This window comes from Arachis hypogaea, chromosome 9 (assembly GCF_003086295.3).
Source record: "Arachis hypogaea cultivar Tifrunner chromosome 9, arahy.Tifrunner.gnm2.J5K5, whole genome shotgun sequence".
NCBI classification, from domain to species: domain Eukaryota; kingdom Viridiplantae; phylum Streptophyta; class Magnoliopsida; order Fabales; family Fabaceae; genus Arachis; species Arachis hypogaea.
This window is the reverse complement of record NC_092044.1, coordinates 13,953,789-14,025,877: the sequence shown is the minus strand read 5'-3', so window position 1 is coordinate 14,025,877 and position 72,089 is coordinate 13,953,789. Positions and strand designations below refer to the sequence as shown.

At 31.8% G+C, this 72,089-nt stretch overlaps 4 protein-coding genes across 5 annotated transcripts; 2 read left to right on the top strand and 2 right to left on the bottom strand.

The window, feature by feature from the left end:
- Positions 1-6,309: 6,309 nt before the first annotated feature.
- On the top strand, positions 6,310-7,807 carry LOC140175066 (uncharacterized). The gene is made up of 5 exons (XM_072201973.1): positions 6,310-6,520; positions 6,596-6,706; positions 6,870-7,102; positions 7,209-7,293; positions 7,398-7,807. Exons 1-5 carry the CDS (start codon positions 6,310-6,312, stop codon positions 7,805-7,807), a joined length of 1,050 nt encoding a protein of 349 aa, XP_072058074.1.
- Positions 7,808-24,095: 16,288 nt separating this feature from the next.
- Positions 24,096-25,492, bottom strand: LOC112712914 (uncharacterized). Its single transcript, XM_025765774.3, has one exon. It carries the CDS (start codon positions 25,292-25,294, stop codon positions 24,716-24,718), a length of 579 nt encoding a protein of 192 aa, XP_025621559.1. The 5' UTR covers positions 25,295-25,492; the 3' UTR covers positions 24,096-24,715.
- An 11,195-nt stretch (positions 25,493-36,687) lies between these two features.
- On the top strand, positions 36,688-37,571 carry LOC112710467 (uncharacterized). The gene has a single exon (XM_025762700.3). The coding sequence runs from the start codon at positions 36,797-36,799 to the stop codon at positions 37,328-37,330; it is 534 nt and encodes a 177-aa protein (XP_025618485.1). The 5' UTR covers positions 36,688-36,796; the 3' UTR covers positions 37,331-37,571.
- An 805-nt stretch (positions 37,572-38,376) lies between these two features.
- Positions 38,377-48,239, bottom strand: LOC112710466 (uncharacterized). Of its 2 annotated transcripts, XM_072202575.1 has the most exons (23): positions 47,798-48,239; positions 47,615-47,694; positions 47,394-47,480; positions 47,246-47,296; positions 47,036-47,153; positions 46,862-46,918; positions 46,264-46,328; positions 46,089-46,172; positions 45,020-45,070; positions 44,865-44,927; positions 44,724-44,770; positions 43,738-43,807; positions 43,585-43,647; positions 42,882-42,971; positions 42,749-42,787; positions 42,345-42,494; positions 42,196-42,273; positions 42,019-42,104; positions 41,117-41,165; positions 40,952-41,032; positions 40,699-40,792; positions 39,996-40,108; positions 38,377-38,749 (listed from the first exon to the last, which is right to left on the bottom strand). In XM_072202575.1, exons 1-22 carry the CDS (start codon positions 47,913-47,915, stop codon positions 40,044-40,046), a joined length of 1,686 nt encoding a protein of 561 aa, XP_072058676.1. In that variant the 5' UTR covers positions 47,916-48,239; the 3' UTR covers positions 38,377-38,749; positions 39,996-40,043. The 2 variants fall into 2 exon arrangements, with proteins under 2 accessions (XP_072058676.1, XP_029144740.1); XM_029288907.2 differs by lacking the exon at positions 38,377-38,749 and having other exon boundaries at positions 39,240-40,108; positions 47,798-48,214.
- Positions 48,240-72,089: the final 23,850 nt, after the last annotated feature.

The window sequence follows — 72,089 nt, the reverse complement described above, 5'->3', positions numbered from 1 at the left end:
AAACATGACATTCATGGAGATGGAAGGCTTAAAGGGAGACTTTAATCCATTCGTAAGAAGAAAGCTATGAGTCCAACACTTTCAAAAGAATGACAATGGCATAAACCATATAGCATGCTAAATCAAACTCAATTCAAAATAAGTTAAGTAAAGCTTATCAAACGAAACTCAATCGGGATAAAAGTGAAAAATCTTTCCTTTCCAAAATTTTGAAAAATATTCAAATACATAATCAAATGAAGATGTGCATTGGAACTATGGTAAATTTACTAGAAAGCCAAATTGAAATTCAAGGTAAAGGCAGTTCCATCAACCAGTAAAAGTACAGGCGAAGTATTAGAAATAAATAGTCGTTAAATTGTATAAAAAATCTTCAAAATTCATATATAGATAAGTATATATTTATTCAACAGCAATTTTCATAAAAATCTCAAAATTGGCTGTAATCACTGTCAAATAAGAGAAAAACTGAATCAACAATTTTTCTAAGTATGGACTCGAAATCCAGAGTTAAAATATACAATGCAATAGGATAAGTTCAAAGATGTACTAAAGAACACGTGAATCAAGAAGAACTCAAACAGAGAAAGATAAATACAACAAGGATTTCAAACAAGCATATGCACTTAGGATCAAACAAGAATACATATGAATAGAGGAATAGGGTGGAACATCGAACTACTTTTCAAGAGGAGTAGCAAACGAGAACTTCAAGTTAGGACATGCAAGAACATGTCGACTCGAGCAAAATCCAAGATACACAACTGAATAGCCTCGAGAAAAAGTTTCTAACGTTCCCAAAACTCGCGATTCGTTTTACTCAAAACTCGTATATCATCTATGATAACCCATTAGTGCTTTCATATACAAAATTCACTAGTATTAAGCCGGCCAAACTTAATACCAAGAATTATGCAATGCAAGACTAACGACGTTAACCAATAGACCGTTATGTGCATAAAGCTCTAATTCTCGTCATTCGACAAGACCTAATACATGACAAACGCTCAGAGTATGCAACTGAAGCATAGTCGGTCCATTCCTCAGACTCTACAGAAAGGACTGCTCTGATACCATAATGTAACGCCCTAACTACCAAAGCTCACGCTTCCGGCTGCGCGACTCTGATATAGCTCGGACATTACGATGACACTTATACTATTTAATACTAAAATATGAGCCTTTTTAAAACTTTAAACCGCAAAACCGCTCCCAAGAATACTTTTGCTATACAACGTACATCCATACATATCATACAACTTACAGGAACTCATAAAGAGTACATCCATATATATATACATACATATATATAAATAATATTACAAACATTATCCAATACAATTCCTATCCCTCTTACAGAAAATCTCAAGATAAAGGCGAGGGTATAATAAACCATAACTAAAACAACACAGAACATCACAACAACAACTAGATAACTCTTCGTGACTTCTGTGCCCATATCCTGAAAGGGGAAAATGTAGGGGGTGAGAACATCATCCTCGAAAGGGTTCTCAGTAGAGGGTTTTTGGGAATTACTGTAATAGGATACGTGAAGATAAACCGTACCAGTGATTAATAACCATTTTATGCCTCTTTTCAAAAACAACAGTTTACAATAAAAGTAAAGTCAAAAATATTTTCTAAAAGAGGAACCGTTCGATTCTCAAAAACTCAAAAAGCCTTTCAAAACGGTTTATCTATGCTGAACCAAAATAGCCCTTCATATTTTATTCCAAACCAGAAACACAAAACCGAAATCAACCATTGGTTCATCTCATTCCATCCACGGCCCTAGGCCCAAACAATCCAACCATCAACCAATCACCACAATCCAACAGAGTCCCAGATGCAAACACAGATAGGAAGTTCAAGCACAAACAAATAGTTACAGCAAGTAGAACAAGTAGTAGGTAATCACAAGTAATCACATAGGCAAACCAAGTACAATATGCACACCCAAATTATGTCACATAGATGCATATGATGCATGCTTGTCCTAGTGGCTGTTGATATCATCTGTCGGTTATATAGCCAATCCGACACGTCCTGGTAGCTAACCATGGACAGAAACACCCATCGCGGAGCAAGTAGGTTTGAGCTACAACCCCATTGCTACTACCCGCTCAACCCAGAGCCAGTGGAATAACCACTACTGCGGCTACTACCCAGGCGGGTGTTTAAAAGCTCAACCTGGAGCGACTGGAATCACCACTACTACCGCTACTACCCAGGCGTCACAGTCTCTGATCTGGAGCAAGTGGGACGAACCACAACCCTTGCTACTGCCCAGGATCTCAAACATACATTAATTCAATTCAAAATCAATATTCATCCCAGCCATCCGGCTCACAGTTCAATACAGAACCAGCCAATTTATCAATAAATACAGCCCTTGGGCTCAAACTCATAATTCATAATCATCCATACGACCCACAACTCATTTGACAATCAGCCATAGTTCAATAGCATACACAGCCATTCCGGCTCATAACAAAATAGCACTTCCACCATGCAACATCATCAAAGTTCATAGAATCAGCATTTAAGCCACAAATCACTTTTTCTCAATTCATTTCACTTTGCAATCAATTTTCAACTCTTTTTAGCCTTGGCTTTAAAGGTCTCATTTCTCAAATCATCCCAGGCTCATAAGCCAAGTTTACTCAAAGTGGGTTCCCTTTTTAAAACAAGGCCACTCTTGGAATTTTCTCTCCAAAACTTCTAAAACCATGGCAAGTTAAAGATTTATTTCAAAGTATTCAAAATCACCCATCCAACAATGGGATTTTATAACAAAAGTTTCTCGGCGGAGTCCCAAGTCTTTAGGGGAGAACAACATAACTCATTTCACCAAATTCATTTAAAATTATTAAAACCATGGCTTCCAATTTGAGTAATAAAATAGGGTCTAAGCCAAACCGAGTCACGTAATCATTTACTTCTTTCAAAGCCGTTTCCTTTACTTAGGCAAAACCACATTCAACCCCATGATAAATGCTAGAACGTTTCAACTGTTCGAAATTATTTTAGTCTTGCAAGAATTCAGAATTCAAAGAGTACTTAAAACCTTCCTCAAAACATTTCAAAATGAAACTTGTCAATAGATATTCAGGTTCTTTCAAAGTCATTGAAACTCCTCTAATTGAAACCTTCAAGTCAAATTCCAAGGCATTGCCCTTGTCACATTTAAAACAGCTTTAAAACATAAGTTTCATCTAAATAACTATCTCTTGAAAGAGATACAATGCCTTTCTTAAGAAGTAAGACTAAATCAAAATTTCCTCTTTAATAATTCTTTTCAAAAGCATGAATCATCCTTTTCTTGATAATTCAAATAAAATAGTAGAAGCCTTTAACTCCTCATTTTTTTTTAGACAACATTCAATAAAGACTCGGATTTTATAGAAATTTCGGCAGCACCTCCCCTAAAACTTGGACTTTTGCCACCCGGTTTGGGTCCCAACTAAACCGTTTCTCATTCCTTTTTAACAGCTCAAAAACAGAAATCAACTCAAAAGCAAGCCAAATCCAACAGTCGCCTCAATGGCATATCCCAAGGAAACCATCTCAAATTCAACTCAACATCAACCGATTTAACTCATTTCCAAAGTTTAAAAGAATTGGCTCAGCAATAAATCATTTATCAAAACCAAATCAATTAAAGCAACCCAGGCTGAATTTCAAGAGCATTCTATCTTTCACATCATCAAAATAATTGACTCAATTCAAACCAATCTTCAATGGATTAAACTCACATTTCAAATCTTTAAAGAATCAACTTCAAAGCATTACATTTCACAAAGCCGCACAACAATTCAGCCAAACAAACATTCACAAGCTTTCGAGACAATCAAATAATACGTAAGACTGATACAATCACCAAGTACACATTTTCTCACATCAGTATCCATATGTAATAATTCCAATACATAAAGTATAGTTTTGAAAAGCACCCTTACCTCAAAATGCAAATTCATAATGCAAACGCCCCACAGAGTCCTTTTCGCCTCAACCCGAAATCAAAGGCAGCTTCAAAGCACAGCCCCATACATATATTCGCAGCAGCATAATCAGCTCTAATTTACAACAAGCAACCTCAGTTACTAAACTCTAGTAACATTAATAACGTATAGGCTTTAATACACGTACGAGACACTAACGCAGGGCTTCCGAAACATAATCTCTTACCAGAATTTCAACACAAAGAAGCTGCGATTTCGAACCGGCCCGGCAGCAGCTCTGGCGGCGGCCAGAAGCTCCGGTGGATCAACTATAAAAAAAACCACACAGCATGAACACCTTCTCAAAATCCAAATAGGCAGAAACCTCAATTAAAACCCTTACAGGCAATTTTTCTGGCAACGGCAGAAGTAGCCAGAAGCTCCGATGGTGGTTCCGGTGGCCTCAAAACTCCGGCAGCGGCGGATCTGAACCCTCTCCTAACTGCGGTTCAACTAACCATCACCAGCAACGGCGACGGACATCAGCAACGGTGAACGACAGTAGCTCCGATGTGGTTCCGATGGCCACAACAACTCCGGCAGCCGTACGTGACGGGCGACAACCACTGCAACATCTGGCTGGGCAGCGGCAGCTTCTGAAAGCAATGGAAGCTCCGGCAGCGTCGCGCGTGGCCTTTCCCCTTCTCTCCTGTCGGGTCATCTCTTTCTCCTCGGGTTTCTCCGGCGACAGCGGTGCAAACGTCGGCGACCACCGTGGCTGGGAGCAGCTCCTTCGACGGCGAGGAATAAGGACCCAACGACGATGGCAATCAGCAGCCCTTTCTCCCTTCTCTGCGGCACTCTTCTCGATCTGTCTCTCTTTCTGTTTCCTGCGGTGTCGGCGGAAGCTCGACGGGACAGCGGCGGCGAACTTGGCGGCGGTGAGGGGGGTCGATCTCTCTGGTTCGCGAGCTCTCTCTCCTTGCCCAAATCTCCCTTTCTCCTTAGCTCGCAACGGCAGCGATGGTGGCAGTGGCACCCACCGCGCCGCCTCCCTCTTCTCCCCTCTTCCCTAATTCTGCCTCTCCTTTTCTTTGTTTCATTCGTTCCTTTCTTTCTCTCCTGTGGTCTTCGCGTGTGTGTGTGTCTAGGGTAGAGAGGGACAGCAGCTGCTGCTGCTGAGTGTGAGTGAAGGAAACCGGGTCGGGTAGCAGGTCACTGGGTTAGGGTTTCATTTTTGAAAATTAGGGTTAGGGGCATTTTAGTCATTTCAAATGAAATTGGGAATAATATAGTAATTAGAAATAAGTTCTAGTCCAACAAGAATAATGTATAAAAATACTATTGGCTCATCAATTTTACAAATTATTTTCAATAAAATGCCCAAATCTAAAAATTAGAAATAATATAATTAATTTCTCTATTTTCCAAAATAGTAGTACTAATATTTAAAATATTAGTTACTTAGTCTAAAACATATAAAATCCTTATTATTTCACAACTACCAACTTTATAATTCAAATATAGAAAATAATCCAATAATTATAAAATTGGATAATAATCATAACTCATCTCAAATCTAATAAATCAAAATTTGCCTTAATTACCTTTAATAAAATAATTTCTGAAATTAAGGCTATAAATAACCATAGGATTTGAGACTTAATCATAATAAGACTTTTCAAAAGTTCTGGATCTTACACTTACTGTGAGGTACATCATTCAAACTTGCATATACCATAGATTATACCTTGCAAACAAATTAATAGATGTCTAGATGCACATACTTACCAAGTGTTTAACTGTATGTCGCACTTAATAGTTGAAACAATTGTAGGTCCGATGAAATAATCAACAAAATTGAAACTGAAATCGTGTCTGAACTCACTAAGATGCTAGACATATGCAATCCTCTTGCCAAGAGTTTTCGCTTTGCTCGAGACCGATTTGCTGATAGCGAGCCTTCGAAAATTAAAATGAGGCTGATTAGGAAGCGGGAAAAGGATGGACGAGTGTACAACTTACCCACTGCGTTTAAGGTTGCGATCTTAATAGTAGGTGACATTGATGACTCAATCCTTGGTAGAGATATTATGATTCAGTCGACAACAAATAAGTTGCAAAGAATAGATCTTATACACCCGTTGTACTTGGCTCTTCAATATCCGTTGATATTTCCATACGGTGATGATGGATTTAGGACAGGTATTCAGACATATACTAGATATGAACTGAACGGTACAAGGAAACGTAAGACGATAAGTATGAGAGAGTTTTTTCATACCGTATACAGATGAGATGCAATGAGTCCCCAATTATATTACAATCTATGAGGTTATTCCAACAATTCCTGGTCAATGCGTACACGATGATTGAGTCTGAACGGCTTAGTTCTATCAAACATAACCAACCCAGACTAAGGGTGGACAAATACATTGCACTGCATGAGTCATTGGTTAGGGGAGAGGCAAGTGTTGTTGCAACTGGACAGAGGATTATACTACCAAGTAGCTTCACTGGCAGTCCTCGGTACATGTTCAACAATTGCAAGGATGCATTTGCAATTTACAAATATGCAGGTTATCCTAACTTTTTCATAACTATTACTTGAAATCTTGAATGGGATGAGATAAAACGTTCGTTAAAAGACACAGGGTTAAAAGCACAAGACCGTCCTGACATCATATCGAGGATTTTTAACATAAAGCTCGGTGAGTTGATAGCTAACTTCAAGCATGGTCGATTATTTGGCAAGATAACGGCATGTAAGTTTAATGAAATCTATTATGTTAAACATGTATCAAAATTAAATGCCTAACAATGAGTTAGTCTCTACAGACGTCTGCACAGTAGAATTCTAAAAGCGGGGACTCCCACATGCGCACATACTGTCGTTCATGCATCTTCTATCCAAGCCTAAATCACCAGATGATATTGACAAACTAATCTCAGCAGAGATTCCAAACAAAATCAAGAGGCCAAAACTGTATGCGGCAGTTGAAAAGTACATGATCTATGGCCCGTGTGGCATGAATAATAGTAAAAGCCCCTGCATGTTAAACGGTCAGTGCTCAAAGTATTATCCAAAGCCCTTTAGATCAAGGACAATGATTGATGATGGTGGGTTCCACAAGTATAAGAGGATGGATAATGGTCGGATAGTAAAAAAAGAATAATACGGCCTTTGGTAATTCATATATTGTACTGTACAACCCATCACTACTACTAAAATACGGTTGCCATATAAATGTTGAGCACACCTACCAGGCATTTGCAATAAAGTATCTGTTTAAGTACGTTCACAAGGGCAATGATCGGATAAATGCTTCTTTCTTCCAAACCAATGTAGACGGTGAGTCTGAACAAGTGGTAGATGAGATACGCAACTATTATGATTATTGATATATCTCAGCCTATGAGGCAGCTTGGCATATTTTTGGGTATAACATCCAACAGAAGGAACCTTCGGTCATCAGGCTTCCTTTTCATCTGCCAATGAACACCCTGTTGCATTCAGGGATTATGAAAATATTATTGATGTAATAGATAGGGTTGATCTCAAGCTAACAAAGCTATTGGCCTGGATGATTGCGAATAGGTTGTTTCCTTATGGTCATAATCTTACATACAGTCAATTTCCTAAAAAATTTGTATGGAAAGACGACATCTCCATGTGGATGCCAAGGAAACAGGGATTCTCCATTGGTAGGCTTTCTCATGTTCCCCGTGGCAACGGTGAGGATTATTACCTACGACTGTTGCTTAACATACAAAAGAGATGCCTCAGCTATGTTCATTTGTGCATAGTCAACGGGGTTGTGTATGGTACCTTCAAGGAAGCATGCTATGCATTGGGGTTATTGTAAGACGATAAGGAATTCATTGATGCTATAATAGAAGCAAGCACGTGGGCCTCTGGAAACTACTTGCGTGACCTGTTCATGGTGCTCTTACTATCTAACAACATTGTAAGACCCGAGGTTGTTTGGGAGCAGTGTTACCATGTATTGTCTGATGATATTTTATTCTCTCATAGAAAAATTATGTAGTATGTAGGTATAGTCATCATTAAGATTATTTCTATGGTAAATATGTTGTACGATTTTTCAATGATCTATATGTAACTAATGGATATCATTTTTCATTCTTTTTAACAGATCTCGAACTTTCACCGGAACAAATTATGAACATGACACTTGCAAAAATTTAGGACAAACTTCAGGCTAAAGGAAGATCTCTTAAAGAGTTTGACAAGATGCCGTACCCAAGTTCGGACGTTATTGACGGCTTAGAGGATCGACTCCTGCTAAATGAGCTGAACTTTGATGTCGAGGCCCTAACAAAGGAGCTTAACAACAACCTATCTAATATAAATATAGGTCAGAGAAAAGCATTTGATGTCATCATACAGGTAGTCAATGGTAATGACAGATGATTCTTCTTAGTTATGGCTGCGGTGGTACCAGTAAAACGTATCTATATAAGACTCTATCAGCTGCAATTTGAAGCAAAAGGGGCATTGTACTGAATGTTGCATCTAGTGGGATTACTTCTTTATTGCTTCCAAATGGACGCATAGCTCATTCAAGGTTTAAGATACCGCTGGAGTTGACAGAGAACTCAGTATGTTGCATTAAGCAAGGTACATCTTTGGCCAAGTTGATCTGCAAAGCTAGACTTATTATATGGGATGAGGCACCAATGGTCAACAAACTTTGCTATGAAGCACTCGACAAGTGCTTTCGTGACAGCCTGAGCTCAGAACCATATTATAATGCAGAATTACCTTTCGGAGGTAAGATGGTGGTACTAGGAGGTGATTTTAGATAGATTCTTCCAGTCATTCCAATAGGCTCCCATCAGGATATTGTTCATTCAGCTATCAATGCTTCGTATCTATGGCAACACTGTACTATTCTAACTCTGACAGTGAACATGCGTTTAACGGTTGGACCAACAGATAAAGCGGTGGATGATGTTATTAAATTCTCAAAATGGCTGTTGGATATTGGGGATGGCTTGGTTGGGGATTCTATGGATGGAGAGTCAGAGGTGCATATTCCTCTAGACATACTGATACATGATTCAACTCGTCCCTTTGATGATATGGTTGAGTTTGTATACCCTAACCTCTTAGCTAATATTAATCAGCCATCGTACTTTAAACATCGATCCATCCTTGGTCCTACATTAGAGATGGTCAATGAGGTAAATACGCTCATAATGGATTGTTTGGAAGGAGATCAAAAAATATATTTAAGTTGTGATAGTTTGTGTGTTGAGGAAAGAAACATGGAGTCAGACTTGGACATGATTACACCAAATGTTCTTAGACATGATTACACCAAATGTTCTTAATGCTATTAGCTACTCTGGTTTCTCCCACATCAACTAACTCTAAAAGTAGGTGTGCCAGTCATGGTATTACACAATATTAACCAGTCCAATGGTCTATGTAATGGGACAAGATTATAAGTACAAAGACTAGGAAATCATGTCATTGAATGCATGACGTTAACGGGAAATAAGGTTGGTCAGGTAGTCATAATACCACGCATGAACATGATTCCTAGCAACCAAGGTCTACCATTTAGGTTTCATAGGAGACAATTTTCAATCATTGTGTCCTTTGCAATGATGATTAATAAGTTGCAGGAACAAACTTTGACCACGATTGGATTGTACTTGTCAAGGCTAGTTTTTTCACACAGTCAGCTGTATGTTACACTATTAAGAATAAAGTCAAAGAATGGACTCAGAGTGTTAATTCAGAACAACAGCTGCAACGTGGCCACTTCGACAATCAATGTGGTCTACAGAAAAGTTTTCGAGAATATTCACTGGACAGTGACAATAATAACTGTTTATATTCATGTCATAATAAAATCGTCAAATAGTGAGATTATCATAGGCAATATCTGTCTTCAAATGTCCTCTACTTGCTAATCTAATCTACAAATTAACTGAAAAAACTTATAACTCATACTCTGTACAACACTGCTTCGTGTAAGGCACCGATATATATTTGTCATATTAATTCTCCAAAAAATTACTCTCGAATGATTTTCCAAATTCACATACCGTTCCCATGCAATGCACGGGCTAATGCACTAGTTGGTGATAAATAGATACCCCATGTACTTATACGCATACATGTGGTGAGGAACCAACTAATATGTTTCGCAGTAATAATGATTTAAAATTGCTTAGTCATATAATTTTTGTAAAAGATGATGTGGTCCTCCTAAAAAAAGAAATGGAAAAAAAATTATTAATATATTATTCCCCTAAATAATATTATTAAGGATAATTTTAGTATATTTATGTTACAGTAATTATAATTACTATAGTATTTTAAAAAACTAATTATTTTATTAGTTTATATAATTTTACTAAATTTATAATTTAATTTTTATATATATTTTTTTAAATAAGTCTTTACATTACTTTTAATTTTGTAATGGGTAAACTACTAAAAATGCATTCAAATATTTTGTTGCTGACAAAAATACATTCGAATTTTTCTATCGACAAAAATAGATTCAAATAATTTAAAAACGCGACAAAAATATCAACATTAAATATATATTTATCAAAAATACTTTAGAGATAGAATTTTGATGCCGTTTTTGCAACCAAGATTAGAAAAATGAGATATTTTTTATCACCACTATGTATTTTTTTGTGATTTTTTAAAAGTATTATTAGTTGTTGACAAAAAATTCACAAAAAGATATATATTTAAGCGAAAAATCATCAAATTTTAAGGATAAAAACATCTCATTTTTTTAATTATATTTGTAAAAAATCGAATCAAAATTCAATTTCTAAAGTATTTTTGAGAATACATATTTAATTAGGGGTATTTTGTCGCGATATTAAATTATTTGACGGCATTTTAATTTGTCGATAACAAAATTTGAGTGCATTTTTGTCAATGCTAAAATTATTCGGGTACATTTTTGTGGTTTATCCTTTTGTAATTATATAAAAAATGTTAAAATTAACGAAATATTTTTTTAAAAATGTTCGGTCAAAGATTTAGTTAGATTCTTAATTGTAAGTACTTTCAATTTGTAGATAAATATTTTGTTAACTATAATATTTTTGCATTAATAAAAACTTATTTACAAAATTAAAAATAATGTAAAAATTCAAATAAAAAGAAAAAAATATAAAAAATTAATTGTAAATTTAGTAAAATTATAAGACCAATAAAATAATTAAATTTTTAAAAAATAATACTAAAATTAAAATAATATTTTTTATTATTTAATAAAAAATTTTAAAAATATTACTAACAAAATATTGTCAAGATATAAAAAAATATAATTTTTGTTGTGATATGGATAAATGCCTATTTAATGATTTGTGACTTTTTTTTTTTTTTTATAAAATGAGACTCAATTTTTCTACCATGAATGGTTCAAGTTCTCAATATGAACTAAAGTTTGAAAAAGTAAATATTGTACCTATATAAATAGAAAAGCATAATCCCAAATACATACACAACACAACAACAATATATAAAATACTCTTCTCTCTTTATATATATGTACATTCCAATATAATATTAATAAATATACATATATAAATCATCTGTATTATATTGAGACAATAATATTATTAAATATTAATATTAAAATTTTTTATTTATACTTTTATATTTTATATTTATTTCTTTTATTTATTTATTTATTTTACAACCATTTTAATTTACATAAATACTACTGTAATCACCATAAATAAAAGCATATTAAAATTCACTTATTATCAAATTAAACTTGTAACTATCTTGAGTTTGGTTGTCCCGTCCCCATTTCCGCTCCATTTGAACTTATCATTACATTTCATCATGATCACACTTTTCCTTTTCCAGGACCTCTTTGCTGGCTACTCAAAACTAGGCCTATACCTCTCCTGCAACATTGATCAAAAGTCATGCCAAATAAAGTAATAAACAATACCTCGTTTTTTCCTTTTCTTTTTTTTGTTTATTTATTATTATTATTTCCTTTAGTGTTTCCCTAATTTAGATGCATGTATTTCTCCAAGGCTTAAAGCTACAAAAGAAACAATCAAAATGGACAAAAGTCATGCATTTATTAATCATCACAAGCAGTAACTCGGTTCCCTCTCTCTGAACGCTTTAATACTTTCTTTCAAGTTCAATTAGTTCCCTTAATTAAAATGAAAAATACATTGCACATTGCCACATTCCTCGCCAAGCACACTTTCGGACTTTCCCATGCTTCACTATTTATACATCCCACCTTCTATCCCTTCTCGAAGCCTTAAATATTTCAAAGAGATATGGAGGGGTACGGGTCGGGTCAATCGCAGTGCGGAGGCGGGTCAAGTAGACTTGAGATTGTGAGCGGGAAAAGGTACTATGTGGCGGCGAATCCCAGCGAGTTGACTCGGGCGAGTCACAACGGTGCGGCCTCAGTGGGGAAGCCTTGGAGCTTCGGGGACCCCGAGTCGAGAAGGAGAAAAAGGATTGCAAGGTACAAAGTTTACGCTCTGGAAGGGAAGGTTAAAGAATCTCTTCGGAATGGGATTAGGTGGATTAAACATCAGTGTTCTCGCATTGTCCATGGCTGCTAGATTCATGCCAATTCAAACTCTCTCTCTCTCTCTCTCGTCTCTATTTTCATTCATTCTACAAAATTCAATATTTCAATTGGTCTAAGAAATATCATCGTTTTAATTTTTTCTAAGGAATTTGGGAAGGGACACCATTTTAATGAATAATTCATGTTAAATGCATAATTATTGATTTGTTGGTATTCATATAGTATTTTATTCACTAAAAATCAATTACTAAAATCAATCGGTATGTATTTCTATATTTTGTACGTATATAAAAATAATATGAATTAGCTATTCAACTTATCCTTCACGCGCTAAAATAAAACAATACTATTTTTTTTGGTGACTAAAACAATACAATTTTATTATTGCCTAAAGTTCTTCCACAATTAATAAACAAACCCAGGTCATCATAGTGTCTCTATGATCAATTGCATCCCTCACCTCCTTCACCGCCGTTGTTATTTTTGTGAGACTTAGAAAATTATAATCAAATTCGTTCTAAATCATATTTAAAATTTGGTTATAATTATTTGAAAGTAATAATTAAATTCAAAAATCGAAAACAAAGTTTACACTCATTTTATAAATAGATTATAATCAAATACGCTTCAAAATTATATTACAAAATTTAATTATAATCAAACGTATTTAAGATAATATCAAATTCAAAAATCTAAATCAAAATTCAAGCATATGCTATAATTATAGATAAAACATACAAAGAAATGATAGACTATATAAAAATAATCTCTACCAAAATTTCAACAGTTTCATACAATAGATCATCCAACAAAATATTTTTGAATAAATTTTTTTAGGATAAAATATATTTCTTATTTTTAAAGTTTAGTAAAAATTTTAAAAATATTTTTAAATTTTATTTTGTTTCAAGGAATTGTCTATAGTGAGAAAATGTGAATTTGGTCCTCCAAAGACCTTTGAAAAATATGTTGAATTGGTGACTCTGCTGCGATCCGTAGGTACATAGCAATTGTGTATAAGCAATTTTGCCCAGCTATTTTTCATAATTGCAATTGACTCTTGTTAGTGGCAAATCACATTGGGATAATGGTGTTTTTGTTGGGCTTCCATAAGAATATTGGGCTGAGCTGAGTTTGGGTGTTACATGAATTGAAAAAGCCAATATTATGGGCCGTTGGCTCGATATTTACCGAACAAAAAAAAGCCAACATTAATGAATCGTTAGACGACTGTGTTTGTTGGCAATATAAATTATTTAAATTTAACTAACTTGGATTGGTGGAGTGATCCGCTTAAACAAGTGTTGGGAGTTTGAATCTCGTCTTGTGCATGCAGCAACTCATTGGTTAGAGCCGCAACCACAAGCTGGACATTTGTTTTGTGGATTTCCATCTGAGATTTGTAAAGGTTTGCAGAAAGTTTCGGTAGTTCCAGTTTCATAACAAATTGGATTACTTTCAAGCCTGCATATTAAAATGAAGTTCCAGTTTCACATTATCTCACTTTGGTTTTCATCCTATTCATCTTCGATGCAAATGAGATCACTAGGAGCTCATGAAAATTCTGTTTTTGTGTTTGTAGTCTGCTAAATTATACATAGAATTCTAGTTCTCTGAAAAAAAAAAGGCCAAATGCAGGTTCCCTGAAGAAACTCAACCTGGCTTGACACCATATAAAGATGCAGCAAAGAGACTAATAGATTTGGGTTTTGTGTTCACCCCAGTTGAAGATGCTGTGCGAGAAGCAGTGGAGAGCCTCATAGCTAAAGGTTTCTTGCAGAGAATACCCTCACAAAATTAGTATTATTATTTATATTTAATTTAGATTTTACCTAAAGATGAAGTAATTAGCCATTGCTTTATTTATTATGACAGAAGTTAAAACTTGGAAGAAATAATGATTGTATATATTCTAACATTGCATAATAGATTAATCTTAATTTACTTTTTTGACACTTGTTATCAAAACAAGCTTGAATTATTGATGGGGAACAGAAGGGATTGGTAATATAACATGTATCTTGGTTGATTTTATCCAAGCTATGTCCATTATTGATGCTTATTCAGAACATGTGTTGAAGGCTTTCAATTAGTGGCCTAATTTATAATGGAAAAGATGGTGGGGGTGTGTATGGAGATATTACTGTCAGTACTACAGTTCTTGAATTGGCTAAATGGTGGAAAGAGGATCAGTGCGTGTCATGGGAGAACAGATTCACCTTCAATAAGTTTGTAACTCATAAAAGATGGATTCCAACTGTAGGCTTTAAGTTTGTTTCATTCTTTTGTAGCTAATGATGTCAAAAAGTGGAAGGAGTTAATTGCAATAGATTTGGTTCAAAGTATGACTCATTTAGTGTCATGAATTGGTGAGATTATATCCTTGTTAAACAAGCTGATTTGATGAAGGTTTGCTGGCTTGGATTTCGGTGACTTTTTAGTCTTAATCACTAGTGGAAGGGCTTCATTGATTCAAGTCGTTGGCTTTGAGTTGTAAGCTGTACAATTCAAATCCTTATTTGTTGTTGTGCTTCATAGTTTGTGCTGCCATTTATGTATACAGGATTTCCATTTTATCATAAACCTCTGAAGAATCTAGATGGCTTAGTTCTTCCTTTGTGATGAAAAATGTTGGTTACTATGGCTTCATATGATTGAAATTTAATGATGTATTAAAATGATACTATTTAGGTTTATTTCCCACAAAATCAAATTGATGAAACATCACAGTTGAGCTTTTAAAATTCGAATACCATGACGTATTTGACTCTCTTGTTTTGACAAAATTAAAATAATACTTTTTTCCTTTAATTTGTGAGAAATAGTTGGGTTAATGTGCATAAGATACAAATTTCAGTTTATGATAAACTCGTCAAATTTCTCGTGGAACTCATTAACAGATATAAACTTGTTATTTAATTAGGGGTTGATGTGAAAATCCAACAAAACATGATCATTAATCTATAAATATAAAGATGCATTGGTAGATGAGATCCGTATATAATGCTAAAGAGTAATGTTATATGTACACCAAAATTACTCAACAAAATATATGATCAGTCATCAGTATAAAATACACATTAAAAATAAATTAAACTACAAAAATAACAAGAAAGTCAATAACCCAATTCTCAAAGAATTATCTATTCTATTCTGCAGTTAATGATAGAGTTGACGTGACATGTTTCTGAGAGTGATTCTTAATTTATTTCTTTTAACTCATTAAATACAAGTTATTACGATAAACTAATTATATCAACTAATTGATTTGATTAGATATTTAAATATCATATAATTTATTATAATTTATATCAATTTGATTTGGTAATATTTTTTAATTTATTTATTTTAATATTTTATTAGTATTTTTTAATTTATTTCTTTTAATTTATTAAACCAAATTTATTGTGTGTACTAATTAATTACTTTGATTAATTTATTAATCATTAAAATAATAAATCTATGAATAAAATAATTAAATCAATTAAAATTAAATCATATATATTGAACTAAATTCAAATAATGTGAATTAAGAACTAAATTAAAATAAGATAATTTCTTACTTATTCAAGTTGAGTGCAATAAATATAAATTAATTTTGTTAGATAATTTTAGTTGTCTAGTCTACTATATATAGATGGTTACACAAAATTATAAGAATCGTGATTTTTATCGTTTTTGCTATTTCAACTCTTTTTTTTCTTCTTCTTCTTTTTTCTTTATGTATAATTTCTTTTATATATAAATGTACCCAAAATGAAAAAGTGCAAATGAGTATTTTATTGATTGTTTGTTTGATGAATATATCTCAATTTAAGCATTCTACTACTGTGGATAGAAGTTGACCTGTAGCAATTCAAAGTGGCCAATGTATTTTTTTTATAGTATTAGATAGAAGAATATTTGTTAAAATGAATATACCCATTGTAATGAATTTTTTTCAATTGTTATATTTTTATGTCAGTCGTGTAAATTCTTTGAAGGCACAAGAAAATAAAATAGGTTGACTTTAATATCATTAGAAGCTAAATTTAATGGTTCAAATAAGCACTACTAATTATATTAAAAAAGTAATTTTATAATAATAATGTGATTTGCATATTAATTCTTTTTGTGTAAATTCATTTCAAAATGTAGAAATTAGACTCAATTACGCTAAAATTTTAAAGGTAATATAGAATTTGACAATAAAATTAACATTCATTAAGGAAATAAATTTATTTATGGCTATTTTCTAATTATAAATAATAACAAGACTTATGAAAAAATATTAATGTCATCATTTTTATTAATTAAATCATAATATTAGGTAATTGATAGTTTCATAGGTGAAAATTATTAAGTAATTACGTAAAAATTAGTAACGAACAAGCAATAAGAATTCAAAAAAAATCTATTATATAATACCAATTTCATAATTAAAATATGTCACATATCATATTCTCATATATTCTCAAATAATATGCCATAATTAATATCATATTCTCATATATTCTATTTTTTATGTTTGGGACATTGACTTAATGGGTCCATTTCCAAACTCTAATAGTTTCTTATACGTATTGTTAGCTGTTGATGATGTTTCTAAATGGGTGGAAGCAATTCCTATCCGTACTGATGAATATACTCCCAAACCTTTGGCATGGTGGAAAAGATTCACAGAAAGTAGTGGCATCCTTAAATAGTGTGGGCCATCAGAATCCACAGTCTAAAATTTTTCTATTTGTCCTTTGAGGACCAAAATGTCCACCACTCTCTGAAGAGTGGCAGGCCTCTAAAATTGACTAGAATTCTGACTGTGGCACACACATTCTAATTAGCAATATATCTCCATAAATATGGGTCATCCCATATATAATATTTGGACTCGCTTTTAAGCTTGTCCTTTTGATGCTTAGTAAAATCAGGAGGGAAGGTATGACTAACCAAATAGTTAGCTATAGGAGCATACCAGGGAACTATTTCAGATATTGTGTGCAAGCTATCAAATGAAAAAATATCATTGATAGGAGTGGAGTCATTCTTAATGTGCTCTAGGCGACTCAAGTGGCCCGCCACCAAATTCTGAGAACCACTCCTATCTTTGATTTCTAAATCAAATTCTTGCAGCAACAATATCCAACGTATTAGCCTTGGTTTAGACTCTTTCTTAGCTAATAAATATTTTAGAGCTACATGGTCTGAGTACACTACCACCTTAGTACCAAGTAAGTAGGCTTGGAATTTATCCAGAGCAAAAACAATAGCCAGAAGCTCTTTTTCAGTGGTAGTATAATTAGACTGAGCAGTGTCTAAGGTCTTAGATGCATAGGCAATTATAAAAGGGCCCTTACCTTCGCGCTGAGCCAACGCCGCTCCTATTGCGTAATTAGAGGCGTCACACATTATCTCAAAGGGTTGACTCCAGTTGGGCCCTCTCACAATAGGGGCTTGGGTCAAGGCGATCTTCAGCTTATCAAACACCTCCTTGCAGTCCGCACTCAATTCGAACTCAACATCCTTCTGCAGCAGTCGGGATAAAGGCAGTGCTACCTTATTGAAGTCCTTGATATATCGCCGGTAGAAACCTGCATGACTAAGAAACGAGCGAACTTCCCTCGCGGAGGAGGGGTAATGTAAACCAGAAATGACATCCACCTTTGCTAGATCAACTGAAATACCAGTATTAGAAATAACATGTCCTAGAACAATACCTTGTTGTACCATAAAATGACATTTTTCAGAATTCAATACAAGGTTTGAACTAACACACCTGTCTAATACTCTAGATAAACTATCCAAGTAAAGGATAAACGAATCACCATACACACTAAAGTCATCCATGAAAACTTTCATACAGTTCTCAAGAAGATCTGTGAAAATGCTCATCATGCATCTTTGGAACGTAGCCAATGCATTACATAAGCCAAAAGGCATCCTCTTATATACATACATTTCAAAGGGACATGTAAAAGTAGTTTTCTCCTGATCCTCAGGAGCTATATGAATTTAAAAATAGCCAGTGTAACCATCTAGAAAATAGTAGTGTGATTTACCTGACAGGCGATCAAGCATCTAATCGATGAAAGGAAGCGGGTAGTGATCCTTGCAGGTAGCCTGGTTGAGACGCTTGTAGTCAATGCACACCCTCCAGGAGTTCTGCACTCTAGTTGCAATGAGCTCTCCATGATCATTCTTCACTGTTGTGACGTCAGATTTCTTTGGCACCACCTGCACTGGGCTGATCCATTCATTATCCGAGATTGGATAGATGATGTCAGCTTCAAGCAGCTTGGTCACTTCCTTCTTGACCACCTCCAGAATGGTGGGGTTCAGTCGCCTTTGAGGTTGACGAACATGCCTTGTTCCTTCTTCTAAAAATATATGGCGCTCACAGACTTGAAGGTTGATCCCTACTATATCTGCCAAGCTCCACCCAATAGCTTTCTTGTGTCTTTTCAGCACACTAAGCAACTGCTCCTCCTGTTAGGAAGTGAGTTTCCTTGCAATGATAACTGCGAGGGTCTGATTATCTTCAAGGTAAGCATACTTGAGATGGGATGGAAGGGGCTTCAACTCCATTTTCTGCTCATGGCTAAGCACTTGATCATCTGGAGCTATCTGTGGTGGCAAGGTGCCTTCAGTAAGCTCAGAGGGTTTTTCCACACTTGCACATTGCTCCATGTGCATTTCTTCTACTTCTTTTTGATTGACTTCAGCCACAGTCTCATCAATAATATCACACTGAAAGATGGAATGATCTTCCGGTGGGTGCTTCATAGCTTCATCTAGATTGAAGCTCACTGTTCTGCCATCTATCTCAAAAGAGTAAGTTCCTGAGAAGGCATCCAGCTTGAACCTTGAAGTCTTCAGAAATGGTCTTCCAAGCAGGATGGATGATGGTCTTCCTGAGTCATTAAGGGACATTTCCAAAATGTAGAAGTCAATAGGGAATGTTAGCACCTTAATTCTCACTAACACGTCCTCAGCAATTCCAACAACTGAGATTATGCTTTTATCTGCCGAAACAAAACGTGCTGTCGACCTTTTTAAGGGAGGGAGCCTCAAGGTATCATATACAGATAATGGCATAATACTCACACACACACCTAAATTACACATGCAGTCAAAAAATTGTACACCTTCAATAATACAAGTAACCATGCATGGACCTGGATCCCCACATTTTTTTCGGTATGGCACCCATTAAAGCAGAACTAGAGCTACCTAGAGGAATAGTTTCCAAATCCTATATTTTATCTTTATTCATGCATAAATCTTTTAGAAACTTAGCATATTTAGGTTCCTGGTGAATAGCATAAAAAAGGGGAATGGTTACCTCAACCTTTTTGAAGATCTCCACCATCTTGGGGTCTAGCTCCATCTTCTTTCTGGATTTTCTAGCAAGGTGTGGAAATAAGATAGGAATGGTGCCTTTTATATCTTCTTCTTCCCTTGGTGCTCCATTCCTTGGTTGAGCTGCTTCTTCTTCAACCACGTCTTGTACTACATCCTCTTCTTCAGCGTCCTCTACCTCCACAGTGCTTTCAACTGGAACGTCTTCTTTTGAGCTTGGCTTCTCATGACTCCTCTCTTGCAGTGTAGTCCCGGACCTCAAAGTAATGGTATTGATTCCTCCTTTGGGGTTGGATAAAGGTTGAGATGGAAGTACACTAGAGCTTGCAGGTTGATTGTTGGAGGTATTTGATGATCCCATCTGGGAGACGAGAGCTTGTAAAGCAGAGATCAGACCGTTCAAGGTAGAGTTAAGTGTGTTCTCCATGGCCTTTTGTCTTTGATCAATATACTGAAGCAACTCGTCATTGGAAGAGGAAGGTGGGTAAGTGACTTGAAGGACTTGCTGTTGGTTGTTTTGAGGTTCCTGGGCTTGTCTTTGGTGAAGTGCTCGGTAAGGCTGGTTTTGGTTCTACTGAGACCGGTTCTGCTGATTGTTGTTGTTGTTCCACCTCTGATTTCCACTATTGTCTCTGCTTCCTTGGTTGTAGTTGTTCCTCCATCCTTAGTTGGAGTTACCTCTCCACCCCTGGTTGGAGTTATCCCTCCATTCCTAGTTGGAGTTGTCTTACCAACCTTGATTGTAGTTCTCAACTTGGTTATAATTACTGCCTTGCTAATAGTATCCTTGATTCGAGCGGTTATAGAAGTTATGGGTAGCTGCTAAGGTGGTGTCTTCTTGTTGGAGTTGCGGGGACTCATCAGTGTAATGAGTATAGCATGCACATATTCTGCACACTCTTTGAGGGGCCAGCTGTTGACACTGTTGTTGTGGAGGAGGCTGAGGTTGTTGTTGATTCAGCTGTATCTACCTCAGTATGTTGGTCATCTCACTCAGAGTCTATGTGAGAGCAGTAGTCTCACTGTTAGAAGAAACCTCTGTAACAGCCTTGGGATGGTTGTTCCTATGCCTGGCGTTTCGAGTAGACTCAGCTAGATCGGTGATCAGTTACCACACTTCTGCCGCCGTCTTGTACTTCTTCAAAGAGCCATTACTCGCACCATCTAATGTAGTCTTGTCCTGAAGCTTCATACCTTGTGTGAAATAGCTAATCAACACTAATTGGTCAATCATGTGGTGGGAACATGCGTCTAGGAGGTTCCTGAAGCGTTTCCAATACTCATAAAGAGTCTCTGATTCACCTTGAATAATGCAGGAGATTTCTTTCCTCTGTTTATCAGTAACTTCAGCTGGAAAGTATTTGTCCAAGAATTCTCTTTTGAGCATATCCCAATTAGTAACAACTGCTTCAGGTTGAGTGTAGTACCACTCCCTTGCCTTGCCCTTAAGAGAAAACGGGAAGGCGGATAGCAAAATAGTGGTCTCATCTGCACTATGAATCCTAACAGTTGAGTAGGCTGTCTGAAAATCTCTGAGGTGCTTGAGAGGCTCTTGGGCAGGTAAGCCATGAAACTTAGGCAGTAAATTGATTAGCGCGGTTTTCAGTTCAAAATATGCACCATATTTGGTTGACACGCTTGAAACGGTGGCAATGTAAAGTCCGGAGTTCCTGCTTCCTGGAGAGTAATCCTTCTGGACTCTGCCATATTACCTGAGCGTAAATCAACAGATTCAGTAGAAAAGGAGCTTGTTTCTTCCTCAAATAGCGCTTCAGATTCGCCCTCAGATAAGACTTGTGAATTGGTAGTAACCACTTCACCACCCTCAGAAGCTAACTGACGCCGAACTCGCCTTATACGGGAAATAATTCTTTCAATTTCTGGATCAAACGCGACCAAGCTCGTATCAGGTAATGAACGTGTCATTCAATGAAAGAAATATACAGCTCATGGTAATAAAAAGAAAATAAGCAAATATGTAAATATAAAAATATTTACACTAATCAATAATTTAGCACACTGTTACAACTCTCCGACAACGGCGCCAAAAATTGATTCCTATCCATAATTCAAAATTCTAAATTCATCTCCTAACTAATTTTTAAAATTCGAATTTAATTTTATTTTTAAAAGGGGTGATTGTTACATTCATTGTCTCTAAATTTTACAAATATTAATCATTCTTAATAATGTGGATATTAAAAAAATTTTAATAATTTAATTTTTTAAGTGGTATTTTAGAATAATTTTTTATGTTAATAATAGTAAAATTTTTATAATAATTATTATTTAAAATTATAATTCACTTATGCAATGTAATTTCAATTTTAGATCAGATATAATAAAAAATTCAATAAAATAAAGTAGGGGATAAATTAAATTATACTAGTACAGTAGTACTGTGTACTTAGAGATTTATTTGTGTGGAGTACAAAATCATCATTTATTTGGGCGGTCAATTTTAGAAAAAGTTCTTGTGCCACATTCTCTTTCTCCTACTCAAGCATTGTCCCTATTCGAAAGTCACTTGCATTGTGGGGTTTGTGTATTATTAGTTTAATATTAAATCAGCCCAAAATTTAGAGTAAAACACATAGTTAAACCAAACTATTTTTAATATTTTATGAATGTCTCAAAATAAAAATCGTTAGGTCAAAAATCTCATGCACATATTTATATAAGTTGAATTGATTTAATTTAAATTAGCTTTTTAGTAGTAAACAATTCGATTTACATAAAACATAGTAGATATTAGTAAATTGAATTGATCTAATTCAATTTATAAGAAAATTAAGTAGATGCTAATAAATCGAATTGACCTACTAATTCGATTTATTACTGAACAATTCATATATAGTAAATTGAATTAGTTTAATTCGATTTAGTATTTGTACAGATTATCGATATTTATGTTTTAAAGTTAATATAAAATAAAATACACATTCCATTTGAATTCAAATAAAATATCAAAAAAATCAAAAGAATAAGAATACATATCCAATTTTTGTGTTTTAGTTCAAATTCAAGAAAATCTACATTTTCATAATCTTATGAATTTAAAACGGAACAATAAACAATTTCTAAAAATTTATTAAAAATTATCTCTTGACTAATTTGCATGTAAAGAATCATTACCGAAATTTTTTATGTTAAAAAAATTAATATAAAATATAGCACTTCAAAGTGACATAGAGCTTAAAACTTAAATTTTTTTAGAATCAGAAGTAGCAGAAAGTTAAACATTATAAAATAACTAACTATATATATTTATATACAATATGTAATTTGAGAAATAATATATTTAAAGTTTTAATTATATATATTAAAATTTCAATTAAAATTTTAAATATATTATTTCTCAAATTACATATTATATAAATATATATATATAGCTAGTCGTATCATAATGTATAACTATCTATTATATCTAACTCTAAAAAAATTCAAGTTTTAAGTCCTATGCCACTTTGGAGGACTATACTTTATATTAACATTTTTAAAATCAAAAGTTCTGATAATAATTCTTTATATGTTAATGAGTCAATGGATAATTTTTAATAAATTTTTAAAATAAATTCATAAGTTTATAAAAATATAGATTTTCTGACATTTAAACTAAAACACAAAAATTAGATATTTATTCTTATTCGTTTTGATTTTTTCTGGTATTTTATTTGAATCCAAATGGGAGGTATTTTATTTTATATTAACTTTAGAACATAAATGTTAATAATCTATGCCAGTACTAAATCGAATTAAGTTGATTTGATTTACTATATATGGACTATTCAGTAATAAATCAAATTAGGTTAATTCGATTTATTAATATCCATTATATTCCATGTAAATTGAATTAGGTCAATTAACCCAATTAAATATAATCATATTATTTATTACTTCACATACATAACTTATGAATAATATAATTTTTATACTTTTGTAGTTTTAATATTCTATAAATATAATAGCAAATAAAAATAACATAAGAAACTTAACCTAATAAATTCTTAATTAAAAATAATTATTAATAAAAAAATTTAAATTTAATTAATCCATGTTATATATATCCTAATTCACTTTAATCAATTCACGATGAATATAATATGAAAACATATAATCCAATCTTAGCATACACTTAAACCTAAATATGTTTTATAATACATATTCTTCAAAATAAGATTGCATGTAATTTATAAATTAAAGGATCAAAATGATTAAATTAGCTAGAAATACAAGACTATAATTTAACTACTAAAACCTTTTTTTACTTTAATTAAAGTACAATAATCTTTTAGATAAATGTTCATATTCTTCGAGAAGGGCGAGCTTCCAATTTGCCCGATCTTTCTAAAGAATATATACATAATAAACCAAGATATAATAAATTTAAAAAGGAAAAAAGGGGTGTGTTTTATCTTTTCCATGCATTGTGGATAACAGCATGGAAAAAGGAAACTATTCACATGAAGTAGAAGATGGTAAGTGAAGATTGCTAGATAATTTAATATATTATTTGATAAAAAAATTAATTAAAAAATAATTAAAATTTATTTTATTTAATATTTATTAATTATTATAAAAATTAATAAATATTAAATAAGTTAAGATAAATTTAAATTTTTTTATTTTTCTAATATTATTATTTGACTAAATTGCAAATTGTATTATTTTTAATTAGATAAAATTCATATGCAGTTAATAGTTAAAAATTGTTAAATAATAATTTACTCATACTTATTAAATTATTTAACAACTTTATATAAAATTAACTGCAATTGAATTTTAAGTTTCTTTTTTAATTAACTATCATCCTTCGTATGGGAGAACTTCATGTGAGTAGTGAAGTGGGCGTGAATAAATAACTCATAGACCTAATGATCTCTGACTAATCTTTCGATAATGAGGGTCCATTTTATTGAATTTTTGCAACTTCATTTGAAGATAAAACTCAGCAATGAACTCCTCTGCCTTGGCATCAATCATGTCATCACCATCACTATGATCATCATCGTGCTTCTTCGTTATGTCTTCTTTTTCGGTTAGGCTCTCGTCATTTTCTACAAGCTTGTCCAGCCCTACGGCCGAAGAGTAGCGGCTACTCGAGGCGAAGTTTGAGAGAGGAGAATTAGGAAAGGATTCAAATCGGTCGACGGATGGCGATTTCACCATGTTAGGGTTTGAAGGGCTGCTTGCTGCCGAAGAATAATAATCCGCAGCATCATCTTGCATTTGCAATGTCCTCATTGACCCCACAAGCTTCCTCCACGTGTTACTCTTTGATCCATCATCATCAACTTGAATCGCCTTTGGCTTCTCAGATCGCCCTCTCATCTTTGATAATGCCACCTTGAAAATGTTCCTAGATCGTTGCTTCTTAAGGCGAGGCTTAGCTTCAATTATTTCACGACCAGGAGAGAAACATCCACCACCTAGATTTGACATCTTTCTTGTAAATTTATCCCTTTTTTTTTCAATAAATGAGTTTATTATTCTTGTGTTTATATTATTTATGGTAATTAATAACTATAATAATAAATCAATGTTGTTCTGTTCATCACCCTGGCTTAACGCTTCTTAATGAAGGAGGTACAAGCCAGGGAGATTAATGTAGAAAGGTACAAAGATTTAGCAATAACGTGAAGAAAATTAGTTTTAAATACTAATTAAGCAGAGATAGCTAGAACCGTTAGTTGCAAACTTTGAATTGTGCCCAAAGAAAGACTGAGGAGGAAAGAAAGAGGGAAAAAGAAAGGCAACACTGTTGATTGTGTTTTATTTTTGTAACCAAAATGATTTGAGTGTTCCGTGTTCTCTTTGAATGACAATATAATAGCCCAACCTTAGAAAATAAGGACAGTTATTATTTAGAGTGTTCTAATGTGGGAAACAATGAGCGATGGTAAAATTGTAATTTGATCACGCCGGGCAATTTTTGAGTTTTCGCTTTGATGATATCATAACGCACTAACCGGAAATAGTTTTTTTTTTTACTTTTTTTTAATTAAATTTGAAAAAATTTTAAAAATTAGTATTTTGATTAAAATTTGTCCAGCAGTTAATTAGTAAAAAAAAGTGAGTAATTTTACACCATTAAATATAATTTCATAATATTAAAAATATTAATGATGATTAATTAATGATTACAAATCATAAAATTTGCTAATTTCTTAACACTCCTTATTAAATTTTATAGGGTATGACGTATGACCTATGAAAGTCCATTTTTAATCTGCACCATTGATTTTGATCTCTCTTTTTTTAATTAGTCATTTTTCTTTTAAAATTTATGTGTTTGTCATATTTCTCTTTAAAAAAAATTATATTTGCTTTCAAGAAATCAATAAGTTTATCGTAAAAAAAAATATGCGATTAATTCTTATATTTCTTTTCAAAAATTTACGTGTTTATCTTAAAAAATATATATTTATTTTAAGAAGTTTCTATTTATTGTAAAAAACATTTATGTGTTTACTTTCTATTTTTTTTAAATATTTTGTGTTTATCTTTAAAAAGATTATGTATTTACCGTTAAAAAAAGTATATACTTATGGTAAAAAAAAATTATGTGATTGTGTCCTATGTTTCTCTTAAAAAAATTGTGTTTCCTTTTAAAAGATTTATGTATTAACAAAAAAAAATTGTGTTCACTTCTTATGTTTCTTTACAAAAATTTGTTTATTTGCCATAAAAATTTATATATGTATCTATTGTCAAGAAGAAATTTATGTATTTATTGTAAAAATATTGCATGAGAAGAAGGAAAGAACGTTGAAGATGAAGAAGAAGAAGTAAAAAATGCAAAAGAAGCAAAATTGAATATGAAATAAGTTTAGGCCATTTTTGCTAAGATCCATGGAGGAAGATATAGTGCACTTTGTGAGAAACACAATTCCTTCTGTAGTGAGAAGAACCTAGATACCACCTCACTACTTCTTGAAGAAGAGGAGTAAATAAAGGACAATGGATTTTTTGTTTTTTTATTTTTTTTGGACAGTACAACGGATTTTGTTATTAATTCTAAAAGTTCAGTGAAACCATGGACCTTGTGCTCCATGGCCTTGTATTCATGTGCCACCAAACTAAGTTACTAACATTGTCATACTAATTTTAAATGCTTTTAGAAGTTTCAATTAAATTGTAATTTATATATTTATTTAATTTTAATTTTTTAGGATTATATATAATTATATTATATGATCGATTCAATTAATTCAATCAAGATAAATCAAAAGTCACCAAAAAAAATCAAGATAAATCAATGAGCTACTTCTTTAATATAATTGTTTTTAATTTCTCCGAGCATTTCTCAGCAAATTAATGATTAATCTATCACGAATTGTAGCTCCATTAAAAAGTTTATTGTTAGTCAATAAATTGACAGAGCTTGAAAAAAAATTTTATTAGAGGCAAAAAATTTAACAAAAAAATTACATAATAATATTTATATTAAAATAAAATTTATAAATATAAGTATTCTTTAAGTTGGTTACTAATAAGATAATAAATAAATAATTCTACATATAAAAAATATAAAATTATTTATAATGGTACTTTTTGAGTCTTGAGTGACTTGAAATATTCAATAAATGAATCAAAACTAAAATTTTCAACAATTTTTTTTAATATAAATAACCAAATTATTCGCGAAAAAGTCGTCCTTCATCTTGTTTTTTAATCTTGTCTTCATTATTTTCATTGCTGAAAATGATCGCTCTGTAGTAGTTGTAGAAACTGAAAGAGTTGATATTATACGAATTAATTTATCAATCAAGTAATACACTTTTAATTTTTTTATTTCTACTAAACATCTACACAATTTATGAATAGTTGACAAATTCTTTATTTCTGGAAGTTGACGGACATCAAGAATAAAATACTGAATCTAAAAAAGTAAATTAATCTTCTCTTGTTCAGTAAAATTTTCATGATAGTAACGGTTAACAAAAATAAAAATCTTAACAATATTAAAATTTTTATAAACATCCTTAGACATAAGAATAAGAATAAAGTTCAAACTTAATAAATCCATTATTTGATCATTAAATCTGTTATTCAACTCTTGTAATTTTTATCGTTATACATATTCAGAAGAGAGATAACAATCAAAATGTTCTCTTTGTTTTAACTCGAAAAACAAAATGGTCTTCTAATTTTTAAACTAATCAAATGGTTCCTTGATTTTAAACCATAAATTAAAATGATCCTTCCATTATTAATCACCAAATAAATTAACACCGTTAATTAAAATTATACGTGGCACGTTAATTTTTAAGTTGGCATATATAATAGTAGATAGAGATAATAATCAAAATAATCTTTTAATGTTAACCAATAAATCAAAATGATCCTTTCATCATATTTGCAAATAAGTCAAATTTTTCATCTTTTAGTATGTGAAAATACAACTTATAAATCTTAAATAAGTAAATAACAATTCATGTAACCAAATTCAACATTCCATTAACAACTTTCCAAGATAAATGGCTATTTATATTCAACTTGAAGAGATTTAGCTACAATAGAGGAGCTATGCAAATTGCAAAATAAAGTTATATCTATTATAAAAAATATATTAAATATTGTCAAATTTATCAACAGATTTAACAGCAGTTATTACTATCAGATTTAGTAGTGACTTTTGCATGGAAACAAGTTAGATTTAGCTTTTTAAATTAGTTATCATCGGATTTTATGTTCAGACACTAAATCCGACAGTAATAAGTAACATGAAATCTTATTTTAGTGACGCCAACTTTACTCACAGATCTTCTGTGGATTCGACCAATGGTATATCATTTTAGTGAAACGCTGTGTTTACCCAATTTATCGTCAAACGTTTCTGCTAGTAAATTCGATGGTAAAATAGGAATAAAATTTAAACGAAAACTCATTCTCTCTCATCTATCTCTCTCCTCTCGTCTTCTCTCTTCTGCCCTGAAGTTGCCGGCATCACCATCACCAGCTGGAACCTCTGTTACCGCCACCAGCTGGAGCCTCTGCTACCGCCACCACTGGACGTTGTTACCGCTAGAGTTGTCGGTCACTACTGTAGCCGTCAAGAACGCTGCTGCTATTTGCGTTCGTGGTCACTGCCGCCTCCTGTCACCACCACGTCTCCACCATCCTGCCGCCACTATTAGAGATAATTTTGGCATATTTTTTTATTTTTTTTAATTTTTATGTGAGTTTAGGATTTTGTTAAGTAATTTATGAAATTATTTATTAAATTAGTATAATAAAGTTTGTGATTAGGATTTGGTATAGTTTTTTTTTCAAATTTTTTTGTGAATTTAGGGTTTTATTTTAGTATTTTATCACATTATTGACTAAATTAGTGTAATGAAATTTGTGATTAGGATTTGGTTTAGTTTTTTTAGTTTTTCATTTTTTTTGTGAGTTAAGAGTTTTGTTAGGTATTTTATTATCAAATTATTGATTAAAATAGTATAATGAAGTTTGTGATTAGGATTTTTTATGTTAATTTAATGTAAATAAAAATTAAATTAAGTTAAGGTAGGTTAAGTATGGTGAGATTGAGAGTGCTTGAGCTGTTGGAAGAATTTGTTTAGTTTGTTGAATTAGTTTTACCTTGTAAATTTAATAAGTTTTCTTTTTTATTAGGACGGTGTTATTTTTCTTAGATCAATTGGAGTTCACTTTTTTCATATTCTATGCATCTGAGTTTCAGGTAAGTTTTTCTATCTCTAAATATAATCAATTATTTAAGTTTTATATTTGACTTACTTTTTCTAGGATAGTGTTTTAAGATGGAAGTGGGAGAAGGTCGCATAGAGGCGCCTTCTCGGAACACTTGTTTGCTAGAAAATTGTGGAGTTATAAGGGGTTGTGCACTAGAACGGTTAGGATTTGATGTGTTATTGAATTCGCGTTTGTTCTAATTTACATCTGCAGCTATTTTCTCCATAAAAACTGTTAAATTTATTTGGTGGAGGTTTTTGAATTAAGAAAAAATTCTGTCAAAACGTTTAAAACATGTTTAGTTTGTGAGAAAACAATAACCAAATTTGGTTGGAGATTCTAATTATAGGAGACAGCCTGTCGAATTTTCTAAAAATTTTAATAAGTTGTGTTGTTAGATGAATTTATGGTGTTTGTTGCAAGATGATTTCAAGTAATCGTTTGTGGATGCATGATAGAGACAACAGTGAATTCTTTGAGGGGGTTGACGCATTCGTGGCGTATGTCTTCAACATGGAACCTTTTAGGTCTCAAGGGGTATCTAGGTGTGCGTGCTATAAGTATGGGCTAACTAAGTGGTTAGGTCCTTCAGATATAACACTTCACCTCTACCATAATGGGTTTAAGGATGGGTATTGGATGTGAATGAAATACAAAAAAGTGGATGAGCAGAGAATTAACTAGTCTACCTCGAATTCAATATGGCTGGGATTGATCGACGAGGGTTTGGGTGGTTAAAGAATCAAATATGGAAGAAATGAATTGGGAGGGTAATCAAGAGAGATACAACGAGATGGTATTTGATGCAATAGGTGTTACTACTACAGAAGATGCTGAATAAGAGTCTAACCTGGATGCAAAGAACTTTTATCATCTATTAGAATCTGTCACGAAACCCTTGTACAATAAGTCTGTTCATTCAAAATTGTCTGCATATTTTAGAATGATGAGTATTAAACCTGGGTCAAATCACACCCAAGAGTCTTTTGATAAGTGAGCCACCCTTTACAACGACTTAGTACCTGTCGGGGCTAGTGGCATCCCCCGAAGCCACTATAAAGCAAAGAAGTTAGTTTCAAACTTAGGTCTAAATTTAGTAAAATTAATTGTTATTTGAATAGTTGTATGTTATATTACAAGGAGGATGTAGATCTAACTACTTGTAGATTTTGTGATGCACCGAGATTTCAAGTCGAGAGAGAGAACGGATTGGTAAATGGTGGTTAAAGAGAATTCCAAACAAACGGATGCACTACTTGTCCTTAATCCCTATACTAAAACGGTTGTATGTATTGATGGATTCGGTCCTTCATATGACCTGGCATAATAACAAGAGAGATGATAGTTTTATGACACATCTGTCACATAGAGATGCTTGGAAGTACTTTAATAGGGTCCACTCTACATTTGTGAGCGAGCCAGAAACGTTAGATTAGCTTTGTGCTCTGACGGGTTTGCACAAAATTCTTATTTCGGTAACGCATACTCTTGATAGCCTGTAGTGGTGATTCCTTATAATCTACCTCCTGAAATATGCATGAAGGACCCATACATATTTCTAACTTGTATCATACTTGTCTAAGAAATTCAAAAGCCAAAATAGATATCTTTTTGCAATCCTTGGTGGATGAGTTGATGGAGTTGTGGATTAATGGTGTAGAAACGTATGATATTTCAATCAAGATAAACTTCCAACTACATACTGTGTTGATGTGAACCATCAACGACTTTCCTGCGTATGGGATCTTACCAGGTTGGTCCACCTAGGACAGAATATCGTGTTCTATCTGTACAGAGGATACAAAAGTATTTTGACTGATGAATATGAGTAAGAATTTGTGGTTTAATTTTCATCAAAGGTTCCTCAATATTAATCATCCTTTTTGGCACAAGAAAGACTCATTTAGGAAGAATAGAACTGAATAAGAAGAGACACCCGTGAGATTGAGTGATTTGCAAGTTTGGCATCGTGTCAGTAGAAGCATAATTAGACTAAGTAGAATATATTTTGGGACTTGCCTTATTGGAAAGACAATTTACTTCGACATTGTCTTGACGTGATGCACATTGAAAAGAACATGTTTGATAATATCATGCACACGGTAATGAACGATGAGAGAATAAAGGATAACAATAAGATAAAGTTAGACTTGATAAACATTTGCAGACGGCCAGATCTGAACTTAACAAGACTTGATAACGGTCGGTGGGTTAAAACAAAGACGGTATGGGACAAACGAATTAGAGGACTGAGATTTTCCAATGTACTCCTCTAACTTTGGTAGGTGTACAAACGTCTCACAAGGTAGGCTTGCTGGGTTGAAGAGTTATGGTTGTCATGCCTTTATGGAGTCATTGCTTTCCAAGAACTTCCTACCAACATTTGAAAATCACTAATAGAAATAAGTAATTTTTTAGGAATTTATGTACCCCAAAACTTAACGTAAATGATCTCACAGTAATGGAGAAGAACATTCTGATCATACTTTGTAAGTTAGAGAGGATATTTCCTCCTTTTTGACGTCATGGAACACTTAGTAATCCACCTGTCGTATAAAGCAAGATTATGTGAGCTAGTCTAATTTAGGTGGATGTACCCATTTGAGAGAATGATTGGATCATTCAAGCGCACCATGAAGAACATAGCTCAGATCGAGAATAGTATCTACGAAGCATTCATAACTAAAGAAACATCCGTATTTGTCTCCTTCTATATTGAGTCTCATATTGAGTCACGTAGAACAAGAGTTAGAAGTAATGATGAGAGGAGAGAATCCTCGTCAGGAGGACCAACGTATCTAATATTTATTTTGGAAGGGGTTGCAATGCGCGCAGGTAATGACTATTAGTTAAAGAAAAAGGTAATCGATGTCGTACACTTGCTTAACTGTGACCAGGTTTTACTCTACTACTTGATGTGAGTTTTTAAGCTTTTGTAACTATTGCACTTAGTAAGATATTATCTTCCTCGTCTAATCAAAACTTCATTACACTGAAAGTTTCTTATTTATCCTATCATAGGTTATTCCAAGAAATAAATTCTGAGGCATCATTGAACAATTTTCTTAATTGGTTCAGAGAATACGTCAGAGTGCATCTAGCTGATACAATAGATTTGGAACTACTTGCACTTAGTTAGGGTCCAATGAATAAGGGCACAAGCTACCCGATATACAATGTTAATGAATATCGGTTCCATTTTTTACAACGGTCGGTTGAAAAGAAAATAGATAACATCGGAGTCTGGGTTTGTGAAAATTCAGGCGGTGGATATTCTGATTGGTATGGTGTGTTGCACAATATAATTCAATTAGAGTATTTTGGTCGCACTAGATACAAGGTGTTTGTGTTTAAATATCAATGGTATGATCCAAGTTCGCGACAAGAAACACGAAAGTACAAGGACTACAATATCACTGAAGTAAATGTGACTAGAAAATATAGGCACTATGATCCTTTTATTCTACCTCAAAATGCACGATAAGTATACTATTTGCCTTATTTGGGATCATGCAAGTCTAGTTAGGTGGTTATAGTTAAGACTAAGTCAAGAGGTCGCATCGAGTCTAATGGGACAGAGAGTCAGGAACCTTTCCAAATTCATGACCCAATTCCTTTGAAAATGGTGGTTAATATTGGTGTTCTGATCACCTTTAAGTCAACTGTTATGAATGATGACATCATTGACTTCAGGGTAGATGACGACACACTACCACTAGACAACGACGATCTTCAAGATGAAGACAGGGTTGATGGAGACGAAGAAGAAGAAGACGAGTTCGATGATCAGAAAATTACCTCAGAAGAGAAGGATAATAAACCAGAGAAAAAGATGATGAATCTGAATAAGATTAATGAAAACATAGTTCTATCTTATGTATTTTATTATCAAACTTTTGTTTCATGTTTACATTCTATATATTTGATATTTTACATCATATATTAATCACTATTTTCAGATAAAATACTAATTTATTTGATGTTAATTGAGAATTGACTATCAATTGTTAACTATCGGGATACATCATAGATTGAAAAAAATAAAAATATTTACCCTACCTACAAAAAATTTTGGCAGTAGCGATCATTCATATTTAAAAATAAAAAAACAAAAAAAAAATATTTTTTATCGGATTTATCTGACGGTAAGGTGATGCAAAGGCTCATTTTGTGGTATTAATGTTACTATTAGATTTTTTCACCGGTAACATTACTTAGATTTTTTGCGCATAAAACATCACATTTCGATACTAAATTTGTCGTAAATTATCGGCGGATATCAAAATTCGATAATAGACATTTATTGACGAGATTTATACCGTTGGTAAACATAGGATCAACATATTTTTTTGTTTTTTCCACCGATAAATCTAATGATACTCAGGTTTATTTTTTAGTGATTCCAAGTAAAATTCAACTCTAAACATGTGTAAATAAAGCCCCATAAGCAATAAGACATGGAACAAGTGCCTAAATATCAATAAATTAGGTTTTTTTTTGGTGGTTTAAAATTTGGGTTGGGATCAATTTTATAAAATGAGTCATTCTCGTAGTAGTTCTAGTATTAACCTCCTTAAATACCTCGGTTGAAATAGCATTTAGGAATGTTGGGAGAGAAGACCTTAGTTGAATTGGTGTCCTTTAAGGTTCCAAAAATAAAATTAAACTAAATAGATATTAGAAAAAATAAATCTTAGTAAGAAATAAGAAGGAAAAATTTTTAATTGGGCCCAAATTAAAAGATAGCTCATATTCTAATATAATCCTAGTGTAATACACTATCACGTTCAATCTTCGTAACTACTGCTGATAGTTTCTTCACCAAAGAGTATAGGGTGCTTGTACTTGTACAAAACTATTTTTACTGTCATAGTCATCAAAAGACTCATCCACATTTTTGGCAAGGATAGATTTGGAGTGAACAGTTTTGGTGGATGCAGGTTTTAATGGAGGATAATTCATCTACATTTTAATAATAGAAATAATTAAACTGACATTACTGAATCACTAAATCAATGAATCATAATACAATGTCTTACCTAAAATTGTTCAATTCCTATTAAAAAGAACTACATATTGTCCCTCCTCTATTGATGAAAAAAAAAAAAAAGAGGAAAAATCCTAATCATTGACTAGTGCATGAAATATTGAAATTAATAAAACGACACTACAAAGGATTTTTCTTTTTTGTGTTTTTAAATGTTGTAACCCGCCAATAACATCGTTTTTAATTCTCTTTTGCCCAAGTTTTAAACTGAGTCTTTATGATCTTATGACAACTTGAAAAGTAATGTACTATATAAGATTTTTGTGAATAACGTTAATTTGATGATTGACGAAGGGATTATTTTGATTTATTAGTTACAATATAAAATTATTTTAATTAATTTAAAAATGAGAAAAAGAGAAATAGGTCTTTGATTTTTTATTTTGTAGACATTTAAATTTTTGAGAATTTAAAAAATACATTTAAGTCTCTGATCTTTTCAAAATTTAGATATATCAATCTCTTATGTTCACTTGAATATGTTAGACTCAACAGAAAAATTAAACGTGACTCTCGTTGTATTGACTTAGTTGATACGGATACACATGTAAAAGAGTATTCAAAATTAGACAAATTAGACTCAGAGATCCATATGTCTAGATTTTGAAGAGATCAGAGACTTAAATGTATTTTTAAATTGTTAAAAATTTAAATGTTTACAAATAAAAAAATCAGAGATCAATTTGTCATTTTCTCTTTAAAAATTAAAAAATTATTTTAATTATTGAATTAAAATCGAAAGATTATTTTGATTGTAATCTTATTTAGAAGGAGGCCCAAAAAAACCCTCAAATTTTCAACAAACAAATACAGTTGCTGGTGGATCTTTGGATCCGCTTCCACTGATTAGGAAATTCTATTTATTAAGAAAGGGTTAACTTAAAAAAATATATAATAAAATGCGTTTACTTCAATACTTCTAGACCAACATAGACAAAAGCGTTTACTTGTAGGAACGTGCCTAAATTTTCTGTCAAAGAAGATACATCTCTTTTTTTTTTTCTGTGCTATTACTTTAGTGTGAAAGCTAGCGTAAACGGCGATCAAATATGTCCCAACAAACTCCAACTAGAAGCAGCCTTCATTTCATGTGGCTGCGGGTCCTATAATAACCACTTTTGCTTCTTGTGTCATATGACCAAAATGACCCCATTCACAGAAGCAATCTTGCAGTTTGTTTTATTGATCTTAATGTAATACTTGCACTTATCTAAATATATCTAAAAGATTCTTTTAACGGAAAAAAATCGATCATCAAAAAATGAAAAAAATAAAAAATATACAATAACAATAATAATAACCTACACTTGCAAATGGATTTAGTAACAGATCCTTTAGTATATATAGTTGTCGATCCTTCATAATAGCCCTTTGAGAAATTAGGGGTAAATTAGTAATAACAGAGAATCATAAATCATATTATATTATTTGTAGTCTGTGTATCCAGCTAGATCCCAACCGCGTACAAGCACATAGCCGTGTCCCCGAGTTGTCACATGGCACCTGGCACCGCGCACAGCACACATCTCATCTTTGACACACGAAAAATAAACGTTAAGAAAAATAATCAGATACATTAAAAATGTTCAACACCTAATAACTCACTGATCGGCGGGATTCGAATTTTGTTTTATATATGTAAATATAGTAATTTATTAAATTAAAAAATATAATAAAAAATAAAAATATTAAACACCTTATATTATAATCTAATTAAATTAAAAAATAATTTTTATACTATTTTTCATATATCTCGTAAGTTTCATAAAAAATATTAGAATATAAAATTTTTATATGTTATGTAATTTAAATTTATTATACCGAAGAAAACATTAAAAAAAATAGTGCATTTATTATTCTTTGATAACACCGAAAAAATGAAACAAACAAATAATTACCTTTAAATAACATATAATTAAATAGTTATGTAGAACGCTTTTAACGAAAATGTAACCACCTTTTTTATGGGCTCAATATATTATTCAACTAAAAAACCTTAAAACCAAACAACTGTGTATCTTCCTAAACACACTAACGCGTCCAAAACTCCCATTAGATACTTGTATAAATATAAACAGCAGCAACGGCATCTTCCATCATCAATATTCATCACTTTGAAACTAAATTTCGCATCACCCCAATCACACTCTATAACTATCAGTCAGTCACGCTAGTTACTTAGTTATTACATATACATTATGCCTTTGACGAAGAAGAACAGTGATCTTTCTCACAGAGCATGGAAGCTGTTGAGGGTTTCATTGCTATGGGCTCGCAAAGGGGGCGTGTTCAAGCGCAGGCTTGCGATGGAGTTGCGTCTTGTGCCCAAGTACTTGAAGCGTCTCGGCCACACAACAACGTCTTCATCACAAAGCAATCAAATGCATTACTTTGAGCGTGAGCTCTCATTTGATAAGACTCCAATCTTCCATGTCAAGATGTACCGTCCTAATTCCTCCATGCGCTTCCTTCACTTGCCTCACATCCCATGTATAAATCCTCACGTTGATTTCGACTACGACTTTGAAGATGACAATGCCGACCACGACATAATTGGATACCACAATAATCATCAAGAAGAATGGAAAGAAGATGGAGAAGAACAAGAAGAAGGGATTGATAAGAGAGCTGAGGAGTTCATTGCAAAGTTCTACGAGCAAATGAAGCTTCAGCGACAGATTTCTTATCTACAATACAATGGGACACCAAACAGAGACACTACTACTTGTTGAGAATTTCCATTTCCTGTCACAATATGCAGTTCTTTTATTATTTGATTATTTCCCATCACTTAAATTTTTTGAAGCCACGGCTAATGGTAGAAAGTTTTGGATCTTGAAAAGTATGAGACATGAGTAGTGGAGAACTATTGCGAGATGTTTGTAGATACTGGGAGGTATTACTATTTTTGTATTCTTGTATTTACATTTTTTTTCTTAGTTATATCAATAAAACACTGCGGGTTAATTAATATACTAATCATTGTAGAATAAAGAGTGTGAACCGGTGTAATATAATTGCTACATGTTATGATGACACATTTCAGTCGTTTATCTTAAAAGAACATTAATAGTGTACACTTTTTCTTATATGTTTTTCATTTTCAGTATTAAAAATTATTAAATATTTACGGTGCAAAAAATATTTTTCATTAATATATTCACCAATTCTTATTTTCATCTCATAGTTTATCTTTTTTCTTTATAAAATTCTAAAAACAAAAAACATCCTCAAAACAAAAAATAAAAAATAAAAACGCAAATCAGACTAAGATTTTTAAACTCTTCTTCTTTACAAATTTAAGTATGTAAAAGAAAAATTTGGAAGGTGTGTTATTTAATTTCACAATTTTATTATCCTCAAGTATTAAGAATAAAAAATTGATAATATAATAATTAGTAGGAAGAAAAGATAAATACCCCTTAACTTCGAGAAACGTTAAAAAGACACACCTGAAAAGTTTTTAAAGGCTAAGAAAAACCTCAAAATTCTCGCTCTCCAAATAATTAAACTTGTGAATATGTTTAACCCTTCAAAACATTTTTCTTCTCTTCAAAAATCAAACTCGTAAACACTATCAAGACCAACGTACAACCAAAAAAAGTCGAAGAGTAGAGAGTAGGAACTAAATTTTAAAGCTACAATCGGATCGACGTATTTTTTCATAGTTTGATATGGGCAAACAGGACCAAAGTGCAATAATTGTTCCTAAGTAGAAGTACAGCAATTGCATCGGCCAGTGTTATTTTGCAATGTTTTGAATTGCTTCGTTGGAAAATTTTTAAATCAAACGTTTAAGCATCGTGACCCGTGACTATGTATTTAAACCTCAAATAAAACATTAGAACAAGTAGATAACAAATCCAAAACAAAAATTGCTTATATCACCTCTTGGTTCTCCTACATACATTTCTTGGGGGGGAAAAATAACCAGAGAGGCGAGCTTACATGAAAATCATCACGTTTGGGGTGTGGTAAACTCAACATGGAAACAATTTCAAACAATAACAGATAAGCCAGTAAGGTCTGGAAATGTAAAGGTTAATGGTCAGCTTTCAAATGTAAAGTAACTTCTTCAATGTAGCAAAAGAATGAGCTCTGCTTCAGACCTCGATTATGCATATCGAATAACCATCAATATTTTATGCAGTCTGCATGGAAGGTTGAAAATGATGACAAGAATGTAATGTGTAATCTTAGGAAGACATGAAAATTCAAATTTTAGTTGTTAACAAGTTGTAACCATGACGTACTGGTATTTGCAAGGAAAGAACCCTCGGAAGCACACTACGAAGTTACTGTTAAGTATACACGACTAAAATGGCACCCAAAAGATTTTTGTCACCAACAAAATAATCCCCTAAATGAGTGAAACTAGTCCATGGCCTTCAAAAGATATCTACTGTTTGACAAAATAATCTCCAAAAGAATAAAACCACCTTGTGACTCCTAAAAAGTGATTTAAGGTTAATTAGGGTTTACCATTCACATATTGTTGAGATACCAGTCAACATGAAAAATAGACCCTGACAATAACGAAAATGGATGAGTTCATGATTAAGCTATTTCGTCAACTAATTACCCTCTATTAATATAGCTGCCATGCTTCAAGCATCGGATATACTAGTATTTGCAACCACCTTTAAGCATCCTACCATAAGTTTTATTAATTTAAATTCAAAAGATTATGTCAGTTTTGATGGCAAACTAATGAATTTGTATTGGCAAATAATATGAGTCTGCATCTAATGCGCATGAAAATGAGATGAACACCAAAAGGGCACTGAAATATTCTTGCCCCATCAAAATTGATTCCAAAAGAAAGAAACTACAAAAAAATTCCCAAAAGATATAGGATGCTTGTCAAAAAGGTTCAATCATGAATAAATTCCGTGTTTGTTTAATAATAATTTGGTGCATTCTAGTATGCCTATATTACAGTGGCTATGGTGTTTCAAAAAGTGTTGTTAAAATTAAAATAATATTTTTTATTATTTAACAATGCTTTTTAAAGAGGTTGCTAAAAAAAAGTGAAATCAAAATGTTAAAAAAAACGTGACTTTAATTTAAACAACACTCACATAGCCACCTTAGCTACTATAAGCATAGACATACTACCTAATAATTTACTCATGGTTTAACTACTATTTTGGCAAATGACAAATATCTTTTGGGGGAGAATTTTGTTCTTTCTTTCTTATGGTCCTTTTTGTAAGCGCTAGAACATTTCAGAATCCATATCGGTGCTTAACCCATATGACTACCAACCTACAGAAGCATGCGCAGCTGCTCATGGCACGCATACTCTACTTCAGGTTTACCCCATCTTATTCAGTTCCTATGCTCCACCCTCTTAAGCAATTGTCTTTTTCTTTTTTTCTCTTTCGAGAACTTTACCTTAGAATGTCATGATCGGAATTGGGTCCTATAGTACCAAATAGTACATTAACTTCCATTCTGACGTCTACTAACATATGCTTCCAACTTCCCGGTTGCTGCCAATATGAGACCTACAAGGGAAGCAGCAGAAGATACTTAACATAGTATAGACAGATGTAAGAAACTTTCAAACAGGACATGAAGATGGTTAAAAGAAAGTTAAATGACATACGGACTTTAGGTTGCGTTCGGATTTTGTCTGGGAAAAAATAGAAATGGAGAGACAGAGACAAAAGGACAAAAATAGATATTTTATGTTCCCACTTTTAAGAACTTAAGAAGTATAGAAAATATAAGAATTTTCTGTATCTAGGACAAAATAATTGTGTCTCCATTTTTGTCTCCACAACCAAACGAATTTCTGTATCTACTGCTTTTATATTTCTATATGTAACCACTGCCCCGTCTTTATTTTCACATTTCAAAAAAATTCAAGTATCAATTCAAATGAGAATGCAATAAGTATTTTTAGGCTTAAATAAGATTATGTAATATAACTATATAAGGGACTCCGGAAATTATCCTTGACAAGGTATACTAGGCGAAAGGTTAATGTATTATCCGCATGTCACACAAGCTAATAATTAATGGTTTCTTGGCTCCTGGTTTATGCCTCATGAGTTGTAAGTTATGAAAAGACAATTCTGAGAGTGGCCACTACCTAGAAACAAAGCAGAGGGTCTTGCTGGCCGGGATTTGAATTCTGGATGAAATTGCACACCTACATAGTATGGATGACTTGGAAGCTCTAAGATCTGTGCCAAAGAAAATATATTAAAATCCAGAAATTATTATAAAAAATGATAAAATAAATGAATTCTGTGTAGGAATAACAAATAGATCTGTATCCAATTCCACTTTGGTTCTAGTAAATATTGTTTTGCCTCAAAACATTTCTCAGCCATAAAACTAACCTCCATCCGATTTCCTGTTTCATCCTTCCCAACAAATTTCAGTCCAGCTTCTTCTAAAGTTCTGATAACATCTGGATTAACCTGCATAATGTTAATGCAAAATTACAAGAGTTGTACTACATGTGTCTCTTGCAATCACCAAAAGAAAAAGGTACAAGGCCAAACCTCATATCTGTGCCGATGCCGTTCATCAACATATGCCGAATTGCCATACCTAGAAAACAGCAGCAAGCATAGTGAGTGCTGACAACGCATTCCAATCATTTAATTTTTATAGCAGTTATTAAGGAAACCATAAATAACGCTGTCACTAGATATTCAAAGTCAGGCTATAGTCTTGCAGATGCTACACATGTTCCTATGGTAAAGGTAGCAAGAAGGGAGGAAGGATTTGTGTGTTTGGTGGGTGGACTGGTTAATCAATGTGAGCTACTCCTTCCCTGTCATCACTGACTAGGGTATAACCAAATCGTGCCCTTTGAAACTAGAGCAATGCTGAGAATTCTAAACAGGCCCTAAAATTCAACATCAAACTAAATGATGATTATCAATATCAACAACCACATTACTTATAGGCGTACTCCAGAAACACCACTGGCCCAAAGCAAGGAGTTCGAGATATTAACATACAATGATACCACCACAAAAGCTATATAATGGGAAATACAGCATACGAAAATGGTATCAATTTAGGTAAGAATGTACGCAAACTGCTATAACGTATTTCTGTATCAACTGTACCTAGTTAATATATAGTACTATGGGTTTTCAAGGCTCCCAGCCTCCTCTATTATGATTCTATTTCTAACTGCCCAAAATAGTCTCCTCACCTCTCCAATAACAGAATACATCTCTTGCTTTGCCGGGTTGGCAAATTAGTTACAAGAACCAACCAAACCAGTGATACGCTCAAGTAGAATTATGTATACACCTGGTTTATAAGTTATAACTGAATAGGTTCGTAATAGAAAAGATAACTAACTAAAGGGCAGCTACATCTAGATATTTATTATTTATTCAACTATCACTTAAATAATAAAACATGACCAGATAGCTACTTCACATACAGCTTAGAAGTAATACAATCAGGTGTCTGTAGAAGTGTTCTTCGAGATCCAAGCCTCATGGTACTGCCCATATGTGTCCGTGAACCCTGTTTATAAGAAGAAAATGGAAAATAAATGTCAAATATAGTGGTGGTTGGGATGGGGGGAAGGCAGGGTGAGGGGGTCAGAAATGCATACTTCTGGCATGAAAATCACTACGGGGTTTGGTGTTTGGGCATCAAACTCTACGCTGTTTGCTCTTTCCAGGCCCAAAACCTAAGATAGAATGTCAAGTTATACAGCAACAAAAGCATACAGTTCTAAAGCAAAACAGAAATGATACTTACGGATCTAGCAAATTCGATAACAGAAATTTGCATTCCCAAGCAAATGCCCAGGTAAGGAACATTGTTCTCTCTGGCATATTTGGCAGCCAGCATCATACCTTTGACACCACGATCTCCAAAACCCCCGGGAACCAAGACACAATTTGCCCTCTGCAAGTGACAATTTTCCAACAATGACTGAGTATGTGACTACTGATTCAAGTGCAACATATTTGTTTATGAATCCAATTTCAAAGATGATCTGACAATTCCATTGATAGTCTCAAATAACAAACAGGTATCAACAAAGTGCTATATCTAGCAACATTAATAAGGTAAAAAAAAGAAATCCCCAAGCATCTACCATGGTACTCCAAATATAATTAATTACATTCCATAAACTGCATGTGCTACAGTACACATACCTTGAGAGTCTCCCACGCAGTAGCATATGCTTGTGGTGTCTGAACAAGTAATGACAAAATAAAGTAATTGTTGTTATGTTCACAATGACAAATAACCAAATTTCTTGAGAAGCAATTTGAAAGGAACTATTACAGATTTAGCACTGTCATCTTCAAGGTCAGAAGCTGCAATCCAGTCAATTGATGGCCTCAATGACAATGCAACACATGCATGCAGAAGGGCCTGAAGACACAACAAACATTGAAAACATAGTTAGATCCTTTGTGAGAGAGAGAGAGAGAGAGAGAGAGAGAGAGAGAGAGAGAGAAGGGGGAAAAGAGAAAAAAAAAAAGGGGGGGGGGGGGGGGAGACAAAACAGAACTAGTGTATTCCATTGTGATAATAGCAACAAGCCACTCCCTATTATTGAGTTATAGTCCATCTCTGGAAAAAAGCAACAGCTAATTACCTTACCAAGACAAAATATAAGTGAGTTCATGATCTATATAACAATGCTTACATTTGACGTGGAACAACAGAATAGACAATGTACCCAGAAAGGGTGAGAAATAAAAACAGGAATTAAACAATTAAAAACAACAGTTGTGTAAGAATGTCCAGATTTTTACTAGCAGACAAGGGCATCAGATTTTTATAGAAAGAGCAAGACTCAGTAAAACTATAGACAAAAATTTGAATGTAATTACCAGGTAGTCTATAAATTCCTCAGCCTCATTTTCTAAACTATGCTGACAGCTAAATATAAATATACCAAATAATCTTTGCTCAAATTCTCCATCAAATACACTTCATCCAGATCTTAATGTACAAACATAAGTAAAAGTATAAAACGCACCTTTATAACAGATAAATATGAGTCTGTTAGACCAACATACTTTCCCACCATCGCAATCCTCACCTGTAAATGTCAAATAGGCTCTAAAACACTGAACAATATATTATAATAACATTAGGTAAATCAAATGCAAAGTAAACATATTGTACTAACAGAATCAGTAATATTATCATATGTCTCAGCCATCTTTGTCCATTGCTGTAAAGCAGGAGATGTAGCCTTTCTGAAAAACAATTATGATGGTGAATTAGATTGAAGTTTCCTGTTATTATTATCTTCCCTTAAAGCCAAAAAACAGATAATGACATATCCACCATGTAGTGCCCAAACATAATCAACTATATTGAGAGAGACGAATATATCCTGCTGTCTCATACTCCAGTCATGTTGTATAATCTGGAAATGCATTTAGTTATGTTAGATTAGAGTTAATTTTACTGTAGCATGGGCACCGCTCATGCTAGAGTAGTTACAGGAATAAAGCAGCAATGTAATACTTTATGAAAGGGTTGACTTTGATATCTCCGAAGGAATTTATCAATTGATTTTAAAGTAAAATAAGTTTTCTTCTCTTTCCCCTGGCTGTTTAGAAAACCACGAACTGAAGAGGGCTAAGTCCATTCCACTTCAGCTATAATGGCATTTGCTGCAAGAGTTCTTGGACTTTCAAAAGTTAGAGAGGTAGCTAACAGAACATTACTTGGACTTTCAAAAGCTAGAGAGGTAGCTAATAGAAAATAATGCTTACACAAGAAGACAAATTGCACAGTCACAAACGAAATCTTATGCAAAGATCCCAAATGGCCCCAAGATATATAGACACACTATCTATTGGACTACTTTCATAAAATTATAGCGTGAATACTATTGCATGTAGTATACAGCTAGGATTAACAGTGAATATCTTATTTCATTGAGAGAGAGAGACTGCAGGCATGGGGTGAGGTTGGGTGGACAAATGGGCTAAGAATGTTAGTTTTCTTCATTTTTCCGGATGGGAAAGTGGAAAACAGCCATTTCTAGACTGCTACATATTTTATGACACGGATTTTATCCTACCATAAGTTGCATCCATGACAACATTCACAAGTAAAACTGTTTATCTTTCTGCAGTGATAGAAACTAAATAAATAACTCACTCCAGTAAGTTCAGCTGCTGCAGAATTGAATGGTGAGCATTTTGGTTCTGAAAATAGAAGCCAATCAAAAAGAAAAACATTACACAAAACAAATCAAGACAGTCCAGCTACAACCGAACCAATACTTAGCTAGAAACCCACCCTAAGTAATAGGGGAATATGCCAAATATTCGGTACATCATGGATATTCAGTATATTTTCAACCTGCAAGGGAACATGCAGAAGATATGCATCAATATCTGATGCAGTGAAGCATTATTCAGATAATAGCCAAGCTATGTTCACCAACAACTTACTGGAACATGGCAAAACTGTGAGAGTTTATCCTTTGTATTTTGCAGAAGAGGCTGCCATAGTGAGTAACAGGTTTTCAGCAACAAATATAGCCAAAATAACACCAAAGACACAAACGTCAAAATAGAAGGATTCCGGAAAACACTGGGAATTTCCTACAACTTAAGGAAATTCAAGTAACCTCCATGTTTTCCCAAATCTAGAATTAATTAAGAAAGAACTACTTTTTACCATCATATTTCCTACTACTTTTTCCTACATCACGAAAGCCATATCCAGATAAGCTAATAAGTAGCTTGAGAAATAGCGCTATACTTGAAATTGTAAGAAAATTGAAGAAGTGTATGTGTTTCGGATGATTAAACTGTACATTACACTATATATTGACACCTGGTGAATATTTCCTAAAATACCAACACTCAGTTTCTCTGCAAACATATTTACCCTATCGGCTTAAAATTGTAAAGAAATTTAAATGCTCTATCGGATTCATAATTTCTAAGGTATTTACAACCAATAATTTTGGAAACCAAAGTCTAAGGGTCAATAACAGAGCATGTCCCTTGTATATGTATAATGATTGTAGTAGAAGTTGGTCAGAACTCAAATGAAAATGTTAGCAAAAATTTTCATCCCCTGAATATTATATTACTTATTTGGTGAAATACTAGTATGAGCATATTTTCTATTATCTCTGAATATAAAACATGCACGAATAAAAGGTCAATAAATTTCAATAATGCATCTAAATTCCATTATTACTAAGATGGAGAATCAAACATTATTACTCTAGAATTAGAAGGAGGAATAAATCTGCTCCACAAAGGTTCAACATTAAACTATTAAGGTCAAACATAATTCAGTTAAGATGAAAAATACAGCAAAGAAAATATTTATCATTTATATTCAATGCTCAAAGTAGAATCTGAATTTTATAACAAACGTTTATACCATTAAAAGAGATCAGAAAGCATTTTTTATGTACGCTATCTATAAGACTCTAGCAAACAATTGTTACATAGAGTAAGACTTTTGAAATACAACCAGGTACCAAAATATGGAATGACATACCTCTGCAGAGCGACATGCTAAGAGATGAGGGGTCAGGCCTAATGCTCTAAGTTCCCTGACACTGTGTTGTGTAGGCTTTGTTTTCTGGAATTAGGATATTGTACACAATAAATGAGAAAGAAATCTGTTTTAAATAAAAGTATGCAACAGTAGTCCACAAATAACTAAGTATTACTTGCTCTCCCACTACACCCAAAACTGGTATCAGGCTAACATGGATGAGGCAGAAGTTGTCAGGCCCTGAGAAAGAATATTGAGAAAAATGCAAGAGATGTATTATATGACAAGATACATACACTTCATAGCCACGTAGAGAAAAAGTTTTTTTTATAAAAAAAGAATCATATCAATTAATGACTTCACTGAACCACACAATAGCATTATGCATAATAAATTAATGATGCAGTGATGCAACACCATTATACATAACTGGAACAATGATATAGCATGTAAATAAAAGAATCATGCAGCAAATTGCCCTGAAAAAGAAATGTCCACACACTGAAGTTATCAAATACGTTTTAAACCCCTGCCAAGATTATATGAATTGCACAAGAGATAACCATAGAAGTTTATATAAATAAGGAATCATTGAAAATGCTTTTTCTCACAATAGAAAATTGAAAATGCTTCTCACCATAGAATAATAAGCCAATGATAAAATTAAATTAATCAATAATTTCCACAAAACCAAAAAAAAGGCAGTGAATAGTATGAAAATATATGGAGTAACGTTATTCTAAAATCATAAACATGCTAATCTAGTGTCATACCCACTGAAAAAGACAACTGCCTTAGAGCCTCAATAAATGGCATAGATTCAATGTCCCCTGCATAAAGAAAAACAGACTCCTCCTTTATCAACTGTAGTGGATATTGCAGCATAAACAGAATCATATTTAATTTAAAGAAAAAAAAAAAAGGAGGTGGGGGGAGAAAAACCTTACCAACTGTACCACCCAGCTCAATCACACAAACATCCGCCGGCCCTTCCTGCCCATCAACCGGAATTGCGGCTACTGATTGAACCCAATCCTTAATGGCATCAGTGATATGTGGAACAACCTGTTTCAAAACGCCATGAAACTCAATAAGAGTCGACATGCAGCCCTGCAAGCAAAACAAACAAGTAACGACAAATATATAACTAAAATCACCTGAACAGTTTTTCCAAGATAATCTCCTCTACGTTCCTTCTCAAGAACAGACTGATCAAAACAAAAAAGCGTTAAACCACAAAAATAATATATAAAAAAAAGAAGAAGATAAAATCAATTTCCACAGAACAATTACTTCCACAAGCACCTGGTATATTTTCCCCGTGGTGATGTTGTTATCCTTCGTAAGCGTAACATCCAAGAAGCGCTCGTAATTTCCCAAATCCAAATCCACCTTTAATTAATTTTTTTTTTCAATTTTCCAAGTCAAACCAAAAACGACTAAAATAAAGTAATTTTCCAACGGCACAGCAACTACAAGACATGCAAATTCAAATTCAAATTAATAAAAGAAAGAAGAATAGAAACCTCTCCTCCGTCGTCGAGAACAAAAACCTCTCCATGCTCAAACGGAGACATGGTGCCAGCGTCTATATTCAAGTACGGATCTGAATACAATAATAATAAAAATGAATAAATAAAAAACAGAATGTTTTTAAGTGGAAAGAAAAAGAAGCATTGATGTGAGAGAGAGAGAGAGAGAGGTGTAACCAATTTTGATGGAAGTTACGCGGAGGCCGCACGCTTTGAGAACCACTCCTATGCTGCTTGCTGTGACGCCTTTCCCAAGGCCACTAACGACTCCTCCACTGATCAAAACGTACTTCATTGTTTGTTTGTGTTTGTGAAATGGTTAGTTAGTTAGTTGGTTGGTTATGTATTATGTGAGTTGGTTAGATACTTAGATATGGGGTGGTAGAAGAGGCTTTCTTTGTTAATGTGTAGGCGCAAAGCTATATGATGGAGGCCGAAGCTGAAGCTGAAGCTGAAGCTAAAAAGGTAGCAGTCACTTTCCGAATGCAATTTTAAAAAGAGAAAACCTAGATAGAGGAAAAAAAGGAAAAAGAAAAATGGTGTGTAAACCTCAGGCTCACTCGATCAACACTTCGACAATTTTCCTTCTTACGCAAATCCCAAATTCGTCTTGAGCAAATTTAAAATCCCTAACTATGGAAATTAGAGTATATACCTAAATAAATTCTTAAAAAATTTTGTATCCGAAGTTTTTGTCTATAAAAAAATTTATTATATTCTTAAATTTTATAAAAATAAGATATATAAGTCTTTATATAATTATATTAATTAAATTTATTGTTTTTACTCGAACAAATAAATTTTTAAAAATGTGACGAAATAATTTATATATCTTATTTTTATAAAAAATTGAAGAAAACAAATATAAATTACAAAAAAATTTAGCTATATTACTTGAAATACTTTATATCTTGTTTTATAAAAATTAATGTAGCTAGTTTGTAATTATTTTTTATGAAAGTCTAAATTTTTATTTAATTTTTGTTAGAAATCAGAGATTTTGTATGAAAAATAAAAGAGTAATATATAACATTATTTTTTAAATATTTTGTTAAATTTTCAATAAATTTTAATGACCTAAAATTAATTTTTTATTTTTATTTTTATTAGATAAATTAATCATCCAACAAATTCTATTAAAAATTTAAAATAAATAAATACCATTAGAATGTAACATATAAAAAATTAACTTACATATTATTTAGAGAAAATAAAATAGTATTTATCTAATTTAAAATAATATTTTCGTCCATTACACAAGTTTTTCATTAAGCGATAAAAAGTGTAAAGGCATATTGTGTTTCATATTTTATAGAAGAAAACAAATATGAATTACAATAAAAATATTGTTTTAGCCATTTAACTTTGGACATAAGACAATATACGGGTAAAAAAATATATAGAATTTCTTTATTGAGTCATGTTAGTCGAATATTATGACAACTATGATTATTATCTTTTAAATTTTTAAATGTTGTCACATTTATTTTGGGATTATATTATTTTTTCTTTCTTGCTCAGTTGAGTTAATTAATCTTAGATATTATCTATTTCAAATTATATAATAATATTGATTAAAAAATAATTTTTGTAAGAATAAATAGTCATTTTTTATCATGAAAGATTGATACGTTAATAATACTGATTATAACTAATTTAAATAAATTTTGTATTTAGGAAAGATTATATCCGTTTAACATTTCTAACTATACGTTAGTCTATAAAATACGCTGTTAATAATGTTATCCAAACCCCTTCTTTCTCTTCAAATACTTTCCTTCTTCTTCTTATCTTATTTACCAAATCAAAACTCTAAATCATCATCTTCCCTTGCTTCATTTCAATTTCCATCGTCGCCACTCCCAACATGTCCTCCATTTTCATCACCACTTTCATTGTCATTAGTGTATCGAAATATTAATGAACCAATCCTCAATAAAGTGAAGCCAATCAAAACTCTAGAATGTAACTGCTCTATTGAAATTATGGACGAAAGTCACAAAGACAAAAAGCCCTGACCTTTAATTTAAAATGGTGCGTTTAATTTTGGCTCACATGCGCTGAAGTGGAAGAAAGAAGAAGAGGAGCATGTCTCTGGTCCAGGGAAGAGTGGAATTGAAGGTGACGCAATAGATTCGGGTTCCTAAATCAAGGAAAAAACATTGTTCGTGGTTAACACTAACGGAGTTATGCATGATGAATAGTAATAGTGTGAGAGTATGTGAATGAATGTTTCTATTTTAAAATAATGTTACGAATTGAGAGTTAATAGGTTGCAAAGAAAAAATTGTTACTCTTTGTCGTTGTTGTTGTTGCAGAGAGAGACAGAAAGAGAGAGTGAGAGTTAGTTTGTTCATACTTTATAGACTAACATTTGGTTAAAAATGTCAAACGGATATAATCTTTCAAAATTACAAAATTTATTTAAATTAGTCATGGTTAGTCATTACAAAAAAATTTGTCGAATACTATCAGATTTACCGATGGATTTACCAAAAAAATCCGTCAGTAATATGTTTACTACCGAATTTAGCGTCGGAATAAATATGACGGCATAAATCTCACCGGTAATTATTTACTGATAAATTTTTTCATCCGCTGCTAATTACCAATAGAAATTTTTTATGAATAATTTTTATCATCAAATTTTTTTCTTATAAATCTTACAGTAATATATTATTAATTAATAATTAAATTCATAACTACTGAAGAATTTAAATGACGGAAAATTTAACATAAACTTATATTTTAATTTATTTAAAAAATTATTTAATTAAAAATGTAATATATAATTTTAAATATTTAAATTTAATAATTAATTCAAATAACAATAAATTCAAAAAATTAACAATAATAAATAATAAAATAATAATTAACTCAAAAAATTAATAAGTTAGAATTAATTCAAAAAATTAATGACAATCAACTAATTAAATAAAAAAAATAATTTCCACACAACAAAAAACTGAAAAAATTAAATTAAACATAAAATATTAAGAAGATATCACCTGTTTTGGTTGTCCATCGTGATCAATAACAGCAATAGTGATTATTTGACCTATTTTTGTTTCGTTACTATTTACTATTATTGTTGCTTCCATATATCCTAATGCAACCACCTCTATTATTATTATTATTATTCTTTTTAAAAAATATATAATATAGCTTGTTTAAAAAATATTTATGTGCTTATTTTGCAACGAATAAGAGTATTAAAAATTTTACATAATAGTGTTACATAAAAAAATATTAAATAATAATTAATTAATAATTAAGTACCTTTTATTGTTGGTTTTGCCTTTTTCATATCTAATTTTGATTTCGTGCAATTTTTTAACTACATTTTTAAAACTAGATGTGTTGTTAGCTTCTTTTATGTGATGCCATATCACTTCTACCATTTTTATTTGTAATTTTTTTAAATTACAACAGACAACTCTAATAATGATAAAGCATAACTAAAATTAAGAACTAAGTACAGCAAGTAATAATTGGAAAACCATGAAAAATTGCAAAAAAATCTTAACCAAAAATAAAAAATGAACTAAAATAGGAACAAAAATCAAGAACAGAAAAATTAAGAACAAACTAGAATAAAAATAAAAAAAATAATGAATTCAAAAATTTAAAATTCCAAAATTAAAATAAAATAATAAACTCAGAATAAATCCAAAAATCCAAATTAAAATAAACGAACAAAAAGAATAAAATCAAAACAAATCCTAAAATAGTAAAATCCAATAAAAATATAACAAAATCAAAATAACAAAAGAACAGAGACATACATCATAAATTTGATTTTAGTATTTAATTAATTTAAACTAGTAAGTGAGTGAGTTATCCAAAAATAGTGGTAACACATAGGACTTTTCTAGCATAATGACAACATAGATGGTAAAGTGGCGGCGACAATGACATATCGGCAGGTTACATTAGGTTTTTTAAAATAATTGCAAAAAAAATAATAGAGAGATGGAGGAGAACAGCCTACCTAAAAGAAGGAAGGAGAGAGTTCCGGCGACATAGGGAGTAGAACAACCAACACGACGCAAAGAGTCTATGCAATCTGTGTAGGGTGTTGGTGACACTGGCATTGGCAGAAGAGAGGTGGTTTGGGGGAGATATATATATATATATATATATATATATATATATATATATATATATATATATATATATATGGAGAGAGAGAGAGGAGATTTAGAGAGAGAGAGAGAGTGGTCTTTCAAAATGAGGGGAGGGGCGCGTGATTCAAATTTAGGACAAATTTACTGTTAAATTTACTGGTGAATAAATCCGACAGTAATACATTGCGTGTGACCAAAACGCAGCAGTTCATTAATTGCTCTTTATCGGTGGATAAATCTAACGGTAATGTATTGCACCTGACCAAAACACAACCTTCCATTAATTGAGCTTTACTGGTGGATAAATTTGCCGTTAATTTCGTTGGTAATACTCGTGCCAATTTTCCTTTTTTTTCTTCAAATATTACCGATGAATTTATCATCGAAAATCGAATCCGCCAGTAATTCCGTTGCTAATGTCCGCTGATAAATTTGATGATATTTAGCAGATTTTTTTTATAACGAGTATTATCGACTCCTTAATTTTTTATGGTTAAAAATAACTACGTATTTTTTTTCGTGGTTAGTACGAGCTATTACACTTGTACATAATCAAAAAAATAATTAATATTTAAAGATAAAAAAAGTACACAAATTTTTTGAATTTTTTTAAGATATAAATATAATAAAAAAGATCAAAATTTTATATTTTAATACTCTAACCGACACCCTTAAAAGAATTATTAGCTACATCAATCAATTTTTTAATGTGAGCAGCAAATTATATATATAAATTAAACTAGTTACAATATTACATAAATGTCTTAAATGAAATTTTATTACGTTTTTTATTTTTTTTTTAATGAATATAAATTGTTATAACTTATAAAGATTTAAGATTTTTAACTAAATCAAGATATCACGATTTAAATTAAAAGTTAAAACCAAACTATCACGATTTAACTTAGAACCAAAAAATTGTATACATTATGAAAAACCACCACGGTTTAGCTAGTGTTACCTGTCAAGAGACATCTTAGCTGGTAAAAACATTATAATTAATGAGAAGAATAAATGATTGTTTGTACCCATGAAAGATTAAAATGCTGACGTATGTATCCACACTAAATCGAAACTAAATTTGTATCCACATAAGATGCTTTTTGTATGACAAAAGTATCTTGTTTTTTGAGAGTTAGAGTGCTACATATAGTACTTTTGTTACACGAAAAACATCTTACATAGAATACAAATTTAATTTCAATTTAATATAAATACATATGTCAATATTTTCATTTTTTATGAATATAAATAGTCATTTATTCAAGAATTTGCCACAATTTATTGTAAACTACTCGCAACTACAAGTGTCCAACTGGCTCCTTTTGCTTCCCAATCTCATAGGTCGATTGCAGACTTGTTTTATTGTGCATAACAGATTAACAGTATAACACAATGCTAAAATTCTATAGACACGTGACTTCATTTCATTGGATGTGGTTGAATGATATGACACTGTTTTGTGACATGACTTGTATTGTATAGTGCTTAATTAAATGATTAGCAATTCCTTGTCACGATATTAACATATGATCATACGGATAATACTAAATCATATTATGATTACTCGCTCCAATATAAACTTTAGGAGGCAAACATAGTTTTTTCATTCTTCAAATTCATCTTTTAAATGAGGTGAATGCTGCTACAGTGTAGAAGTAAAATTTTTTTTACACATAAAGAATTAATGTGACACAAATTTAAAAGTGATATGTGTTTTCTGTTATTGCTGTGGTATTTAGACCTGTCACAGATAAAAGTATAAGTTCAAGTTTTGTCTTTTATAACTAAATTTAATGATTTTAATAAAAAATTAATTAAGAGACTGTTTTAGATGTTTTGGGCTAAGACAAATAATATTTTTTGACAAATTCGCTACATAGATATTATAAAGATACATTTTTTGTTTCAATAAATATTTAATTTTATGGTGCTTTATATATAATTATTTAATTTATTAAATAGAAATAAAAATTAATATTTAATTTAAAAATATAAAAATAAATAATTTTAAATATTTAAAACTTATCATAAAAGATAAGTTTGACAAATTCGCCACTATATTTATAGACACTATAGAATTTGCCATATCTTATTATAAGGTTATGTACAATTGAATTTTAGATTCGAAAAAAAAAATATTTTATTATTATTAATAAACTAATAATATTTAAATTTATAAAAAACAAATAATATTTAATAAATTTCTACTAAATACTCCAAATATACAATAAGTATCAAAAAATAATAATTTAAAGTGAAATTTTAAATTCTAAATTATTGTATACAACGCTAAACTCTTTCTTTTTTTTTTTTTCATTTGATATCCTAGTTAAACTAAACATCTTAATTTTAACAAGTGATATTATTTAGAAAAAATAGTGTCCGACTAATTACACTAGATTGTTATCAAGCTAAGATCCAATAGATGTTAGAAAATTTTTTTTTTTTTTTGAGGGCACCTTTAAAGTTTTTTTCTAGTCGGTATTTTTTTTTTCCAATTTAAGTTATAATATGTTGATATTTTAATTTAGAATCGTAAATCTTGTAGCCCTGTCGTGTATAGAGCCTAAAACTATAAACGACTTCATGTGAGATAGACGGAAACAGAACACTCTTTTTAGAAGAAAGAAATCTATTAGCTAGGTTATGACTTAAAAACCAAATAAATAAATAAAACTATTTCTACACAAAAAAATCTGCATTAATTTAACATCAATGTTTAAGTAAGATTATTATTAAGTTGTTGCACAATTAATGCAACTAATTTAATTATTCGGAGTTTAAAATATCAAAATATTTGTAATTTTAAATAAATTATCATTCGTACTATAAATAAAAATATCAAAGTATTATAAATTAATTTGAAAAAAATAATAATTTATGGACTAAGGAATTTTTTTTAACTAATTCATAAGTCAAATGACAAAAATTTTTAAAATTCTTCTCACAAAATAAAAATAATACCTATTAATTTTTTTATGCAAAATATAAAAAAATATTGTATACAATAATTTAGAGACCAAAATTTAAATTTAAATGGTTAATTTTTTAATATTTACTGTTTATAGTATTTAACATTATTTATCGTATACTTAGAATATTTAATAAAAATTAATTAATTTTATTGGTGAAGTAAACAAAATAAAATATGTTCTTTTAATAGTAATCCATTACAACTAAAAAAAATTTTTTTTACTCAATACAACAAAAATATATCTTTAATTAAAGTTTTATTAGAATTATTGTGTTTAATTGCAAAAGACAAAACCTGAATTTGTATGCATTTGTCTAGAGAAATCTAAATAAAGTAATAATAATAAGAGATATATGTAGAATAAAATCATAAATTTCTATAGTAATTTTTGAGATTAACGTCGTGTACTAAAATTATCTCTGAAATTTTAATTGTACCAATTATGTCTCTAAGATTGAAAAAAGTGTATCATAGGATTTTTCATTAACGATGCGCTGACGTGGCTTGATGACGTGGACCTTTGGTGACACATGTCACCTTATGATTTGGCCACGTGTAATGGTATGATGACGTGTTGGTCAATAACATGTGGCATGCTGACGTAAATGAGTATACCACGTGTCACAATGCTATTTTGTCACGTGTCAGATTATGCCATGTGTCACAATGCTATTTGTCTACGTGTCATCCACTATCTCATCGTTACATGTGTACCAAATTGGTCTCTTACTTTGTATCAAATGACTCATTTTAATCCCTGAAATTGAATGTCATGCACCAAATTAGCCCTTTCATTAGTTTTTTCTCATTTTTTTATAAATTTAAAATTCTCATTATATATTTGAATACACTAATTTTAATTTTATCTTTTCACAAGATATTTAAATACAAGTATTTTTATAAAATATTTCTAAAATATTAGTTTTAATTATACAATTTTTTTCTACAATATTTTATTAAAATAATTATGTGACATATTAATATTGATTTAATAAAGAGTGTAAGTTAAGAGTATAATAATATTTCTTAATACAATTTTTTAATATTTAACACTTTAATAAATATTTTAGGAATACTTGATAAGACACTTATTAACTAATATAAATTCATTATTTCCATCCATTTTAAAAATGTCCGATTTTCCATATAATTAACTTCTCACTAAATTAATAAGATAGATTTATACTGTCGATTATAATAATTCATTTTATCTATAACTTAGTTAGACAGCTTTTTCATATATTACTCTATTAATTAATATAAGTACTTATTATAACCATGACTTAAAACAGATACAAATAAACACAAGAGACAATAATAAAGTTTTGGTTTTAGTTAACATGTACTCTAATGATACAAGTTAACATTATTAATTAAAAAATTTATTATAAAATACGTATAATAAAAAATATAATTAAAATTAGTGTATAAAAAATATTGAGAATTTTAAATTTATAAAAAAATGAGAAAAAACTTATGTATGGACTAATTTGGTACACGACATTCAATTTAAGAGACTAAAATGAGTTATTGATGCAAAGTAAGGAACAAATTTGGTGCACATGTAACGATAACATAGTGGATGACACGTGGATAAATAGCATTGTGATACGTGACATACACATCCACGTCAGCATGCCACGTGTCGTTAACCGACACATTATCATACCGTTACACATGGCCAAACCATGAGGTGACACGTATCATCAAAGATCCACATCATCAAGCCACGTCAACGCGTCGTTAACAAAAAATGGATTAGTGACTACTATGATGCAATTTTTTCAATCTCACAAACATAATTAGTGCAATTGAAATATTAAAAACGATTTTGGTGTACGGCGTTAATCTCAAAAATCACTACGAAAATTTATTCGATATATGTCACTTTTAAATTTATGTTACGATAAAATGTGTAAAAAAAGTTTTATTTCTATATCATAAAATTTGCCAACAAATTATTATACATATTTTCATAACAGTTTTACCATACAATTGTTTTTCTTTTTTTATCAACAATCAGTTAATAAAGTAATGAGAGTGTCGGGGCACTAATTTTTATGTTTTGTAATTATCAATTAGTTATTAATAGTCTTTTTAATAATGTGAGATTATATTTAATGGTGAAAAATTATTCATTTTTTTTAATGGTTAAATACTAATCATAAAATACAAAAATTACTGGTTTCTAGACTTTTTTTAAAATAATAGATAAATAGAAGTTAAAAAATTATATTTTTTTATAAAAAATATTAATTAATTATTGACTAAAAAATTTATTTACAATGTTTATCATTTTGTTAATTATCCTTTGATAAACAATCCAGATTCGCCGTCTGATTATTTAATCGGTTTCTAATTATTCTTTAAACAATAAACACCGTACCCTAGATTCGCTATCTGATTATTTAATCCGTTTATATATATGCCATGTATATTATTACAAAAAACTGAAAAAGTGACATATATATATATGTTCTCTTTTTTGTCAAAAGCTTTCACATGAGGTGCTCATTTCCATTTGCCATATATTTTTTAAGATATGAATCAAATTTTAATGTAATATTTAATTATTGAATTTTATAATATTTTTTTAAATTTTAGGGATATGACAATAAATTTTTTCTATATTAATAATATACATTCTAAAATTTTCAATAATACTATAAAATCTAATAGTTAAGTATTATACTAAAATTGTTCCATTTACATCCTACTATTGGAAGAAATAATCTTCTTAATGTTTTTCTGTGAGCAGCTGAGAATCGTCATTAATAGCCATTCGTTGTGTGAACCACTGAAATAGACCTAAAATTTTTATCAATAATAACAAAGATTCGAAAAACAAAAAATAATTAAAAAATTTCAAAAGATACAAGATATTTGCCAAAAGTTCAAAATGATCTAACAATAAATAAATTTAAAGACATTATTCAATAATATTTTATTCATACTCTAATTATTAATTTTAACGAGTATTTTTTTTAGATAACTTTTAAGTCTGAACATTACAACATCACAAACTCACATATATTACATACTAGAATATTTAAAATCAAACAAACCGAAAACAAAATTTGCTAATTGAACAAAAAAATCGAAAAATTGATTTTTTCCCCTATTTTTATCGGTTCGATTATGCCACAAAAACTATGAACCAAATCAAATTACTAATACTAATAAAAATCTTAAATTGTCCTTAAATCTATCTTATTTTAATAGACTTCCAAAAAATACTTTTTTACATTCAACATTTCTTCTAGTGCTATAACACAAGTCGCAAATATAGAAATGAGTTATGTATTCGGACGAGAGACAAAAATTAGTAAATAGAAAAATTTTTGTATTTTGTTTGATATAAAGTATATGAAAATGAGTTATATTTTAATATTTTAATTAGTTTAAGATAAATATAGATATTAAAATAAGTATAATTATTTAAAGAGTTTAATTTTAATGTACCGATAATGTAAAGTTTTCTTTTTTTTTTGGAAAGAAAGAGTGCAACACAACAAGTGGAGCATAAGAAAACAATAAAAAGCACCAACCTAGAACAAATAAAAGAAAGCAACCAAAGCAAAAAACACTAATAGATATCCTTCTATTATCTTCGATATTGTCATCAACAACAAAAGGTATCCACGCCACTCCTTATAGTTCATAAAGGACCGATGGATAATATCCTCAACCCTTTTTCCTTTATTCTAAAAAATTCTTCTATTCTTTTCTAATAAAATACTCCAGATAATCGCACAGAAACACACCATCCATCTCTTGCACTCCTCCTTACGAGTTGGTAACTCAATCCAACTTTGAAAATATTTCTTTAGTGTCACCGGGTACGACCATTCCCTTTCAACAAAAGACAACCATGCACACCAAACCTGCCAAGAAAATTTACAACCAATAAACAAGTGGTGACCATCTTCAACTCTTTTATTACATAACATATATACAACATCTTCTTGGTTTACCACCCCTAACCAACTCAACCCCTCTTTCGTATTGACATTTCCAGAGCAAACCAGACAAACAATCCAATTTTTGGTGGAACTAGACCTTCCAAACTATCATAGTAAAGCTGTAACTTGCTACGTTTTCGCCTGCAACACCTGCACAAAGAAGTTAGTAGAAAATACACCTTGTTTACCAAATTTTCATACAACTCTATCCTCTCTGTCATAAGCAAGTTTGACCAGTCTTAAAGTATCATAGAGCTGGTTCACTAGATCTAACTCCCATTGGAATAGTTCTCACCTCCATTGGAAGTTCTATCTCCACTCTAACCCATTCCAAAAACCTATAATTACGTATAACGGATCCTGTTTGGTTTGAAACTGAGAAGAGTATCGGATATTGATCTTTCAGAGAACCACCACGCAGCCATATATCCTTCCAGAACTGAGTTTCTCTACCATCACCGATCTGCATAAACAACCCAGTAATCATCTTCTACCTTACTTGTTGATCCTTGACCTGTATATAACAATATCTTACACAATTGTGCAATTACATCCGTTCTTTTGAATGACTATTCATGAAATAAATATGAAAACTAGTTATTTTTACTGATATAACATTATGTAATTAGATGCATATATAAAACTATTTTACACTGACAGTATATTAAAATTAAATTCTTATTTAAATATTCATATTAATTAAAAAAATTTTAATTTCTCTCCATCATCATCATCATCATCATCTTTTTTTACCAGGATCAGCCTCAGCATTGGTTGGAACATTTGAATAATAAACACATTACATCAAAATTGGAAAAAATTACAACAGCATCACTCGTTGAGGTGTTGTCGAATATATTTCTATTGTTGAATTTTTAATGAAACCCACATCTATTTCTTAATCTATATTGTTGGTGTAGTTTTTGCTCTTTGGTTTCTGTCTTTTTTTGCTTTTTGTTTGAATTTATATTGAACAAAAAGTATCAAATCACACAACTAATAATTAGTTTTATTAACTTTATCTTAAAAGTTTAACATAGGAACACTAAACATTCAACATTGACAACAACTCTTGTGTTAAATTTTAGATTTATGTTCCAAATCATAATTAGATATTTTGAATATATTATTACGAGTGAATACCCAATTCAATTTCTGACAATTATCTCGAAGAGACTACGAGGCTCTCAAACAAAAAATACCTTTCATTTTTATTTTTATGGGACTGATTAGCTCCTGTGCTAAAAAAATATTAATTTTTTTTGGTACAAGACTAATCAATCCCACAAAAAATAAAGATCAGGAATCGAAAAAAATAGTTTTTTTGTTAAAGACCTCGTTGTTTTTCGAAGTAATTATTAGAAGCCGTTTATGATTTTCCTCTATTATATTATACATTTTGAAGCAAAAATGCTACAATAATAAAAAGTAGGTGAATTTGACTTCTATGTTTGGGCTCACTTTTTTCTATGCCTTCGTGAAACTTGAATCTTTATGGTAGGATGAGAATTGGTTTTGCAGGGTCAGCAAGAGAAAGTGAGTGTACTGTTCTTGTGGTGACAACGAGAGAAAGCATCACAAATAGAAAAAGAAGGCATCATGGTTGGAAGAAGGAGGAGAGAGAGAGGTGGCAATGTTATTGGGGAGGAAAAGAAAGTCGTGCTTGCCGCCGTCATCGTTGTGCTCACTAGTAAGAAGGACGCTGGAAGGAGAAGAAGGTTACGACAGAGGAGATGGTGGGAGTAGGTGCCGGATAAAGTGAGCGAAGGTTGAAGAGGTGCTGAGGTAGAGATGGTGAAAGGGATAAAATGAAAATTTAAAATGTTAAATGAAGATATTTTTAAGAAAAAATATTATTAAAGTTTTAAACTTTGTGTTTAGAAATTTGGGTTCTTTATATTTTTATTTTTTGGAGGTATTAAAGAGATTAAAATATTGTATTTAAAAATAGAAATTTTAATTTCAATCTTTAATAATTAAATATAATATTAAGTCTCAGTTTTTTAATTTCAGTTTAAATCTCTAAAAACAAACATTACTTAAAAATAAAGAAAAGAAGGTTCGTGAGGATTTTTTTTAATTTTTATTTTTTTCTATAAATCTCAAACAATGTCGTTTAGGACAAGATAAAAAAAACTAACCGGACTTCAATTCAATCCAACCAACTAATTTAACAATTCTTCAATAGATTTTAGATTGACAATTTCTTTAATGAGCTGAACTGAAGAGGCAAATAATTTTCAGTCAGACCAACTTTATTAGCTGGTCCGATTCGATTTTCAAAATATTGGTACACCTTCACGCACAACACTTTTTAATATTCCTATCCAAATTCAGGTGTAGTTTGGTTGCTCATAAAACAAAGAAATTATCACTATGCCAAAATTTAGGGGTGGCAAAACGGGTCGAACCCATCGGATCGATTCGCTAAACCCGCTTTTTAGAATTTAGAGCCCGTCAAATTAAAAAAATCCCTCAAACTCGCATCGCCAAATTGGCAGGGCGGGATGGGCCGGTCCGCCGGCCCGAAGATTTTATTTTTCTTTTTTTATTAAATAAAATAGTGATTACTATTATAAAATTAATAATTATAGAATTTTTAAACACTTTTTTTTATTTTTTGTTTTCATTCTTCCTTTAGTTATTAATTTTATTTATTTTATTTTACAATTTCGTATATATGCTCAAATTATGTGACTTATTCTTAAAATAAAGATGATTCTATTGATAAATATTATTTTAAATAATTTTATTGAAATTAAAAATAAAAAAATAATAATAAAAAATAATATTATAATTTAACTATTTCTTATTTGTATTTAATTTTTTAATTATTATTCTTTGGTTAATTTAATGAATTTTATTTTGCAAACAAAAAAAAACAGAATCAAACGGACTAGCCCACCGATTCACTAATCCGTCATAAAATAAAACGGACTAACATTTTAAATTTATTTTAGTTGGTGGGATGAGACGGTCCATTCCATTTATAAGACGGGCTTAGATTTAGAGCAGACCGACCTGCTTTGTCACCCCTGCCAAAGTCTCTACTCTCTACCGAACCAAACATTTTATGTCAATTATTTTACGTTCCCTTTTTTCCTTTTACGAGAATCAGAATTTTTAAAGCCGGTTATAGTTAGCCACGTATACGCTACTTTTTATCCGCATCGTAAAAGACATTTGTTTTGTAATAAGAAAAAGAGAAGACACTTTGTTACATTCTTCCTTCTTTGGACCGGCTTTTCAGCTTTTGCCTTATCCATGGAAGAGAACCAAATATATTCTCCCTTTTCTTTTTCCCAAAACGTGTTTATCTTTGACAAACAGTGATTAATCTCCATTTTAAGACAAGTCAAGTGGGTTATCATACATGGTGGATGTTACAATATTTTTATATTGTTTGGAGTTTTAAAATTTCTTTTATATTATTAATATTATAATTTGTATTGGTATAATATTTTAAAAAATATTTTATTAATAAAACTTTTATTATATATTGATTAATATCATTAAACAATTAATGTCAAAAAATTATATTTTTTAAAAAATTAATATTTAAAAAATTAATACTAACTTAAAATTATACTTTTAAATAAAAAAATAAATAATCATAAAATATTAATCTTTCATCTTTATTTATTTATTAAGCAACGTTTTTTTAAGTTTAGTGTTTTATTAGTGTTAATTTTTTTACTGAAATAAAATAAAAAAATTATTGTTTCCCATAACATTTTTTTTATTTTTATCTTTTAAGATTTATTTTATTTTAGAATTTCATAAATTTATTACAATACGATCTAAATCGTACTGGTATATTTTTATTTTTAATTAATCTAATTTTATTCACATAATTTAAAATTTAAAATTATAAAATTTTTAAATTAAAATTTAAATAAATATAATTTAATTAATAGCTAAATTTAATTTGATAAAAATAAACGTATTGATATTATTATACTTATATGATTGATTATTTTAAAAAAGAAACTATTTAAAATCATTAATTATAAATAAAAAAAATTAATATACTCGTATTATTTTTAATATGACTATGTTTACAATACTCTTTAATAGTTTGGTGAATCGATAGTCTATAAAGTCTTTAATTATTTAATAAATCAATACTCCATATATTTTTATTTTTAAATATTTTTAAATTAGTTTTTTGCAGTTAAAATTTTTATTATTTTCCTTATATTTATTTTACCTCTTCTGCTTTAAATTAAAAAACCCTTTATATTTATTTTACCTCATAGCTCTCTTTCTCAAATTTCATTTCTAACCAAATTCATCATCACCGTCACTGGCGTCTCGTTCAACGTCGTATCTCCTTCATCGTTTCTATCATCGCGTCGCCGCCGTCTCGGAGGCACTTCGCCTCACTCGCTGCCTACTTCTCCCATGTGGTGTGAGTGATGATGCTGTCGTACTTCTCTGTTGTTCTCCTATTTTAATTGTTCTGATCTTCTAATTTTTCTTCTATTTTAGTGTTCTAAATTAAAATTTAAAATTTTACTTTCTAACTCGTTTAAGTAATCTAATCCTAAAAAAACATCTTAATATTTAAACTTAATACTAAATAATATATTTGGTTTTATTAATTAAATTCAAATTCACATTTCTGTGTTGCTTCTTTTAATTAGTTACTAAAGAAAAAAAATTTAAATTCAAATTTTTATTTTTTAATTTAATAAAATAACTTTAATTATTTAAAGAGTATTTTTATCATTTAAAATTATATGAAAAGTACATTTTAGTCTTTTAAAATCAAATTTAAATTTTAACATTATAAATTTATTAAATGATATCAATCCAAATTAAAATTAGATTTTTAAATAAAAAAAGAAAAATTTTCTACAACAAAAAAATATGAATAAAAAAAAGTCGAATGATAATTGAAGTGAAATTAAGGTTAGATAAAAGTTATATAATCTGTTGTTCGAGTTTGTAAGTCGGTTTTTAATTTTTATAAGGACATTTTTGACTTTATAAAATTATCTATAAGAGTATTTGATAAATTAAAATTTAAAATTATATTTTTTAATTCATTTAAAAAAATCTAATTCTAAAATAATTTTTATTATTTAAATTTCTAGTTTTTTGATGCATTTAAACAACCTCAATACCAAAAAGATAATTTTGTCTTTTTATTAATATTTAAATAAATATTTTATAATTTTAAAATTAATCTTTAAAAAAGATAATTTTATCTTTTTAAATTTAAATATAAGTTTTTTAGTTTTGTTTTTTTTAAAATTAAATTAAATTTTAAAATTCAAATAAAATAACTTTAATCTTAAAAAATATTTTAGTCTTTTAAAATTAATACCAAAAAATATGTTTGACTTTTCAGTTTTTTAAACCTTTTATAATAATATTATAATAATTTTTTATTATAATAATTTAATATGAGAATATTAATCCAAAAATATAACGGACTTAAAATGGCACAAATTGAAATAATAATCTTAGTCCAAACAAATTTTAAATAAAAAAAACAAAAAATAAATATAAGTGTTAACTTTTGTTTAACTTTTTAAAAGAAGTTTTAATATTCCAAAACTTCAAAGAGAATTAAATCAGGCGCCATCATATACATATTACAAGAAATTAAATCATTAAAGGTGCATTTGGTAAAGAAAAGACAATGAGAGGGAATGTAAAAAAAGTTTGTGAACAATTTATGACTGGTTGTATTCTTATTTTTAATATTTTTATTTTATAATTTTATAAAAAATGTAAAAATAGGAAATGAAATTCAAAACGTGATTTTATTAATAAAAAATATTATTTTTATTATTTTTTATGAAATCCCAAAAATAACAATACTAAAAATATGAAAAAAAGAAACACAAGCAAAACATTCTACAAGTATGTTTGTGTTCTATTTTGCTTGGATTTTGTCTCAATTTGAAAAGCATATATGAATCCTTCTTTTGGATACCCATATTTAGGTTTTTTTATATAAATAAATATAAAAAAATTTATTTATCAAAATACACGGCAGAAGAAATATTTCTCCAAATATGCAGGGCCAATTCAAGGGGATTCTCGCAAAATGGAGTTGCACTCCAATCCGGATCCGGCGGCCACGAAATGGGTCTGACAAGCAGTAGAAGGCATGCAGCTCCCCAAGTCGCTCCTGGCATGCACGAAATGGAACATCTCAGCCCTGGTGCACACGAGTTGGACCACCTCAGGGGCAGCGACAGCGAAATGGGTCCATCTCGCCGGCGGCATCTGCAAATTGATCTTGCTTCTAGCCACCTCAAGTTCGTCCCTAGCTGAAGCTCGGTCTATGAGCTCTTCTTGTAGCTTCTTCCTCTCTTCCAACAAGGAATCAATGGTTACATTAAACATATATATTTCCACCATCTTATTTTGTAACTGCCCTTGTAAATCTGCAATGTTTGATTCCTGCTCCTTCAAACCATAGTACTCAAGCAATTCGCCTTCAAGTTTCACTTCCCTCCTTTAACCTAACAATCATGAAGTTACAAGTGATAACAGTGTACTAACAATGCATTCATTAAAAAGGGGAACCCATTTCCAAAACCACCCTCCACCACCCATTTCACCCAACCTCCATAACTATCTTTTCAAAAGCCTTAAACTATTAGAACCTTAGGAAATTGAAGACCCTGCGAGGAACAAAGAATTTGCAACTTAGGCAGACAAGGACAAATGAGCAAAACCTAGATTTGAAAACTTGAACCTTGTAAGAAGATTCCTTGAAAATTTTCAAACTTTATATTCAGCTTACATATCTGGAGCTTTCAACATAGAGACAAAAAAAGTAGCTATAAGAAAGAAAGAAGTTAAATTTGTTGCTCAAGTTTGAGTCTTTGTGGAACAAGTGGCCAATTTTAGGCCAGAGAGATTATCAATTGAGAAAATTTAGAAACAGGAGTTGGTGTACTATGGTTTTTGTCCCTTCCTTCTTTGTTTGGTTCCCCGCCTTTCGTGGTCGCCGACCCTAATATGCCTCCTGCGGCTGTCAGGTCCATTTCATGGGCGCCGGACAGGGATTGGAGTGCAACTCCATTTCGCGGATGCCCTCCCTAACTTGGTCCTGTGTATTTCTAAAAGCATTTCTCTTGGTGCGTATTTCAATAAATAATGTATTTCTCTTATTTATTAATATAAAAAAGCCCCCATGTTTAATAGTGGTGCTGAAACCATAAAAATCTAAGGAAATAAACAATTTAAGTTATACTATTACATGAATTAAAAAATGGAGATGACAATACTATCATAATTTGAGGGTATTTCCTCTCATTCCAACTCAATTGGGACTCGTAACTATCGAATTTAACGTCTGACGAGTTGTGTATGTGGTAAGTTTCATTACATGGTCGGAGATTTTTTAGTGGTTACATTAAAGTAGTTGCTATTGTGGCTATGTCGTATTAACAAACAAAACACTAAGGCAATTATTTTGATGTAAAAGGCTGTTTTGGACAAGAATAAGCATCAAGAATCTAATTACACAGATTCATACGTTACGGACATCACGCAAAGAATATGGATAACGTACCAATAGATTATTAAATCGACAATACGGCAAAACGGAATAAAACATATATTCGAAGTGCCTTTGCAGGTTGCCATTCCAGCCTAGTGTGAAAACAATCCATCTCGGAGTCTCGATAACTCATAAACTTATATTAACCTCTAGTTATGAACATTGACACCATCTATGGAGACCCTAAAATTATTTCATACTATGGCTGATCACAAAATTCAATCCACCATTGAGAAAAATACACCTCACAAGGAACCGCACCACGAGGATGGTCGTGAGACTAACTCCAATTCTACCGAAGAACATCAAGTGCCCCCAGGGTTTGAGCACAATATTGGAGCTCGCCGCATCGTCGGTATAGGACCGGTAGATTATGCCCATGCAATGCAAGAAATGCGTCACAAGATGCAAGAAATACAGTGCAAGATGTAGGAGTTAGGATGTAAGCTAGAAGAACATTCACAATCCCGCGATCCCGATCCTGATCCCGAAGTCATACAACCAGAAATCGATGAAATAGCCAGGATAGGAAGACTTCAGAGAGATCCCGAGGCTACTGACATGAAGATGATCATTAGCAAACACGATGACGATCACCTCGACTGGAGGAAGTACATCAAGATTATAAGAGGCAAGGACAATTCCATTCCTAGTCTACCCAGTCCAAAAGGAAAATGATTTCAAACAAGAGCCTGAGTCCTAGACGATATAGGGATTCAGGGAACATGTAATCAAGGGACAAATCCCATTTGCCTCACACGTCCTCCATGTCAGATTGCTTAAACACTTCGACAAACCGACAAATCTTAAGTATGAGGGGAAGTCCAATCCTCAGGAGCATATAGATACCTTCGAGGCACGAATGAATTTAGAAGGGGTAGGAGATGGTATACATGAAAGATGCTGTAGACACCATGTGAAGGAGGTCGTTAGCACAAAAGTTGTAAGAGCTGGGTACTACTGACCCACCATCATTAAAGATGCAATGGATTATGTGAAGAAGTACTAGATCCATAGCAATCTTCATCAAGCTCCACCACAAGAACTCGTTTCTGTGATACTGACGAGACCTTTTGCAAAATGAGGGGTAGACCTGTTGGGTCCTTTTCCCCAAGGACCTGGCCATGTGAAGTTTCTTATACTGAAAATCGATGATTTCACTAAGTGGATCGAAGCTATACATCTGTCAAAGATAATAACATCCCAATGATGAAAGTTTATATGGAGGGATGTCTTAATGAGGTTTGGACTTTTTGAGGCAATAGTAACTGACAACGAGACTCAGTTTGCTTACTCTAAGTTTCATGAGTTCCTAAGCGGTTTAGGAATACACTAGGTGGTTGTCTCAATAGAGCACCCCTAAGCTAATGGGCAGGTTGAAGCTACGAATAAGATAATCCTTAAAAGGTTGAAGAAGAGAATAGACAACTTCCAGGATCATGGGTTGATGAGATATGGTCGGTGCTGTGGTCTTATCATAGCACCCCCAGTCTTCTACAGGAGAAACTTCTTTCTGACTTACCTAGGGGAAAGAAGTAGTAATACTGGTATAATTCAGAGAACCCAACCCAAGGCTACTCTTCGGAAATACCAAAAATCATGTTGAACTGGATCTTATTGATGAGGTAAGATCTACATCTAACTTAGTTAAGCAAGCACTGGAGCAAAAGATTGCAAAAAGATACAACACCAATGTTAAGTCTAGGAGTTTTCGAGTTGGTGATCTAGTGTGGAGGCAGGCTGATGCCTGTACATCAAGAACTTAAGAGAAGTTAGCTCAGACATGGAAATGACATTTCATAATCAAGGAATTCTTAGGGAAAGAGGCCTATAAATTGGATAGTTTAGATGGTCTTGATATCCCAAGAACATGGAATGCTGTCCACCTAAAAAGGTATTACCCTTAGAGATCTCCAATATCAAGAATTATCTTTAAATACTTTTGAATAAAAGGCACTATTTTTCAATTAATATAGGCTTTTAACGAGGCCTCAATGTGGAATTCGATAATAAATAGATGCAGACAATTGCAAAGACAGAAGGCAATGGTAAAAAAGTTGAAAGGACTTCGATATTCTTCCATCTTGAAACTGTGAGATAAGTTATTCTCAAAAACCCTAGTGCAGCTCCTCTTTCTCTCTCCCGTTGAGGTAAAACTGCAAAGCTCTCTTGAGGGCCCCTACTGCCGTGGTGGCCCTCCTATGCTCCTGTCTCCTTTAACCTTTTCTCCCTTTTTTGTCTCCCCTTCTTTCTCCCTTTTTTCCTTCTCCTCTGTCTCCTGTTTTTCTTCTGCCTCTGCCCACACCGCTCTGTCGCCACTTTATCTCCTTCTCTTTTATCTTCTTTCTCTTTGTTTTCTGTTTCTTGGTTTTTTTTCTACTTTTCTTTCAGAGATTTAGATTTGAGATCCAAATCTAGATGTAAAATAATCTTCCTTAGGACCTGAGTTTAGCTCTGTGTTCCTGATCTTATAATCCATTTGTGATTTTTTCCCTTTTTTGTGGTGGTGTTTTGGTTCCCTTTATGGTTGCTGATGGTGTTTTAATGTTGCTGATATTTTTAGATCTAGAAGGAAAATTCTACAAAGAAATAGTTTTGGTTATAGAAAAATTTTCAGAATCAGAAAATATTCAGATATATATGGAAAAGAAGAAGATGTATTTTATTAGCTTGCAGCACATGTGTGTAGATATGAAAATAAAAGAGACTTTGTTCGGTCTTTGTTTTTACTTTTTAAGATTTTCAGTAATCGAATATTGGTTTTACTATCAGACTATAGTTTAAGACATGGGATATTTATCTTCTTGTCATCAATGTAGAATTGATATTTTTTTGATATTTGTAAGTGCCGTTCGGCTTTCCTATAATTAAAAAATGTTTCTTTCTATAAAAAAAGACAAAGCCTCAATGTGAACTTCTTGTATTCAAATCATTCATAATAAAATTTGTTTTACTAATTGTTATGTAATTCCTATTTAATTGTATGAAATGATAGAAAGCCGAATCATTGGTAAAGTATTGATGACAGCTCAAGCCAGAAAAATAGTAAGAAAGAAAGCGCAATAAAGGCACTTAAATAAAATAATGGCATAAGTAGAGGATCGGTTACACCTAAGTAAAGTCCCGAAGAAGCTAAGTAAACATAATTAGAAAATATTCACAAATAGAAATTAAATTACATTAACTATTTTTTATCTACTACTTTCTTAAAAGCACCCACTTTGGATACGTCCAAGTTGGTCGCTATAAGTCTGATTTGGTCAAGCATGTTCTTCTCGATACCGAAAATCCCATCCACGGCAGCCCGTTCGGCTCTTTTAATTGAAGTGGAGAGATCATCAATTTGCTGTATAAGCTCTAAAATTTGTTTCTCATAATTTCCTTCCCGAACGTTGGAAGTCTTCTTTGCCTCTTCCAGGGTCTCAACCTTGGTTTGCAGGCTTTGTTTCTCTTCCTTAAGAATTTTCATAGATTCATTTAAATTTTGAGCCTCCGACCTCTTTTCCTTTAGATTTTTCTCCTGTTCTGACACTTTAGATCAGAAGATAACAATCTCCTTCTCGACATCCTTAATATAGGTGGTTGAACAAAGTAGCATTCTCTAAACTCGAGGCAAAATTTCTTCAAGAGGAAGTTTAGCTAGACCCGATTTAGTCATCTTAATTAGGAGGTACTCATCAACAAATTCAGGAGCTTGGAATTCCTTTTTCAAAATACATCCAAAGAAAGTCAGAGGAGGAATTTCAGCTACTTTAGCAGGACTTTTTCCTCTATTTTATTTTTTCTAGATGGGGGAATTTGGGGGAGAATGTCCTCGATATTATGGACATCGGGACCAACCTTCGATGGAGGTTGGATGTTACTTAGCGTGGCAGAATAAGAAACTCTATCACTACTGTCCGAGTTAGCGAAAATGTTAGTATTAAAAGAAGTTAACATTTTCCTCATCGCTATAATAGTCTCTAAGCCTTCGACCATGTTAATTGTAAAAAAGGGGGTATGAGATCACCAAAACAGGAGGTCGTAAAAGCAGAAATGAAACAAATATATAAAATACTTACTAATGGTATTCCAAGCTGCATGCCCATTAGCCAGAAGAGTCCAAAGACTCTTAAGGATGTTCATTCAGAGTTTTAAGAGCATTTGAGTACTCGCAAACTCAGAAGCATTGACACATTGCAATTGGATCTTAAGGGACGAAACATTAAAGTTGTAATACAAATTAAACCTTTTTTCATCCTTTAAAGTTATGGAAAAAGGTGTGGTTGCCTCTACTCTCTCAATGTTAAAAAACTTCTCTTTAAAACCTTGATAGGATTCTTCAAAAAGAGTGAAAATCCTCCTATTTTGGATATCTCGAAAGGAGATAAACCCGTGACATTGAGCACTGAAAGGCATCGTCAAAGTAAAAAAATAGAAAAAGACCTTATAACAGGCACTCAATCCTAAAAAAGAGCACAACAACTCAAAACCTTAGATGATAGCCCAAGAATTTGGATGCAGCTGTGAAGGAGCACTGATGAGCGGATAATTTATACGCTTTTTGGCATTGTTTTTAGTATGTTTTTAGTATGATATAGTTAGTTTTTAGTATATTTTTATTAGTTTTTAGTTAAAATTCACTTTTCTGGACTTTACTATGAGTTTGTGTGTTTTTCTGTGATTTCAGGTATTTTCTGGCTGAAATTGAGGGTCTTGAGCAAAAATCTGATTTAGAGACTGAAAAGGACTGCAGATGCTGTTGGATTCTGACCTCCCTGCACTCGAAGTGAATTTTCTGGAGCTACAGAAGCCCAATTGGCGCGATCTCAACGGCATTGGAAAGTAGACATCCTGGGCTTTCCAGCAATGTATAATAGTCCATACTTTACCCGAGATTTGATGGCCCAAACTGGCGTGGCAAATCAGCCTCAGAAATTCCAGCGTTTAACGCTGGAACTGGCATAAAACTTGGAGTTAAACGCCCAAACTGGCATAAAAGCTGGCGTTTAACTCCAGAATAGGTCTCTACACGAAAATGCTTCATTGCTCAGCCCAAGCACACACTAAGTGGACCCAGAAGTGGACTTTTACGTCATTTACTCATTTCTGTATACCCTAGGTTACTAGTTTACTATAAGTAAGATCTTTTGACATTGTATCTGTACCTCATGACACTTTACACGTTTCTTTGTGTACCTTCCACAGCATGAGTCTCTAAACCCCATGGTTGGGGGTGAGGAGCTCTGCTGTGTCTTGATGGATTAATGCAATTACTACTGTTTTTCATTCAATCATGCTTGCTTCCATTCTAAGATATCACTTGTTCTTAACCCGGATGAATGTGATGATCCGTGACACTCATCATATTCTCAACTATGAACGCGTGCCTGACAACCACTTCCGTTCTATCTTAGATTGAGTAGATATCTCTTGGATTCTTTAATCGGAATCTTCGTGGTATAAGCTAGAACTGGTGGCGGCATTCAAGAGAATCCGGAAGGTCTAAACCTTGTTTGTGGTATTCTGAGTAGGATTCAATGATTGAATGACTGTGACGAGCTTCAAACTCCTGAAGGCGGGGCGTTAGTGACAGACGCAAAAGAATCACTGGATTCTATTCCGGCCTGATTGAGAACCGACAGATGGATAGCCGTGCCGTGACAGGGTGCGTTGAACATTTCCACTGAGAGGATGGGAGGTAGCCACTGACAACGGTGAAACCCTTGCATACAGCTTGCCATGGAAGGAGCCTTGCGTGCTTGAAGAAGAAGACAGTAGGAAAGCAGAGATTCAGAAGATGGAGCATCTCCAAAACCCCAACCTATTCTCTATTACTGCAAAACAAGTACTTATTTCATGTTCTTTTACTTTTCACAATCAATCCTGATAATTT

Excerpts from the sequence above, each read along its gene's own strand:
- LOC112710467 (XM_025762700.3), top strand. The coding sequence starts at position 36,797 with ATGCCTTTGACGAAGAAGAACAGTGATCTTTCTCACAGAGCATGGAAG.
- LOC112710466 (XM_072202575.1), bottom strand. The coding sequence starts at position 47,915 with ATGAAGTACGTTTTGATCAGTGGAGGAGTCGTTAGTGGCCTTGGGAAA. Across the intron at positions 47,481-47,614 it reads TTCTCGACGACGGAGGAGAG|GTGGATTTGGATTTGGGAAA; the intron begins GTTTCTATTCTT and ends AATTAATTAAAG. Across the intron at positions 43,648-43,737 it reads ATGATAATATTACTGATTCT|GTGAGGATTGCGATGGTGGG; the intron begins GTTAGTACAATA and ends TGACATTTACAG.
- LOC140175066 (XM_072201973.1), top strand. The coding sequence starts at position 6,310 with ATGATTGAGTCTGAACGGCTTAGTTCTATCAAACATAACCAACCCAGA. Across the intron at positions 6,521-6,595 it reads TGCAATTTACAAATATGCAG|GGTTAAAAGCACAAGACCGT; the intron begins GTTATCCTAACT and ends TAAAAGACACAG. Across the intron at positions 7,294-7,397 it reads CTTCCAAACCAATGTAGACG|AAGGAACCTTCGGTCATCAG; the intron begins GTGAGTCTGAAC and ends AACATCCAACAG.
- LOC112712914 (XM_025765774.3), bottom strand. The coding sequence starts at position 25,294 with ATGTCAAATCTAGGTGGTGGATGTTTCTCTCCTGGTCGTGAAATAATT.